General features: G+C 45.7%; 2 protein-coding genes across 3 annotated transcripts; one reads left to right on the plus strand and one right to left on the minus strand.

Annotated features, from left to right (window-relative positions):
• Window positions 1–3150: 3150 nt before the first annotated feature.
• On the minus strand, window positions 3151–43822 carry ELL (elongation factor for RNA polymerase II). Its single transcript, XM_066636247.1, has 12 exons — window positions 43685–43822; window positions 26390–26437; window positions 21334–21455; window positions 20457–20620; window positions 19056–19309; window positions 18409–18533; window positions 16937–17033; window positions 11428–11899; window positions 9519–9591; window positions 8013–8184; window positions 7321–7365; window positions 3151–6214 (listed from the first exon to the last, which is right to left on the minus strand). The coding sequence occupies exons 1-12, from the start codon at window positions 43814–43816 to the stop codon at window positions 6098–6100; spliced, it is 1821 nt and encodes a 606-aa protein (XP_066492344.1). The 5' UTR covers window positions 43817–43822; the 3' UTR covers window positions 3151–6097.
• A 5681-nt stretch (window positions 43823–49503) lies between these two features.
• Window positions 49504–56184, plus strand: DDA1 (DET1 and DDB1 associated 1). 2 transcript variants are annotated; one of them, XM_066636351.1, is made up of 5 exons: window positions 49504–49566; window positions 51017–51097; window positions 51605–51656; window positions 54778–54839; window positions 55221–56184. In XM_066636351.1, exons 1-5 carry the CDS (start codon window positions 49564–49566, stop codon window positions 55329–55331), a joined length of 309 nt encoding a protein of 102 aa, XP_066492448.1. In that variant the 5' UTR covers window positions 49504–49563; the 3' UTR covers window positions 55332–56184. The 2 variants fall into 2 exon arrangements, with proteins under 2 accessions (XP_066492448.1, XP_066492446.1); XM_066636349.1 differs by lacking the exon at window positions 49504–49566 and adding an exon at window positions 49865–49912.
• Window positions 56185–62272: the final 6088 nt, after the last annotated feature.

Raw genomic sequence — 62272 nt, forward strand, 5'->3', positions numbered from 1 at the left:
TATGCTGGCCCATTTTGCTCAGGATACTCAATCAGCAGCAACTTCCTGAGGAGAGACAGGCCCTTCCCAGCAATCAAGCATGGAAATCGAACCCAGGGCCTTGTGCATGCAAAGCATGTGTTTCACCATGACACAACAGTCCTGCCCTGGCCTGTCATCCCACTGCTGAGAGGCCACAAGAGGAGTCGACTTTACAGACAATGAGATGCTGAAGATAAAAGCTCCTACAGACAAGGGCCGTGGGAGCCCAGGCCAGTAAATTTCCATCAGGTGGGCCTACAGCCAAGTCTTTGGCTGCACCTCACTCATTGGTCAGCTCCTGGAGTCTGCTGGACAGTGGAAGCTTCTAGAAAGGGGATGGGTTGTGAGAAGGGAAAAAGCAAGACCCATTCAATCCTCCGCATTTGGCCAGCCTCAAAAGAACTCTGTCTGGAAGCTGCCTCCTCGTGCAGCCCAGTGCTCCCTTTAAATCTCCATCCCTTTAGCATTCTATGCACAGTTCCTTGTTGGCACATGACTATTAATATGGCCAACACCAACAGCAGGAGCCTGAGACAATGAGAGGAGGAGAAAAGTCTCTGGCATGGCCATCCAAGACAACTGGAAATTTCCATCCCTGCTCACCATCGCTCAGCCTGGCACTCTGCAGGGTCTCTTAACTAGTCCTGTTCTCAGATCTAGTTTGCATGAACAAGTATGGTACTTGGGGAAAACTGATGCCATTTCCATTACAGAGAGATACAAAGTGTTGTGCCTACCCCTTGGGAATGTGCCCCCTCACTGGAAAAGGATGCAATATTATGCAAAGCATGGAGAAAAATCTTTGCTAGTCTCTTGTAAAAAATTTTCCATAAAATTGACAAGGCAGGAGATGCTGGACAGACAAGAGGAAGTCTTCACACAACAGGATTGAACTTGTGGAACTTGATACCACATGGAGGAAGTTAGAAGGTTTTAAAAGGAACTCGGCAAATTCATGGAGGGCAGCTAAGAACATAAGAACCACCCTGCTGAATTAGGCCAAAGGCCCATCTAGTCCAGCTTCCTGTATCTCACAGTGGCCCACCAGGTGCCTGAGGGAGCACACAAGAATATCAGTGGCCATTGCTCATGATACCTAAATGGAATCTCCATGCATAGAATAATGCATCCAAATAGCAGGTGCTGGGGGAATATACAGTAGGAAGACAGTTGCATTTATGCCCTCCTTGATGGCTTCCCATTGGGGCATCTGGAGCTTTGGTTTCAGTTTGGAAACTGGATACTAGACCAGATGGTCCCATCTTGGGTCTGATCCACTAGAATTCTTCTTAGGTTCTTATTAAAAGGGAGTCAAGTTCATGGAGGAGGAAAGATGTATCAACCTGTGGGTTACAAAAGATAAACTGAACCTCTATATTCAAGACCAGTCTACCTCTCAGCATTGGATGCTGCAGGGGGAAAAAAAACACAGCAGAGAACGCTTGCCTTCACGCCCTGCTTGCAGTTGTCCCACTGGGATATCTGGCCAGCCATGTTGGGCTAAGCTAGATGGAGCTTTGCAAGCCTGATGCAGCATAGCTGTGATGCTTCCCACCTTGTGAGAGAAGCACAAGCTCCCCCTGCAGGTGTTCTCCCAGATGTGCAACTCTCTCACCCTTATTCAAGGTTTCCAATTAGGATATGAAACCAGCCTGACATGCCAGAGAACACTTCTGTGGAGCTGCATGAATTTAGGACATTGGATACCAATATGACATCAATTCTGCACTAAATCAAAATTCTACAACCCACAGATTAATCTCTTAATGTGCAAAAATGTCTCTGGAAACCTGGTCTCTTTTCTTAAGAATACACCTCCAAACCAATCTTCTTGCTTTTCCTCCCACAATATTTCTTCACTTATGTTCAGGCATTGAAAGAGTTAAAAAATATGCACACAAGATTTTCAACCAACCTGCCATGCTTCACACATTCTGAACATTTTCCCCTTCCATTCCACCCTCACTTCCCTTCCATGTCTTGTAGATTATTTAGATGCCTCTGGGCAGGGACAGGCACCTCATTTCTATACTTCATTGATTTTAGCTGCTAGATTACTACTAATACTGATGTAAGTAGCAGTAGTAATACTAACACTGGGCTACTCTCATGGGGTTGTCTGAATGGATTAAATCAGGGGTCTCCAAATTTTCTGGCCAGAGGGCTGCATCAAATATCTGGCGCAGTTTAGAGGGCCAGAAAAAAAATTTAAATATAAAATTTATATAAATAAATTAGAGATGGAACTTAAGATGAATGAATAAATGAATGAATGGGCTCATTCATTCAACCTCTCTGGTCCTTAGAACACCTTCCAGATGCAACCAGATCACAGCTCCAAACATGTTTGGCCAAGCGGGCCAGAGGCTTTCAGGGGACAAGAGGCTGACCGCAGGCCAGATAGAGGCACACACCAGGCTGCATCTAGTTGCGGGGCCGGGGTTTGGAGATCCCTGGGTTAAATCAAGATTATGTATGTAGTATGAAGAAAACATTGCAAAATAGCATAGCGCTTGAGGAACGGAACTATATGAGGAAGCCTCAGATTTTAACCTCACCTCAGTGAGTTCACAGTAAGGTGGGCTAAGGGTCAAGCATCATTCTCTCAGCCTCAGTTTCCCCCACCTGCAAAATGGACATGATGCCACCGACTTACCTATGAGGTTGTTGTGAGGTCTACTGAAATACACACAGGAACATTTTGAACACTTTAAGGGCAACATCACACACAAAATAGCATCAATACAGACAGACCTCCAGAAGCACGTATGTATTTCCAATACAATGACTTTATTATATGCTGCAAAAGAAACACAAGCATTTCTGTTTTTTTTTTTTCAGTGTACAAAAAAAGAAAAAGAAAAAAGACACCAGCTTTTTAAGAAAAAGAAAAGATTTGGAAAGCTGGAAAGGAATTCATGTCACTTTGAAAAGATAACATTTTGGCAAAGAATGAAAAGTTTTTGTGGTTTTTTAAAAATTGTTTTTTGTAAACAAACACGATGGCTCAAAAGGTCTTTTTATCATCATCATCATCTTCATCATCATCCATCGTACAAGTACTACAAAACACACTTGTATGAATAAGTTAGATCGTATTCAAATCACCTTAAGAATGGGTATCTATGAAGCAGCCCACCCACCCCACCCTCAAAAAAGCACAACTGTTTGCCTACAGCAGGGGAAATTGCTAGAGAAAAAAATAGAAAGTAAAATAAAGGCATCTTTAAAAACAAAACAATGATCCTTTAAACACAGGCTCGGAACAAAAGCAGCAAAGCAGTCTCACAGTATTTTTATTTCTCCTTTTGGATAGTCATTAAATATCTATTTCAAAATTCTAGAAAGTTCCAGAATATATATTTTTTATATATATTTATATATATTTATATACACACGCACGCGCACACACTTGTGTAATGTACACAATACATCTTTGTATCCAACTCTGTTTGCAAAAATATCTTTATATAGAGCAGGTTATTGTATAAAGAATTGAGATCCATCACTCTTTTAAGAATTCCCTCCAAAAATATTCAGATACCCTCCCACCCCATTATCCTCCAAAATATTAAGGTTCCCAGAGATCATTCCTCATAATGTTAACTCACTCCCTGCCGCCACTGCCCCTCCCATTAGGATTTTCTGTTTTCTAAAGGAATTACATATTTTGCTAGATTATCTATCTTGGTCAGAGATTGGATAGTTATTAAAAATAAAACATCCTTCCCCCCACACAGATGAAAAAACAAATGCCTTGTGTGAAGTCACCCTCACCAAAATTTAACAGCCCAATTGCTGGAGAACAGATGGCTGGTTTGCAAATGCCTTGAAAAGTAGCAGATTTCTCACAGAATAAAACATAATCAACATAGAGGGGTTCTCAAGACCAGTCCCTTTCTAGAAAGTTCTAAGGACAACATAACAGAACCATAGCACCTCTCCTGTCATCACCCATCCCGATCACACCACATCCAAAGGACTGACTCATCTTTATGATGGCTGTGAGGCCACAGTGGGGCACCCTTGTGTGAGGCCAAGTTCCCTGCCTGAAAAAAAAAAATCGCACCGCTGGTGGAGAAACATCTCATTTCCACAATTACAAAAATATAAGATGGACACCTAAGCTAAACACTCCCAAGCTGCACATTGATTGCTTATGTCTGCTTATGAATGCTCACGGCTGTGGAAAGTCAGCAGAAGCCAAGATCCTTTGCCTTTCTCCTTTCTCACCTTCTGAGAATTCCTACATGGGTACTGTGGTTGACAGCCCAATCTTATTCATGTCTATTCAGAAGTCCCAGTAGGTTCGATGAGGCTTACTGCCACAAAAGTGTGTACAGGATTGCAACCTGAGTCAAACAGCTCTGTCAACCATTTCTAACAAAATATTTGCATGTTTGAGAAATATCTCTCTTATCTGTGGGACTTGGGTTGACTGATTCCACCTCTAAGGCCATCCCCTTATGAGGATGTTTTAAAAATCACACTGTCCCACACCTGTCAAGCTTGGATTACCCTCACAGGTTGTCTCACTTTGTCTGGTCAACCCTAGGAGAATCTCTGCCGCTTCCCCATCACTTTGAGAGAATCTCGGCATTCTGGCCCAAGTGTTTTGGAACTAACAAGAATGACCACTGCAGAGAAATGTCAGCCTCATCACAAATGGTGCCAAGGGCAAGGCCCAAAAGTAAAAATATGTGAGTTGGTGCCTAGGCAGAGGGGGACCTTGGCCCGTAACAAGACAACTGGTGAGGTACAATCACCTCAGTTAGACAGCATTTCAAATCCAAATGGGGAAGGTTACTGAGAGGAATATGAGTAACAGGAGACCAGTTTACATGCAGGAAGGTGAGGAGAACCATACTATTAACAGCTGTTAGGAAAAGGTTGCCTTTGCAACACAAGGAACAAAAGCAAAAGCCACAAAAACCCAAGGAGAAAGCATTGTGCTTTTTGGTGTATTCCTCCCCAACCTGAAACAGTCCCTATTGGCCAGCAACTGAGAGGAAGAGTGTGTGTGTGGGTGGGTGTATGGACAGGGGAGGGGGACTAGTGGAAGACCTCCCCTTAAAGTCTCAAGCAGCCCCCCTCATTTTTTTTTTAAATTCTGTGCCACTTCTTTGGGAAATTTGCAAAAAAGGTAGAATAAAAACATTTCCCCTGAACACCTCCCCCCCCCCAAATTAACAGTCCCCTTTCTCACTGCTGTTTCTGACTGAGGTTCTTCATAAAGGTTGTGATTGACAAGAATGCTTCCAGGTAGGGATCTGAGAAATAGGCAGTTAATACTGAAATAGGGGGAAGGAAAAGGGTGCCCTAAAAGTGCAGCAAGGGCGGGAGAGAAGGAAGAAGAGGGATGGAGGCGCTGTTTTGAACGTTTTTTGAAAAGATACAGACCAGACGACAGTCATTAAAAATTGGCCACCCTGTACATAAGTAGAAAAACTGGAAAAGGCTGTGCATTTCAGCTAAAACAGCTGAGTACACCTGATATGAGAGCTGGCCAAGATCAGTCACACGGGAGATCCACAACTCATGGACCGAACCTGGAAGGGGGAGGGAAGGGAGGAAGACAACAGAAATACAAAAACAAGCTGTGAGTTATGCAACAGTTTAATGGAGAGCATACGGACATGTCTGCATGCAGGGAGCGAGCGACGGGTTTCCCTGCCTCCCCTGCCCCACCCCAGCAGGCAATCCACGCAGTGCTTGAAATTCGACAAAATCAGTGGCGTGGAATCAGGACTGAGTCGTAGGCCCCAAACACCTCTGAATTCCAACTCTAAAGTCAAACCCACAGACATTTGCTGGCATTAGAAGATAAGCAAACTTTCATTTTCTTTAATTGTTTTTAATAGCTGGAGGGAGGAAAAGTTTAAAATGCTGAGGACTGTGCCACAGCCGCTCCCAGACTGAACTTCTGGCTGGGATTCAGTCTTCAGGCAACTGTACCCCAGGAGCTGGGCTCCGGCCTCCAACAGAAATCTTTATTTTATTTTCCTTTTTCCTTCTCCTCTTTGGAATCGTTCACAGGTTCGTGTCCAGCCAGGGTGACTCTCTCACGGCCCTGGCATCAGTGCAAAGACTGGAACTGCTGCTGGTCATACTCGGCTATCAGTTTCTTAATGTGGGCTAGTTTCTTGTGGAGGTATTCACAGCGATTCTTCTCTTGGCTGTAGTGTGGATTAGTCTGTGAGGAGAATTACAAAACACACACACACCATGACAAATTTAGTATTCCGTGGAGTACAGATACAGGGTGTCCCAATTTAAGGCTATGATGTCAGTTACTTGTATATTTACTGCAGTGAGAAAATCTATGAAACCAGGTGTTTCATAGCCCACTAGCAAAGGAAGGAGCAGGAACTCCCTGCTCAAGTTTTGGGAGGGGGCATTCCCCACTCTGCCCAGGGCTAAAAGCACTGTTTTAAAAAAGTGGTCTGTTTTTAGTTGTATTATGCATTTGATTTCCATGTGACAATGAAACTCGTAACATTTGAGGCCATTCCTTGGAGTTCCATTTCCAAGCTGTCTGCCATATACCATATCAGGGCAGACACAGAAGTATATCAGGGAAGTGAAAAGGCAATCCAGAAATGGAGAACCAGAACATCACATACCAAAGCAGAGCCTGGCAGGCAATTGCAGCCTCCCTGTAAGACTGGGCCAAGCTGAGGCCATCTAGCTCGCCAACCTGTTTCCTACAGTGACCAATCAGATGGTCCAATGGGAAGCCCAAACATCAGTCAGGAAGGAAACAGTCCTTCCCCCTTTGTCCCTCAGCATTTAGTACTCAGACATACACTGTCACTGATCACAAAAGTGCTATTTGAACACATTATGGCTAACACCCACTAACAGACCTCTTCTTCTCAACCAGTTTGTCTAACCTTATTTTAAAAAGCCCTATGAACCAGGAGCCAACACAAGCTCCATAAGGAATGCAGCCTGGCTGCATCAGATCTAGATGGTTCTGTCCAGCCCAAAATTCTGTTTCCAACACTGGCCAACCAAAGCCTTCTGAGGCCACAAGCATGGCAAGAATACAACTGCCCTCCCTTGCTAGTTCTCCTTATCTGGCTGTTCTGTGGAACCTTCTGAATGCAGAAGCTCCACTAGGCCATCAATACATCTAACCTCCCAAGGATTTGTCTTACTCCCCACCTTTTCCACCAGCAGCCTGCCATTAGCCCTAGCAAGATTTCTTTGGCTGCTAACAAAAGGGGGCTTTCTTTCTCCACGAAACATGTGCCGAGAAGGCCTGTTGCACTGTAAACAAGAAACCAACTCACTCACCCTTTTAATTTTCCGATATTCCTGCAAGATCTGGTCATGAATGGTCTGTGGAAGAGTGACATGTCGCATGTTAAGCACACACATTTTCACTAGCCTCAATTCTTTTGCAAGGCTGGCTGAGACACTATGGAAGCTCACAGCTTCTTCAGCTCCCCTCTACTAAGTCAAACCAAGCTTGACTCCAATCCCCCCAAACTCTCAATTCAGGGAGTCCACACCCCCCACCCCATGATAGGAACCCAAACCGTCTCCTGGTCGCTCTGAACCTGTGCCATGCTCTTAAATGCCCAAAGGTAGCAACCGATTCAAAATTATTGATTAAATAATCAGCTTGCAACTGTATGATTAACATTTTATTTTCCTGGTTTTTCCTGCTATATGTATTTTGTTAACCAAAACCTTTTGCAAATTAAAAACCCTTTTGAAAACTATAAAAATATTCTTTTTCCAGATCAGATAGTTATCATGCATGTACTGATGCACTGCAAACAAAAGGGTCTGAGATGATTCTGCATGACATGACTCTAAACCAGTTCCGAACCAGATATTACCATTACCGTCTTAATGCAAGAGCTAGAGAAAATACTGACAAATTGAAACTATTCAAGTGATAAAACTGGTCATCATTCAGCCATGACAACTGTTTAAAACCACATTTGTTTAGCCACCCTGGCTTCCAACCAATTCCCCACCTTGTACTCCTCTGAGCCCTGGGAAAGCTGTTTCAGTTGGGAGTCCAGCACCGTAAACCGCCGTGTTACTCTCTCAATGCGGGCATGGAGGTCACGGTACTCGCCGTACTCAGCATTGAAGTCATTCTTATAGCTCTGGCGCTGCTCTGAGGAGGTGATGGCGGCATATTTGCTGAAGCAGAAACAAGAAAACATTCAAATGCCAGGTGAAATTCTGCAGAGGTCACTCCCCCCCCCCCTTAAAGCCAAGCCTGGCACTCTGCCCATACTGCGACCTTCATAGTGAAGGTTAACATGATATCAGGTCCAAGAAAATGCTGCAAACCAGGGATCAAATTATTAGGATAGGGACCAAAAATAAGATGGCCAGGGTTGGAGTGCTTGAAGCTAAATCAAAGGGGTAGCTGCTTTTGGGAATACAGGTCCAACCTAGTTACACACTGACTTTTTATACACGGATTTGACTCAACACGAATGGCCACTGCAAATGAGAAGGAATGCGCTGATCCTTGGAGAAGGGGAAAAATGCACCCCTTTAAAATGCTTTTCTTACTGTTGTAAGGATTTTTGTCTCAACATGATAAGAAAGACCCTTTAAATTAAAGGAAAACAGTCCTTTACAATAGTTAGAGAGAAGGCAGCCAGTTGACCATCCAATCTCTCTCCAAGCGACTCTCTCCCTTCCCCCTGAACATGAAAGAAAGACAATGCTTTCTATGGGCCCGGTCTTAATGACCATATCTTAACATCCCAAAGGTCAGCAAGGCTATTTTTAAATCACCTGAGCAAAGGGACTTTGTTTTTTAAATGGATTTGCTATAGTACGATTTTTGCCATTAATTTGCCATTTTGCCAGAGTTCTGGGAATGGAACCCTCACAAATAATGAGACTTAACCTGTACTGTACACAGATCTGCTGCTCCATCTCAAAAAAGCTGTAGAGATGGGCCATCAAGATGATCAGGTGGCTGGAGCTCCTTTCCTATGAGGAAAGGATGAAGCATTTGGGTCAAGCTAACTTTTAAGGGTAGAAAAAAGACCACCAAGAGGCAGGAAGATGGGATATGACAAAGGTTTATAAACCTGAGAACAGTGGGGGGGGGGAAGAGGGAGAGAGATTTCTCCCTCCTCGTAGTATTAGAACTCAAGATCATCCAATGCAATTCAATTCAGGACAGAAAAGATCACAATTCACTTATGGAATTCAGGGCAATAACTAAGGGACCAATAACTAAGGTGGCTTTTAAAGTGGGTCAAACAAACTCATAGAGGAGGAGGGGTTTATTAACACCTGCTACTCATTATGGTTATGTGGAACCTACAGGGTCTGAGGCAGTCTGCTTCTGAGTAGCAGCTGCTGGAGCGAAACAGCAAGAGAGGACTACTGGCCTCAAGTTCCACTTATGGCAACTGGTTGGTCCCTGTTGGAAATAGGGCTATACAAGGAGCTTTGGTCTAATCCAGCTGGCCTCATCAGAAGAGTGTCATGATCCTTTCAACACTTACAGCAAGTAATCTGCCGTTTCTGACGTGGACGTTGATGTTGGAATGATGGTGCTGTTGCATATCCCATTCAAACCTGGAAAAGAAGAGGGAGGGGGAAGGAAAGAAGAGAGAAGGTGGCATCAGTTCCCAGGTTAGGCGTATCAGCAGGTTTCCAACTTTTAAGGTTAGACAAAAAGACCACCAAGAGGTAGGGAAATGGGATATGACAGAGGTTTATAGAACTATGTAGTTTGAGAGAGAGGACAAATTACTTTCTCCTCATAGTACTGCCAACACTCCCAACTGAAAAAAAAACCTGAAGAGGTAGCAGAGTGGTATGCAGACTGATTCAAGTCCCCAGTAAGGACTAGCACCCTGTGTCATAGGTTACACTGTGTCATAGTGTAGCTGGGAACAAATCCTGCTAATGCAAGCTTCTAGCAAAAACAGTCCATTTGGGTGAGCAAAAAAGAAGGCCTGTAAGAATGAAATTGAGCAAGAGAGAATAAGGTACCAACAGGAATCTGGGCAGCTCTCAACTGCCATCTAGTGACTGCAGACAGGAAGAGCGTTCAATTTTGCAAGACATTTTGAAAAAAAACTCAGCAGGGTGGGATGCTGAGCAAAATACCACTAAAAAGCTAGTGGGAGGGAGTATTCCATTGCTGCATTTTTCTGTGGAACATTTTCCATTTCTAAAAATGCCCTGTTTCATAAAATTAATTAGCAATGTCACAAATGGGCATATTTACGAGTCAGACAGAATACAGGTATCTGGGGTTATCTGTGGGGCTTCTGTTCCTGGAACCCTCATGGATGCAGAAAACCGTGGATGTTGAAATCTTGGGTCTGGGCATCTGTAAACCTCTGGAGGCAATGGGAGCTGTGCTCCCATTCCCTCCAGAGGATGTTCTGAGGCCCGTGGAGGCTGCGCACAGCCTCCATAGGCCTCACAACGCCTTTGGGAGGCTTAGAAGGTCACTTCTGGTTTTTGGGAGAAAACCAAAGCGACATTTTAGATCCTTACAAAACCTTCTGAGGCCTGGGGAAGCCTCCCTAGACCTTGGAAGGCCTAAAATGTCACTTCTCCAAAACTGGAAGAACACCCTCTGGAGGGTCCATGTCAGCCCAACCCCATGGGTTTGGGACCTGTGGATAACCAAATCCGCAGGTCCCAAATCCACAAGTAATGAGGGCCCACTGTAGTTTCAAAGTTATAACTAGCTTTTATCATCCCTCAGAAGCATGCAGAAATAACAAATACAAGTGATTGGGGCATGCAAAAATAAGCATGTGAACTGTTTTCAGTGCTTTTATTTTATTTTCCCTCTCTACTAAAGTTTAAACAATGAAAGGTAAGTATCTGCTGCTGAAATGCCACATTTTGAAAAGATGCATAGGTATCCCAAGAAAAACAATGTCCTGTGAATTTGCTTCAATTTAACATTTAAACCACAGAGTGTGCTTTGACTGAATGTTTCTTCCTAATAAAATATTTCATTTGTATGCTTTGACTCAACATGCTCTACTTAAAAAAGAAATTAAGCCTGCCAATATACAACATGCTAAATGAGAGCTCAACAGATAGGGAAATTTTCCACCATTGTTTTTGACAAATTTTCCAATTCAAAGCATTGAGTCCTTTGTGAAAGTAAAGGAGGATGCCTCTTCAAAAAGGCAACTCCTGCTCAGAGAAGAAGCATTCCCACATATACCTTTGTCACATGGGAATGCCTCTTCTGAGACAAAGTCTGCTGTGAGATACACACACTTTCCCCATTAAAATGATTGTCTTTTTGCTCCTATGCAAAAGTCTGCAAATTTAATTCATTAATTTACAAAAACTCACCCAGTTAATAAACCAGCAGTTCTTTAAATTAGGCAATAACCCTAAAACAAAAAACACTGCTCTGACAGTTACTACACTCACCTGTAATATCCTGCAATGGGCCCATTTTCGTGCCATCCTTCTTCAGTTCACAGTTGGGCTTTTCTCTGGCTTGCTGCTGCTCCTCCTTCCTCTCCCTCTCTTTGTGCTTCTTCATCTTCTTCTTGGTTTTCGAGTGCACGCCATAATTGTGCTTGCTCACCAGGGCAGAGTCTGTCGTGGGCTGAGCGGCCGGTGCCAGCCGCTCACCGGACTCCTCAGAGTCCTTGCCATTGTGGCAGAGGTCGTTGCTGACATCAGCAAGTGGGTCGTGAGGCCTTGGCAGCTCCAGTGTGGGCAAGAGGGAGCTTGAGCTGACCGAATCTACCGCTGCTGACGCAGAGAACGAGGCCTCTTTCCCATTGGCAGAGCTAAGTTTGCCATTAAAAGGAGGCTGAGTCCTTTGGGTAAAGCGGGAGATCCTTGGCTTTTTGTTGGCAAGTGGGTCTGTGAATTCCAGCGGTTGGGTTCGTTTCTGGGGGTGGGGGAGAGAAATGAACAAAGCCACGTTAAAAAGCAACATCTCTATCAGGCAGACCGCCTCCTTCAATATGAGCTTGCTGATACTCAGCGCCCATCGGAGCAGTCCTGCCCTGTGCCTCGGACCCCAGAAGGGAGACAGGTAAGCATACAGGAGTCTTTTTGGAGGTGGTGTTCAGAGTAATTTTTTTGTATTATTTTCCATTATTTTTTATTATGCCCTCAGATTTAATGATGGTCTATGCATGCCAGGCAGCACTGCCCATACCAACTACCACCAACCCTGCATTGAGTCACTGACTACTGTGACTGACTGCTGTAAATTCATATATCTCAAAATGGACTTCATAAGTTTTGGACTCTGCTTTTCCTGAAACTTAGGCCAAGTCTCAAACTCCATCTTGAACTCAGTCTGCCATGCAAAACTGGGCAAAGAGGCACTTTTCCAAGTGGTGCTCCTCTCAGATTTAGCAGGGGGAGAGAGTGTCCCTCTTCACCCCAGCACAGTGCCTTTCCTAGTGGCTGTTTGCTGGTGCTCTTCTGCATCTTCTGAGATTGAGAGCTCTTGTGGGACAGGGAGCCATTTGATTTTGTCTGCACAACATGCTATTTATATAGTCTTATTTATATTAACAAAATTTCATTTCACCCACCCTGGGAAAATACTGTAATCCTATTATGCAACCTTTCAATGCACCTCCTGTTTCCACTGAATGTGTCATTAAGTAACCTCCTGCTTTGCACTGGCATTCTGTATTACCTCCACTAAATGCAACCTTTCAGGGTACCTCATGTTTGTAGCCTGCAGCTCTTTATCTTGATCTGCTTTAGTTGTCTCAACCTTTCAACGTAATCACTGCATCCTGCCTGTGCACCTTGAGAAATGCATCTTATGAAGTTGCATCTGCATGTCCCGTTTCCATTGCAACATTCAGGACCAACCCATTGAACAACATCTGCTGTCTAATTGTCTTAGGACCATCCTCGTGTAGCAAAGTCCTCTTCTAATTTTGTGCCAGGGTGGTTCATATTAGCAACTACCTCCTAGATCCTTATTCAACAATTAGGTTACACATTTACAAGCCAATAGAGAAGCCTCTGCAGTTTTGTCAAACTCCCCGGGAATTAGAGTAGGGCACCTATCTCCAGAGCACATGTAAGTAGCCACTCCAAATATCTTAAACACACATCATTTTGAACAGCAAACTGTTATTCATACCTGATGCCACAACCTGTGCCTATTCTGTGCCAAGCTACGGTCTCCATGCCGCTCAGAACCTCTGGTTCCCTGTAAGACTCCCCAGTCATTACAGGACTCCGAGCCCAATTTTGATCTCTTACCGCCGGTCCTCCACTGGCGCTGAGTGTCACAAATGTGTCATAAGGCATGTCTGCAGCCCTCAGTGCTGGTGCTAGCTCAGCTGTGGCTGCTGCTGGGCTAGTACCAGTGAACTGCCGCTCTGCAGCAGCCTGAACTGCAGGGGGAGGTGGGGGAGGAGACATGCTGAGGGGAGGGGGTGGGGTAGGGAGGAGGCAGGAATGGAAGAGCTCTGCTCCTCCTCATTCAGAGCCTCCATGACAGGCTGTGGGCCCAACACGGTGGCTCTTGATTTTACTGCAGCCCAAGGGTTTCTGCAGAATTGAATAGTCCCATTGTGGGGCTACTTGCCTTACCCAGGAGAAGGGGACGAAAGACCCCTTTCCCTGAGGAGCCACCAGTGGTTGCCCTGTTGTGTGTAGGATGCACTGGTAGCTGTTTTGGCGCCACAGGCAGCTCAGGATTGGACTGCCTATAAAGAGTTAGGCAGTCCTAACTCTTTAAAAATTAAGACTTTTAAAGTCCTAACTTTAAAGACACTTTAAACTCTTTCACTTTAGCTCCAGCATCCCACCCTCCTATCTCATCTCCTCCTTTTCCTGTTTTAACTTGGGGACTGAGGCAAAAGATGGAGGATTCCTTAAATTCTTCCCCTAAATGCTGCCCTTTATCTCTTGGACACATCAAAAACAGCTTATTACGCACACTCACTATGAATCAGTTACATATTGTACATTTGTGGGAGCTAATTGTTATTAACTCTCAGTGAAAAGGATATTTGTGATGTACTTTGATATCTATTTGTTCTAATAAACCATGGATGGCCAAACTGTGGCTCGCAAACTGCATGCAGCATTGACATATAATGCGCAGCTCTCGGAAACATGCTAGCTGAGCTCCTTTCTGCATCACTATTAATATAAAAGGTATATAAGAAATTTTCAAGTTTTACAATTATTTACTAGGTGTAAACTGAGAGTCCACTGGATTAAAATGCAAGTTTAAAGTTCATGGTGAGTAAATATACTTAAGAATTTAAGTTCTTCTTAAATATTGTGGTTCTCAAACATCTCTCTTGGAGCTCTCAAACATCTGAAGTTTACTGTAAGTGGCTCCAATGTTAAGCAAGTTTGGCGACCCCTGCAACAAACCTTTAATCTTTAATCTTAATTGGAAGTTATTTTTCTCTTAGTCTCATCTTTGGAGGGAGCAGGGCTCTCTGCATTATGTTGACCTGCACCCAGTCCAAGATGCTTTTTATCAAACAGTGTATTTCTGTTCTGGTCATATTCTCTTTGAAGGCTGCAAGAGCTGGTCCCCTGTGCCTTTCAGAAGGCAGTATTTATTGATAATTACCCCACACCAGGTCCTCTAAACACAGTGAAGCCTGGGCTCTGGAATACCTTGCCTAGGGAAGTTTGATCAACTTCCCTCTGTCAAGGCTGCTCTTTCAATGAGAATTTTGTGTTTGGCTGAGTCTTCACAGAGTAATTCTGTGGTTGCTGGATTTTTGGTGCTGCTATATGTTCAACAGTCAGTTTTGCAGAGCTTTTATCAATCCTCAGGATGGGGTGACCACTGGGAACACCCTTCCAAGTGGCTGCTGTCTTTTCCCCCATATGCCCTTGCCAGAATTATTCTATGTTATCATGCAGTTCTGCTCCACAGGGTTTCTGGGGAAGAAATGCTGCCACTGCTGCAAAACAGGCAGCAGGGTAAAAAGGTCAGCTGTGATCAGTGGTCAGCCTATTGGGGCTCTCATTTTGCATCCCCAGACAGACTCAAATTTTGTGCCCAACATTCTCATCAGAGAACTCAGTGGCTCAGCAATACAAAAAAACTGCTGCCACTAGAGGGCAACACAAGATCAAGACTACTACCAGGAAAGAAACCCAGAACCTGTTTGTCCCAGACTGGGCAACAAGCCCGAATCAGACCTCCTGGGTCCTGCTCAGAGTTTGTTTTTAATTTCTACACATATTCCTCCCAAAGGGACAAAACCTGCACAAATACTTAAGTTACATCATTAGTGCACATTGTGCTTTATACAAAGACAGTTCCCCCCATGTGAACCTGACTGTTGTTCCCATCTTCTGCAACACTTCCTTTGGAGGTTGGATGAGTTTCTACCTAAGGCATGGCTTCCTCTGTCATGGCACCAGTTTGTTGCCTTCCCCAGGGAGGTCCACCTGGCCCCTTTTGAGCTTCCCTGGAATTTAAGATCTGCTGAGGTCCTGCTATGAATTCCATCTGGTACAAAGGTCAGATTGGCCTCAAAGAGGAGCGGGGTCTTGTTGCTGGTATTTCCGACACCCTACAGCAGTGTCTCCCAAACTGTGGATTGTGACCCACCAGTGCTTCAGAATCTGATTGTTGGTGGGCTGTGAAACAGACAAGGTGTTAGCTGATGAGGAAAAGTATTGAACCCTATGAAAAGTGAAACTGAGCTGCATGTCCATGTTTACTCATGAGGAGGCAACTGTGTCTCTGCTCTTTGGAAGGCCGGGAAAAGCAAAGTGACCAGAATGCCCTGGATTCGATGAATGCGGAGCTCAACAAATGCACCAGAATGTGCCCCCCCCACCATAGTAAAAAGGATAAAAACAGACTTGAGCACAAATCTTCTACTTTTAGTCGCAAAAAGCTAAGTGGGTCCTAAAGAGTGTCATTTTACAAAGTGGGTCCCGGTGCTAAAGGTTTGGGAGCCACTGCCTTAGATATCTGGACAGCCCTCTCCTTGCTGTCTTTCAGGAGACAGTTAAGCATTTTTTTTTTTGTTCCAGAAGGCCTTAAGAAACTTTGAATGGTAACACCCAGGCTTACCTCTGCTTTCTTCCTAGGCTCTGCTGTGGCTTCATTTTCCATTTTTTTCTTACCATGTTCATGTGAGTTTAAAATTATTTGTTGGCTTTAACTTGTAAACCACAGTGATTTCTTTGACGAACAGTAATATAGAGATGTTTCGAAAACAGACATATGCATTTGCAAAAACAAAAAAAAAACCCTCCAGACAAGATCTGCTTCAAACAGTTTACAATCTAAATGTTAACTGGGGAGAGGGAGGAGTAGAAAAAGAGGGAGGAAAATGTGAGAGAAGTGGAATTGGTATGGGGAGCAGTGACAGAATAGTGAAATCCCAATGGATGTCAGGGATGAGATCTGAACTTCTAGAGCAGTGGTTCTCAACCTTTGCTGGCACACTACCCCCTTAAGGAGGGCAGTGACCTGACCAGGATCCTGTAGATGCCATTCGTATGGCACTTCCAGGTTTTGCTGCTGCCACCAAATGCGTGCAAGCAAAGAAAACCTTTCTGTAAGTCCTGTTGAGTTGCTATCTTTCTTATGGAGGTAGCATTCCAAATGAAGGTTGGGAACACCTGCCCTGGGGGTCGCGACCCCCAGGTTGGGAAACACTGTTCTAGGATGAGGGATGACTTCTTAAGCCAATGCTTTGCCCTCTTAGCCACAAGGCAACAGCACCTCTTAAATTTGGGTGATGAGCTCCAGGTTAATTAGAGGCTCCAATAAAAATCAAATCACCTGTAAGATACAAGACAGCAATTGGGGGTGGGAGGTTCCACTGCCTTACCCCGCCCCCGACTCAGGCACTGACCATGGCACATCTGGAGTCAGAAAAGGCTGGCCAATCCCACATTCTTACCATCAACTGCAAAGAGTGGCACTTGGAGAAACCCTCAATGACTTATCACTTACCTGGGGAGGGGAGGAAGAGACATTTGTGTTGTCTTTTGGCGGACTCAGAGCAGGGTTCTCTGGAGGACAGCTGGTATTCTGTGGCTGGCAGAGTTTCCTAGGGGGGAAAAAGCAGGATTGGGGTGTTCAGTGCGACAGTTGCTATATCCAGATAAAGGATTAAAATTGCATAGAAAGGATGAAACACAAACTGGAACTCAGCCTGGGTTGATATTCATCCTATCACTCTGCATCTCAGTTTTGGTTTTATGGTGTGGTTTTGGTTTTAAACTTATTTTTTCCCGGCCTACAGGTGTACACAATTGGTCCCTGTTGTGTATATACAATGTTGGGCAGAAATGGCGTAATCTCAGTTTTGGTTTTATGGGTCCTGATAAGCCCACCCTTTCTCCAAGGACCCCGGGGGGGAGGGGGGAATGTGGGCAGGATTTCATCTGAACCTCACAACAACCTTGTGAGGTAGGCAAGGCTTGTGGTTTTTCCCACTCTTGTGCGAGGAGAAGCGAGGGGGGAAAATAGGATTTTTGTCCTAGACATACAATATCTGCTCCTCCCATTAAGCATGAGGTGAAATAAACTTCCCACATTTCTGCCCATTTGTATTTTAACTCTGGGTTTTCTGGCCTAAGGTGAAAGAGAACTCTGCTCCACATTCCTCCCCCCTTTTCCCTTCCCCTGTTTGAACACTTTCCACGGTCTGAAAGCCCAGTTGGCTCCCAGAGGAGACATTGTTAGTTTAGCGAGAGTCTGAAAATGCCAAGTGTTTTCTTTGGCAAAGGCGTGCCTGGTGCATGTTGTATCCTGGATGCCGAATTATAATTAAATGGAAAGTTACAAATAGGCTGCACAAAGTAATGAAAGGGGGAGTTAGATCTCCTTGAGTCCTCCCAGTAAAGAGGCTGCACTTAAGGCACATACATATATGCATGCACATTGGGATGGTCCAAGACCTAAAATAGACTCTGGGAAGGATGCAGCCGCCTGGGCAAATGACACCCAGCCAATGCAAACACAGAAGGTTGCAGACTGGGCAGTGTGTACCCTACAGCGAAATGAAAAATTCCGCAAGTAGGCTATCCAAATTCTGCAATCTGCATAGCATATACAGGCATGAATCCTCTGTTTGCATCAGTTTGCAAATTTAGTTTTTATCATCTTTGGAAGGGCAAGTTTTCTCCAGCCTGTTCCCAGAAGGGAAAAGGAGAAAAACTTCTCTTTGTTCGTTTCTTTACTGTGCGTATTTTATAAACCTCACTCACTCACACATATGCATACACCCACCCCCAATCATCGTTTTTCTAAACTAAGAAGCCACAAACACTCATGTCTTTCCTTAGCAAGGCAGAAAGCTGGGAGACTGCCATCTTCTATTATAACCCTGTGACTATGTTACGCCTCCTTCAGAACCACTAATTCTACCAGGAATAATGCACACGGGGCTCCAATTCCAAGACACAAGCTGGAACAACTACCGAAAGAGGATCTTCTTCAGCAGCTGTTGGTCTCCTTCCGAGTAGCCAGGCCAATCCTTCTGCACCTCTTTGTAAAGATAATCTTTCAGGGTACATGTGCTATCTTTGGCGTTCACATTTGCTACCTGGGGAAAAGGCAGAAATGAGAAGGGATAAAAGCTCTGGCTAGGCAAGCTCTGCAGAACAGGTACATAGTTAGTTAGTTAGTTAACCTTTATTGGCATTATAAATATTACAGCAAACAAAACAGGTACATACTACAGCTGTCCACTAGCTCTGGTCAATAACCTCGTAGGGCTGCAAAGGCTGCATTAATCTCATAGGGTTTCCAACCGTGGACAGCCAGATGCCTCTGGGAAGTTCACAATGTGGGGTGCAAACATGATGACCTTCTCTTACTATGTGTATTTGGTATTTCTGTATTCAGAGACACCCTGTCTCTGCAAATAATTATTATTTATATACCGCTTTTCAACTAAAAGTTCACAAAGTGGTTTACAGAGAAAGTCAAATATCTAATGGCACATGAAAGTTCCACTGAGGCTAACAGTCCTTCATGAAACTCAATTCCTTCGGGGTTCACAAATGCAGAACTAGGAGAAAGGGGTGTCTTTTGTGTGTGCATTTCTGCGTAAATTCAGAGCTACCTGCTGCAAGAGACCATCCAGGGAGTCCTTGTCCGGTATGGAGAGCCCGTCCTTCTGCAGCCTCAGGATGAGCTCCGGTTTCTTATAAGGTTTTAAGGCCAGCAAGTGAATCACTCGGTCTCTGCAGGGCCGCTGAGAGACTGTGCTGTTGCCCTTCCTCATTGCGCTGGCAAGATTGACAGGTGTCGGGCGTATCCGCGAAGGAACTGTGTCGGAAGCCCCTGGTGCAGGTTTACGCAGCTGAACCTTCCTGCCTAAGGATGAGGACAATATGGGACAGGATAAGACAACAACTTGAGCAATGATAGACTCTGCTTTGTTCCTCCACAGAAAAATCACCAGTAACTTCAATGCATACTAGCTGTTGATAAGACCTTGCTTCTCTTCCATCTAAGGTGCAATGGGGAGGAAAAGTATGTGTTGGGGGAAAACACACTCTAACTTGTTATGACGTATACAGCTGTCTGATTTTGATCAAGGATGAACTGAAGGACTAGAAGCAAGGCGAGTGGTGCAGATGTGGTCTACATAAGACTCAGCTGCTTCCCTTCCCCATACATGTTATTTCCTTTCTTCTCATCTCACCCAACTGTAAGCCTGCAGATTAAGCCTTTGGTTTTTTCATGCTTAATTTTAGTACAGTCCTAGAATGCTGAGCTGCAAAGTATCAGCAAAGGAGCTGAAGTTCATTTCCAGCTACACCTCATGCAAACACCACGGCCAAGGGAAGCATCTAAATAATTTTTTAAATTTCTAAAGACACACACACACACAGATAAGCTGACAATGTAGTCAAGGGCACCCACAGTTTAGAACACTTTTCAGGTGCATTTCCCTGTACTGCCTTCCCCCACCAGCCAAAAGAGTTTGAGATCTCTAAATTCAGGGGTCAAAGTAGGACAAAATCACTTTCTTCCAGTTACTCGTTAAGGTTAGCCCCAGCAAGCTGGAAAACACAGAGTTCGTCTTGCTGTCTTCCCAGCACACAGGAAGACAGACACATTTCCTTCCTGATCCCTCTAGCTTTGCCTGAAGCCTTTTGACCGACTTAAAAGTGATGAGTCAGGGGTTAACCAGGCAATCTGCATACTGCTACTGTTTGCAGGCACAGCGGGAGAAAGAGGGTGATCAATCCAAGAGTTGAAGAAAATGCTTATGGTGGTTCCCAGCTGTTCTTCACACTATGCAAAAGGCAGACGAGACTCTTTGGAGCCTGGGCCAATGTCGTATTGTATCCCTCCATGGAAGGAGTCGATTTTCATTTCAACGTTCTACCATTATGCAACCAGCCGTCTGGTAGCTTTCATCATTCTGAACCGTTTTGCCTTCTTGAGTGCTTAGGTCATACACATGCATGCGTACATCCACACAACTTGAAACCCAAAAGCCACAGCCCCTCACCAACGTAGCGGCCTCCAGGCTTGATGACAATGGCGCCTCTGCTCCGAGTCTCCGTCTCCACCTGGGCCATGCTCTGCTTTGCCTTCTGGTAGGAATCGTCGGTGGCGCAGACAGCAATTTTGTCCTGAATGCTGCCAAGACAATCCAGTTGAAAGTTCCCATTGCTAGGAAGAGAAGAAAATGAAGGAGTTATGAGCTAAGCCTGTGGCATGATCCCCTGGTTAAAATGGGGCATGAGAACTGAAGCCCAAGAACAGGTAACGGCAATAAAAGAATCACTACTAATGCCCACACTGATCTCCTTCTTCCTCCAAGAAGCTTAGGGAAGCATATACTGTTTCCCCACCTTTAACTTCACCACAACCTTGTGAGGTAGGGTTAGGCCAAGGAGTAACTGGCCCAATGTCACCCAGCGTGGTGCATGTTCTCCTCCTGTTTATTCTCTGTCTTCAGGACCTCCCCTGCCTCCATTGGGTCTGCTAGATGGGGTATAGATTATCTCTTGTACTGAGATCATGGCATCTTCTTCCCCTATTTATCCCTCCTCCATTTCCTTCCCTTTTCTGTTGTCTTTCTCATATCAAATTCTAGACTGAAAGCCACTTGGAGAAGGGACCCTTTCTCCTGAACTGAAGGAACTGCCTTTTCTCCCATCTACCCCACCTCTATCATCTCTCTGTGATGAGTTTTACAATGGAAGCCCCTCAGGACATGGATCATTCCTTTTAGATTTTATGAAGCATCACACATAGTCATGGTGCTCTAGAAAAAATGAAAACAAAGGGAGAGGCAGAAAATACTCGCAGTTGTGTCCCCTGACAGCAAGCCCTGCAGCACAGATGAGTTCCTTCACCTGCAGCCTGGGGGTGCTACTTACGTGGAGACATACTGCTGGATGCAGTCAAAGCTCCCCTGAGGGTTATCCTTGCCAATGTTGGAGAGATAAAATGAGAATGTCCTGACTTCTGCTGGACAGTCTGGTCTGGGTATTGAGATGTGCTGTGGAGAGGAGGAGACCACACTATTGAAATATTTGATGTGGCAAAAAAACCCACCCAAGTCCAGCTGTAGCCCTATTAATGATACCTCAGTCTTAACTCAACTCAACAACCTTTAATGGCATAATGAAAATTACTACGACATACTTAAACATAAACGGCACAAATACAAAACAACAGATAAATAATACACGGAAACCACAGGAAAATGCAATACCTCAGTCAATTCATAATGAGGTTCAGCTATGAATTAAACTGATTAGCCTACATCAGTTAAAGTACATGAGGAAAAAATCATTTTAAGGCACTTTCCTTCTTAAAAAGATGCTGTGCGCTTTGCACCACAACAGGCAAAATCTTAGAAGAGACACTCCCCCTTAGGTGGGAAGGAATGCTTCTTCTATGTCTGTTGTGACACAACACAAAAGGAAATGCCTCTTCTAAGATATTCCCACCTCCACTCGTTCTCACATGCACATTGGAGAGAATGTCTCTTCTAAAATGACACCTGATACAAAAGATACATATATATACACCATCTTTGAAGTATATTTCTTTGACAGTCTCAGAAGGGCAAGAGTCCCCCGTGCCCCCCCCGTGCGGAGCCAGCAAGGTGGAAAAGGGTCATGACGTGCAACTTCCAGTCCCCAATTAGCATGTCCGTTAAGACAGGGTTCGTTTCAGTATTGCAGCGGATACTGTCAATAGTTCCTGGGGATTATTTACACCAGACACCCAAGGGCCTCTGGGTCACACAGCGGGGAGGCACTCCAAGGGCACCCAGATGCTGCGACTGTTTATGCCATGGACCGCCACCTGTGGGTCTTAAAAATAGACCCACTGCAGCTGCAACTGCTCTCTTATGAACAATTGTTCGAAACAAGAGACACTACAGAGATGAGAACAAAGTTTGGTTTCGGCCAAAGGTTCTCCAAGAATAGAACAACAGCAACATCTTCTCTAGCAGAAATTAATAACTGGACTAAAAAATGATTGGAAACAAAAATGCTTATTATGATTCATCTGGGTTTTTCAATCCAAGGTCTAAGCTCCCACACTGGACCCCTGTACCATGAGCTCACTCCGTGGCTGAGGGCAAGTGGTTTGGCCCAAAGCCTCTGTTTCCCCATCTGCAAAATGCAGATAATAGAAGTGGCCTACTTTATAGGGCGGTTGCAAGGACTACAAAAGGGCAATGCTTGTGGAGCCTCCTCGGGGTTCTAAAGAGCTAAGGAAATGCTTCAGAGTTATTGTTGAACTCTGCGCATTTTCCTGAGGCTACCTGGAGATGACAGGAACTGAACCGAGGACTTTCTGCATGTGATGCAGGTGGTCTCCCGCTAAGCTACAGGCTCTTCCCCTGTGAAGCTGCCTTACGCCAAGTCAGACCACTAATCCATCTAACTCAGTGTGATCTATGCTGACTGGCATTGACACACTAGTGTTTCAGACAGGGATTTTTCCTAACCCTACTGAAGATGCTACCAGGGCTTTAACCTGGAAACGTCTGTATGAAAAACAGGTGCTCTATTGTGGACTTCCCTCCAAAGGGAAGGCTCCTCTTTAGGATGTAAGGTTCACACTTTCATAAGGAGTTAGCCAAAAGCACTTGCAAAGGGGCAGAGGTGTATTTATGAGAGTCACTGGCAGCTCTGGAAATCAAGATTACCCAATGCAGATCATGGTCCCTTAATTGTAAAGAGGAAGGTGCTAAGAGTTTGCCTCTTCCCAGTTCTACCTGGAACTGAGAGCACGTAACCAAGAAGTCAAGATGGCAACTTATCTAGAACCTTCCCTTTAGGGTCAAGCCAAGGTTTTCTGTGCTGGCTCCTAGAGTGGCCAGCCAAATGCCACTGGAAATTCAAAAGCATGGAAGGTTAGAAAATCTACCTTATCTGTACCTAACAACTATCCCAACAGAGGTAGACTGTAACTGAACATGGAGGCTTCATCTTGAAACAATCACAATAACTATGGACAGACATCCTCATCTTCCCTGCTATAGTTCTTTTTTCTGTTTCTTTCAAAGACTTATCTTGGGCAGGAAACTACCACAGTGACCTAGTGAGGTCGTTGAATGGAGGATATACTGCCCCTGAGCAAGGCCAAGTGTCAGAGGGGGTAGAAACAGCCCCAGTGCAATTATATTTTATTGTCTGATGTAAGCTGCCTTGGGTATCCTTCTGGATCAAAAAGGCAGGAGAAAAGCCAAACAAATCACTCCTCAGAGTGCAGTACTATGTGATTGGCTTGCATGGTCTGTTGGCTGCAGCCCATGATCAAGTTGACCTGGGTTTTTGCCTGTGTTGCAAAAAACATATGGCCTGGCAAGCATTTTAACATGGATCCAGATTGGTGGCCCAACCAGATCCTTGGTGTATGTTTAGATCCAAGGGGGAGCATTCACACAACTCTCAATGCAGAAGCAAAATCCACAAGCAGGGACTAAAGCTGCATGAGGCAGATCTTTCACCAGGGTGTCATCCCCCTTTAAAAAGAGAGGTGTGACTGTCTAGTCACCAGTTCCCCCTTTCCCTGATCCCCAAGGCAGCAAAAGCATCTTTCTCCCCATGACAGCTGAACAGGTTTCTTTGATTCCCTTTGCTCCATTTCCCCCCCCCCCACCTCTCTCTGCCTTTGGCCTTTTCCCGGGGAAGTGCAATCCATCAATTACTGACCAGGCCCGCACCACTGGGCCTCCCTTCTCTGAGCCCCGCCCCCTGTGCAGCCTGCAACAGGACCCAGCCTTCCTCTTTAAAGCGCCAGACGCAACCGTGCCAATTAACTCCCGTCTCATTCAGTTCAGGCCATGATTACAGGCAAGTGACAGTCTTTTCTGTACAAAAGCCTAGCCTTTTATGTCCACAGCCAGGCGTCTAACCACTCTCTCCTCCCCTCCCAAGTCTGCTCTAATTACCAATACTGCATGGTGGCATTTTCACTATAGCATTGCCTGATTTAAAGCAGCCATCTCAAAACAGCCAGCCAGCACTTCTGGCTGCTCCCAGCTGCTACAGGAAGATTCCATCGACATTTGGACAAATTTCTCCTAGGGAAAAACTTCAGGCAGCCACAACCTGGATGAATCACACTGATTTGTGTGCTCATTTTGCATGATTTACTTAGGCATGAGGAAGGGCAAGGAGGCTGGGGAAGTACAACTCCAGGAAATTCTAAGATTTCCCACTTTGGGAGCATCAACAAAGGCAGATATTTGGAAATCTGACTGCAGAACTATATGTCACCATGGTAAATGCATATTCCTGAACTCACACATGTCAAGCATACAGGGCAGGATTTGCAGTTTGGTCAAATCTTCCACAATGTTCAGAAAATTGGCTCTGCCACCTCCTTAGCAGAACTACATTTAAAAACGAACTTTTCCTTTACATAGTTGATGTTACTTTGCTCTAATTTCATTTTTTTTTTTACAGTTCTGTAAACATATGTCACGCTTGGTGTTCCAGGATAAAAGCCAAAGAGAAGAACTATCCAGCGAGGCATGTGAATTTATAGAAAACTTTCCTAACATTTAGAGGTTAGGAATATTCCATTTTTTAACAAGTTCATTTCAGCATTGCACAACCATAGTTAACTTTGTTTTTGGAACTGGACTAAGTGTCAAACCTGTTGAGGATGAAAGGATCTTTGTTGCATTAATAAAGTTAATGTACTTTAAAAACACTGGCCCGTTATTTGGCCAGTCAACCGGTCAAATCTTTTTGAACTAGTCAAACTCCCAAACCTGCTTTGAAGATGTCAACTAACATGACTCAAAACACAGTCCAATATTTGGACACAATAATGGCATCAGTGAAGTCCAGGATTTTAGTATGGAATTACTTGCTAAACATGGCAAACACTTGTTCCCAGATTCACACGTGATGGGTGTGATTGTGCATGTGTGCAAGGAAACCTTTCAAGTCTCCAAGATGCAGCACTGACTCTCCTCCAGTTCACCCACCTCCAAAAATGAAACAGATGGGAACTGAGAGAGGACCTTTGGAGTGGTGGTGCCCCCAGGCAACTTTGGGAGGGTAGTGACAGCACTGACATTCAAACTGTCTAGGGGCCAGGTCAAGACGATATTATCTACTGGGGCTTTTAATGTTTAAGCTGCAGCTTGCTGTTTTATTAGTGTTCTACCATTTTAGTCGATTATTAATCCTTCCCATTGTTTACCTGGTATCGATGCCCACTTAGGGGCTGCTTTTAATTTGTGTTCCTGTTTTTCACTGCATTGCCATGCAGTGGTAGCTGATTTTGCAATTTAATGTTGTTGTTTTTAATGATTTTCTTCAGAGGGCATCCGCATCCTCAAATAAAAACATGCTTGACCTCCTCACACCCACCAGTTCTAGCACACTTGTTTCTCAATACAAGCCCTGAACACAATGGAAGTAAAGACGGCCTTCAGAAAAAAACTTTAACAAATTATCAGAGGCAAGCGGTGAGAGACCCTAGTTCAGTGGAGGATCACCTGCTTTTCAAACAGAAGGTCCCAGGGTCAGCTCTCTAACTAAACAATCTCAGGGAGTGGGGCTGGGAAAGAGACTCTCAGTTCAAGATGCTAAAATGCTGTTAAAATGCTTCAAGGAAGACAATGCTGGGTACAGATCACTGGCATGACTCAGTTCAAGGCAGCTTCATAGATGTTCAGTGGGTGGGGCAGGCAAACCAGGAGCATCAACACTAGAAGGGTTAAGCACCCCGTCCTGCCCATTCTCACCTACAAATTCACCTGCCCATCCAGGTACATCATTATTAGTGTGAATGAAAACAAACATTTAAGAACTTGGCATTTTGCTTACTGCATGAAGTTCTGGTCTTGGGAGACTCCAATGCAGCAGTATCACTCAGGTTCCTGGGGTTCAAATCCCCTTGGGTTTAATAAAAGGGAAAAAAGTTTATATCAAATATGGTCCTTTTACTCACCCCTTGGCTTCCTTGAAACTGAATCGACGGCCTCAAAGCCACAGAGTCCTAAAAAAAAAAAAAGAGATTAGTCAAGTTAGAAGACATTCTTAAAGCAAGCTCTAATAGCAATATCACTCCTTTGGGGCTCAACTGAGTCCATTATTGTCTACTAGCCTTGATAGTTAAGAATGGAACCTCTCAATTGAGAGATTCTCTCCCTACCCAGGACGGCCAGGTGCTTTCTGCCATGCCATGCAAGCACAGAGATCTGGTACATGTAGGATTTAGCTCCCCCAAGAGTCTCAGCTTGTTTGGAATACATCTGATCTGGTTCTGCTAGCCATGAGAGGGACAAGTTCATGGATGCCACCTATTGGCCATGGTAGCTAATGGAGTTTCCATATACAGTGGCAACTTACCACTGAATACCAGGTACTGAGAGACAAATCACAGGGGAAGGCTACAGCTTGCATGCCTGGCTTGTGGGCTTCCCAGAGGCACCTGGTAGGCCACTGTAGAAAACAGGATGCTGATAGGTAAATTCAATTTGGTTTGATCAAGGCAACGCAAGAAGTCATACTGCATAGCACAGCTCCCCTGCCCCTGAAAAACTTATAGTCCAATGCTATGCCGGCCTACTCAGAAACAAGTCTCATTTAGTTAAACAGAATCATAGAGCTGGAAGAGAACCACATGGTCATCTAGTCCAACTCCCTGTCTGTAGCAGGAAATCCTCTCAGGTTAGCATGCATAGAATTGCAGTCCTAGTTGCCTCTTCTAGCTTTTGAGAGCTGCCCAGACACTGCCCGTCTGCTCTCAAGCTGCTCTGTCTTTCATGAAAGCTAGAAACATCTTATTTTCTGAAGGGAAAAAAAATCCTGAAAGCCAACATTCTCAGGATTCTGAACTCAATGCACCTAATGCAAAGCCACCCTATCTCTCTCCTTTCAGGCTGGAAAAATGCTGAGGTTTGCAACAACCACACAGTACAAAAATCACAGTGGGGGTGTGTGTGCTCGAGCCTGCTTCTCTGCAAGAAGGGACTTGCAAGCACCAATCCTTCCTCAGGATTCCACTTTTGATACCTCATGCCCCTTTCAAGGAGCCGAGAGAAGTACATATAAGACCTTGCTGCCGCCACTGCTCCTCCCCCCTACAGAAGCCCATTGTGCGCTCTCCCCCCCACCCCCTTGGCAACTTCTCCTTTCACAGCTGCAGAGGAAAAATCCCTGGCCTCCAACCAGCAACCAAAAAACAAAACCCCAAATTATTTTTTCTGCTTGTTGGGTTTCTGAGAACATTTCCAAAGTCCCTGGCATCTAGTTTCTTTTTTGAAAGTTCTCATCTGACATTTCAGAACAGAAAGTTAGCTGGGAAAGGTGAAGGAGCAGAGAGAGCAGGGAACCTAGAACTGAGCTACATAAACTAAGATACGCTAAGATCTGCAGTACAGTCGCCTGCGGTGAGCAAGGATAGACTTGGGTGACCAGAGAAGCTTATGAAACTTTATTTAATGTACATGCTTTGTAAATCACAAATATATGGCTACAAGGGCTAGCAAGAACATATTTTATTATACTTTATTTTATTTCTTGTGGTCTAGTGATTTGTGAAATTAGTTTGCCCTAATGGTAAGTGGCTAGGTGACATACAAACAGATTTGCAAACTCTCTGGCAGGGACTCGCAACAGATAAAGAGCAAGATGTGTTTCAGCACCTCTGCAAATGCCACAAGAGACCTGGGACACAGAGTCCCTCAGTTCGTTAGGAACAACTCTGACAACTGGGCTCTCAGGTCCCCCTTGAGATACCTCTGCAACAGACAGAAGCCAGCGAGTTCACTAGACACAGAGGTTCATGACATCAAGGTCCAAATTTATCTCTCTATATTAGCATATTGCAGCATGATATTAAAGATGCAGCTATCTCCACAGGGGCAGAAGCCATGGTTTCTATTATCTCATCCCCCCCCCCCAATCTGGAGACATTGTAAAGAGGCAAAGACATCTTTCCTTAATCCCCAGCAAAACAGAGGTTGAAACACCGCTAACACATTGCAGAAAGTTCTCCATCTTTTGCTAACTTGACCACCATGAGGGCTAGTAACTTTAAAAAAAAGTACACTGGGAGACTGTGAACCTGCAAAATTACGCCACATATTTACTCTCCTCATTCTGCAGCTTAACAGCATTATGCAGAATTATTTAGAATTTTTCAGGTGACAAATTTAATTCTTCAGTAAAGTCAGCCCCAGGAATGTCAAAATTCAAAATAATGTTTGCCCATATACTATATTCTCTCTTACATACAGATTTATTTATTGATAATTGGTGTGCTTACATCTGCATATCTCGGTAGCAGTAATAAAAAGAATTACAGCACAGCAGTATTCTAGCCCTCGATTCAAGATTTTAAGTGAGCAACTGCTGAAATCTCCCACAGGCTCTCTGGTAATAAATCAAGAAGGCCCGAGGTGAAGTGGGCCTTCACAGCACTGCTAAGACAGAGGGGAAATGGTTTGACTCTCCCCTCCCTTTACAGACCACAAAAAGTATTGCCATACAGGCTGGTGAACTAGGCATTGGGGGCAGAAGTAGCACTGCTTCACATTTCTCTCCTCCCCTCATGCTTCCCAAGACCACAACAAGGCAACAGCAAGAAAGGAGAGAGCAGCTTCTCTTCCTCACTATAATGAATTGTTTGCTTCTTGGGGAAATGAGAGAAGCGCAGTGCAAAATATCCAGGAGACTTTGTGGGGCGTGGCAACAGCAGGACCCAAAGGAAGTGCAGGCACAGGGGTCAGATGGCAGGGCACACACTTGCCACTAATAGGCACTCCGGTGCTCTTCAGGTGTCGCCGTGCACGCCAGCAAAGCGATAATGAGCTGGGAGTTTCCCACAGCAGACCCCAGCAGGGATGGCTGAGGAAGCAGCCAGCCAGCTTTTGAGATTTCTTTGCTGAGCCCCTGTTCAGGTCTCAGATTCACAAGGAGGCCGGACCAGTTTGTTGGGAAAAACAGTGGCTGTAGCTGAGGTGCCTGCTTAGATGTGCATATTAAGTGCATCCGTTGTGCAGGCAGGGTGCAACGCAAGCTGCTGCAGGTGGAGATGCTAGGATTGTTGTCACAGCTCTCATACAGACCCCCCTCCTCCTCCATACAGCAACGAGTTAAGGGGTGCCTAATACATGTGGCCTTACTAAATGGGAACAAAGGTCCACGGAGACCATGAACCTGTTTCCAAAAGCAGACATCCAGATGCTTCCAGGAAGCCTGTAAGCTGCAGGAAAGCAACAACCCTTCCCAAAGATAGACTGCCCCTCTGCATGGAGGCTCCATATAACTCTAATAGCTAATAGCTGCCAACAGACTTCTCCATAAGAAGGGTCTTAAGTGGATCTTACTCATCAAGGTCAGCATCCTTTTCCAAAGGAGATCTATATGCCTCTGGGAAGCCCACAAAAATGGTACAGTTGGGATGGCGCTCCCTTTGACCCCAGCAGCTATGTTCAATGAGAGATGGAATGCTCCTAGGAAAAGAACTTTACAAAGGTTGCCAGGCCTCCTTTGGCTTTTCCACATGGACCCTCAAAGACAGCAAGGATTATAGCAGTAAGGAGGTGCAGAAGTGCAAAAGGCATTTTGAACTAGCCACAAGACAACTGCACTCCAAGCCAAAAGCAAAGAAATACTTAGTAATGATCCACCATATATGAGCATTCAATGAAGTTTACATACATCAGAAAACCTTACAATAGTACTGTGGGATAGAAGAGGATCAATATCCCTGAAGTGTAAGTAGAGGAATTTAAGGCTGAAGGAAAGACAGAGTAGCTGGTCTAAGGCCACTGAATAAGAGCATGGCCAGGAGGAGATTTGAACAGAAAGCTTAAGAATAAATCAGTCTTTTTGCCACTATGCAAACTAGTCTCACACATACACATGTAGGCGCTCTCTCTCTCTCTCTCTCTCTCACACACACACACACACACACACACCAGGTATGTCAGTAAACATTCTTGAGGACTAGTATCTTGTGGACTAGCAGTACCCGCATTCATGTGTGAGCAATTCTCAAGAGCCAGGAACTGTGCTTGTCTTCTTTTCCAGGCTGCAATAACTCTCCAAGGCCAGCAGCAAACACACACAGCTTAGAAAATTTATGCTTTGCAGGGTAGGGCTTGTGAAATTTGATGTGTAGGGGGGAGGGGGACAGAGGGAGGAGGAGCTGGTTCTTGGCAGAGACTCTGAGGCTTCAGGACTCTTTCTAGCGTTTGGAAGAAAGCTGAGCCTGGCACAGAGGAGAGAGGGCAGGACTGAAGAGGCGAGGCGTGGAGCAGCGCTACAGACTTGTGTGTAAACATTGATGGTTTGAATGAGCCCAGCCGAGTGAGAAATGGAGCTCCATTGGATTCCCCGAGACTGTTTTAGAACAAACAGTGCAGCTGCTGGATCAGAAATCTTTACATCAAGAACTGGCACTTAGAAACAAGGACAAAGAGAGGGCTGAGGAGTCTTTGTTAAAAGAAATAAATCCCAGAATTCTATCATTTCCACAAATTATGCAAGCTATATAAATAAACCAACCAATGTAGGTCTGAGTATGCATGTCTTGTCTGGTTACAGGATTTTACTAAATTGTGTGTCATTGGAGACATATCATTCCTATCAATTTAAATTCCTGGTTGAGGAGAGCTGAAGCCAAGCATGCAAAGAACACAATTGCTTTACTGGATCAGGATCATCCACCTGAGCACACTATCTCCAAGAGTGGTCAGCCAAATGCCTTTAGGAACACCGCAAAGGAGGGTATGAATGCAGCTGCCATTCCTGCTGCCTGTACTGCAGGATCAGGTATTCAGAGGTAGACTGCTTCTGAACCTCGAGGCTCTATGTAGCCACCATGACCAAGTCATTGGCAGACCTCTTTCCCTCCACCACAAATTTTTCTACCCCCTCCCCCCACCATAAAGTCTCTAAAAACTAGAGGCCATCACAACACCATGTGGCGGTAAATTCCACAAGAACCTAATTCATTTGGTGAAGAAGTCCTTTATTTTCTGTTTCCTGGCTGGTTCTCCTGAATCTCCTGTTCTCCCCCCCCCCGCCCCATAAAGAAAAAGGACGTGGGTGGATTCAAAACAGGGACATGCTGAACCTACATCCAGTTCCAATTCTTACCAATCACCTGTCTGGCCAGGGCCTTCAGGGTACCTTCCTCTCCCATCAGAACTGTTTCAAGGGGCCGAGATGCCAAACATCTACACCTTACAGGGAGAAGTTACAAGGTAGTGCCAGGCAAATCAGCCCATCATTAAGAACAGATCTATTAAGCAGATCAAGTCCCAAATTCAAACCACCAGGTCTGACTCTTGCTCTCCACTGTTAAGAGGACATGCAAACCATGCCCCCTTCTCATCAGTGTCAAATTCACAGTGTGCAGCAGTTTTACAAAAAAAACAACAACCCCAAACTCTAAACCATCATACTAACCCAGAAGGGGCTGCAGATTTTGTTGCCCCAGCCTCCGTGTTTAGAGAATAACTCTGGGAAAACTTGAAAACCAAAACCCACTTCCTTGCTCAACTTTATTTTTGGTCACTGTTTGTTATTACAGGCTCCCTACTTGGTCCCAGCTGAGCTGTACACACCAGCAGTTTGTTATTGCAGGATTACATATTGGGCTGCGCCTGCCACCACCTCCTGCCATCATTTCAAGCCAATTCAGAAAGAAAAAAGAAGGAGGGGTCCCCTATACCCACACACACAGTATGGCTTTTACCCAAAGTTTCACTTATCCTGCTTCGCTCTTTGCTGATGCAGGAGGGCCTCATTTGCCTCAGAATCTAGTTTTCAGGACTGTTTCCAGCAACTAATTTGAAAGAACTTGGCATTCTTTTTTTCTAAGATTCTAGTTCTCAAGATCACAAAAGTTGAAAGCATGTAGGAAATGCCAGGAATCTCAGAAATTAGAGAATGGGGCTCTAACTCAGCTACTAAGGGCATCACATCAAAGCAAAGACTCTGAAGGAATGAATGGATCCTGAGGGAACTGAAGACTTCCTCCTCTCGTCATCAGTTAACACATGATACTAGTGCTCATAGAGGTATTCTGACCTATATCTGGGCTGTACTATTTCAGGCTGTGGATACAGAGCCCAGAGGATGGAGTGTTACTTCATGTACAAACATTCTCTGCACCAAGAATACCAGCCCATCAAGGAGAAGATTAGGCTACACACCTTTCTCCTGCCATGCTAGTTTCCTACACGCAAAGAACCTTTTCTGTAAGAGGTCACATGCCATCATATAAGACCTAACCTGAAATGGCACAGCTCAGGAGTAGGTAAAAGATGGACTGAATGTCAGTCTGAATCCTCAGAGATCCATCTGTAGGCCGGGTAAAGGGGGGAAAACCCCTTTTTTTCTCCCATGATAGGCCCATTCCTCACTGGGCCTATCATCCCAACCTGAATTTGGTGCTGCTTTGTCTGAACAGCGTTTCCCTCTGAGAGGTTTCAGAAATGGTGGAGTATTGTGTTGGAGACAAGAATATAAGAATCCTGTTGCTTGATCAGAACCAAGGTCCAATCTAGTCCAACATCCTGTTTCCACAGTAGCCATTCAGATGCTTCTGAGAAGTTCAAACAGGGCAGGAAGGCCACAGCCCTTTCTGGCTGCGGCTTCTTATGCGATTCAGAGCTAGACTGCCCTGGACATGGAGGTTCAATTTAGCTCCCAGCCGCTCCATCCGCCTGCCATCCATCAGTGTAGGTTCCTTTCTTCCTATCTTGGCATTCTGCAAAATACACCCAGCAACACTTCAAAGGCTTCTACCCAACATTAGCTCCCAGGGCAAAGGCAAAAACAGTGGTGGTGAATATTGTTTGCTTGCAGAAGGCCCCAGTTTCAGTCTCTGGAATCTCTAGTAAAAGAATCGTGGGTAGAAGGGGAAGGAACACCCCTGGAGTCTACTGCCACTCTAAGCAGACAGTAATAGGCTAGAAAATGGACCAGTACAAGGTCCAATGGCGCCAACAGTATCTCTGGTTAAAAGACTCTCAGGTGGAAAAAGCCATTCTCTGCCTAGGACTTGTGAGTTACTGCTGCTTGTCAGAGCACACAATACATGGATAGGAAAATGGACCAACTTAGTAAGACCACTATAATGCTCATCAGGAGCATTCATAGCTCAGTGGCTGATCATATGCAGAAGACTCAGGTTCAGACCCTGGAAGCTCCATGAAAAAATGGAGTTTGAAACTGGGCAAAGTCGTTAATTGGTTCTTATACGAGCAGTTTCAGGCATGCAGATATCGCATTTCTGGGAATGACCCCAAACCTTTCCTTCCAATCACTCCCAGAAGCCCTCCCTCTCCCAACGTGACCCATTCAGACCAGACTCAGTGGAAAACCCTTCCCCTCTGTGACCGAGTGCTGACGTCCCTCCAGAAGCACAGCTGGGGTCTGGGCACTCTGTGAAGAGTCTTGCGCAGCTGGGGAAGACGCTGAACTTCCCAGAACAGCACGATGCGTTCCAGTGTTTCCTCTTTTGTTTGCTGGCCAGCCAAAAAGATTTCCGCTTGCCTGGATTAGCTGGCTGCCGGTGCTGACGTCTGTCTCACCTCCCCTTTCCTTGCCTGACATCACGTATTACTGCCAGAGACCTGGGAGATGTCCTGTTGGCCTGAAGGTCTCTGGTTTTCCCCATGTGAGATACAAGTCTCTTCAGTCCACGTAAAAACCTCTGCCTCTTCCTCAGTTCATCTTGTCTTAGCGCAACAGGGTGTCAGAATTGGGTGAAAGGTTGCGCTCAACAACTGAAGTGGATGGTCACATGAACAGGGCTCAAGAGAACCTACAAAAATTGTCCCTCTCTGGCATGCTTCCCACCTCCCAGCAAAATCAAACTTCCACACTCGGTAAACTGCTTTCAGTCAAGTTTACCAGCAGTTCTGTCTCAGATCAAAATTCCTTATCCAATCACTTTTTCTCTATCCGCCTCCCCCCCCAAAAAAACCAAGGCCAACTACTGCAACAACATGTGGAGAAGACAGATCACATTATAGCTTTCTGATTTGCTGCTGAATCCCCTAGCAACTGTACTCGTTTTAGACATAAATTATAGGCAATCCTTCCCTCTGTCATCTGAAGAGCCTAGGAGACAAATCTGTAGACAAAAAAATGAAACAATCTGAGCAGAAATGCCATTTTGAACTTGAGAGGACCAGAATGTTCCTATGTGTCCCCCCCCCCACGCAAACACAAGATTAATCCTTCTTCTAAACAATACCTGGTTATGCATATAGGGATTTTCCACAGAGTTCAAAGCCATTTGACATACAAGTTGCATGGGCTCTAATAGAGTTCTAGTGCTAGAAGCTTTTGTGAACTGGGAGGCCATTTCACCCCATGGCAACAGACATGGGCTTGGCTGGTTTTAAATGTGGCAATACCTAAATGGAAGATTAGAGGTCTATTAGACTCACGCAGACTATAATCCAGGGGTGGCCAAACTTGCTTAATGTTAGAGCCACATAAACTTCAGATGTTTGAGAGCCACAATACATAAGAAGCATTCAAATTCTTAAATATATTTACTCACCTTATTTATATTTTAATCCAGTGTACTCTCAGTTCATACCCGGTAAATAATTATAAAGTTTGAAAATCTTTTATTTACCTTTTATATTAATTGCGATGCAAAAAGGGGCTCAGCCAACATATTTGTGCAAGCCGCACATTATATGTCAGAGAGCCATATGTGGCTTGTGAGCCACAGTTTGGTCACCCTGTTATAGTCTATTAGACAAGATGGCTATTTGGAGCCCCTGAATTCAAAAAGCAACTTACCCCTGAATACAACATGCTGGAAAAAAGCTTTGCCTTGAAGATCTGACTGTGGCGGCTTCCCGAAGACATCTGGCTGGCTACATGGAAAGCAAGAGGCTGAGCTGGATACCTCTTCTATAAAACCTCTGGCTCAATCCCTCATCTGCGCCTTGTTCTACAATTTAAACTTAGGATGCATAGTTACACTATTCTTTTATCCTTGCCACAATTTCCCTTCCTTTTCTTTGCTATCTCTCTTGTGTAAGTATCTGAATTGTAAGCCCATCCAGGCAAGGACTTGTTCTTTCACTGTTTGTAAAGCATCATCATCATAAGAGCCTAGAAGTCTAAAGAAACACCTTGACATTCTTGGCCTTGAGCAAATTACACCAACTCAGCTCCACAAAACAACAGCAAGAATCCTAAGATGATCTCTCTGTGATTCCCAGGATCTTGGTTAGATCCTGAATTGCAGAATATAAGGCTGTGATGAAGTATAGGTTGTGATGAAGTATAATAATAGTCTTTAAGATGCCAAAAGGCTCCCTGCTGTATCTGCTGTATCAAACTAAGGTCGCAATTCTATGCATACATACCAGGGAGTAAGCTCCGCTGAATACAGTGGGACTCACTTTTGAGTAAACATGCATAAGATTGCCTTGTAACCAGTCTATTGTAATACCTCAGTCACCATTCCAACAACCCTGTAAAAATGGTGAGTAATCTCCACATTGGCTTGTGGAGGGCTTACTAGGTTAAAGCTGAGTTAACCCATTTTTGCCCGGCCCACAGGTGTACACATTCAATCCCTGCTGTGTATATGCAACGTTGGGCAGAAATGGCTTAATCTTCAAAGTGGTGAGCACAAGGCTCATGCTTTTAACCAAAGCTTGTTAAGGGTTCATCAACCAACTGTCAATGGCAACCACTGGCGTACCTGGGGAGGGCAGTGGGTGCAACTGCTCCTGGGCAGCACAGCTACAGGCTGTCACCACCATCCACTGCTCCCCTGCCATGCCATCCAGGAAGCCTGCCAGCAGAACCTGTTCCCCCATCCTCCAGTCGCATCCAAAGGTGCTCTGAGGACCAGAGGAACTATCCATGACCTCTTGGGCCCTCAGAACACCTCTAATCATGTTTGGCAGTCTGGCAGGGCCCTGCAGGAGGGGGGGCATTTTACAAGGATGGTCCCAAGTCTGCAGAAGCCCCGGGGCTGCCACTACGGTAACAATTCCTATGCACGTTTAACTGACAGCACATCTTATTCAACACAGCAGGACCTACTTCTGAGCATACGTGCACAGACCTGGGCTGGAAGAATTGCCAAGCAGGGAGGGAAGAGTCTGTAAACTGGAGAGAAAGAGTTGTGTCATTTGCTCTTCTCGGCTGCCAATGAGTCACAAATGACTAACAGGTATGTGCGGACAGGCAGGATAGGAAGCATAGCTTCTGAGGACTAAGAGCTCAGTAGCGACTTATCTGCAAGGCTGTGTGGAGGGGTCAGAAATTGATCAAACTATAGTCTGAAACCCCCACCTTTTGGCAGATGATGCTTTGTCGTAAGGAACACGTAGGAAGAAGCACTACACAACACCATGTGTTATCGTTGAATATACATGTCAACACTGTAAAAAGCACACACACCAGCTAGGATATCACATCTAAAATTAACAATTCTTAACCAAGAATGCTGCAGGGGGTAGCGATGGAACAAAAGAAGTGCTTTGGATTGCCTGGTCTAGTGTGCATCAAGTTAGTTATTTATAGCTAGTACCAGCAATGCATATGGTGTTTACAAGGTACATAAGAACTGGTCCCTACTTTGAGGGACTTACAATCTATAGCTCAACAGATGGAGCAGTAGAGGAAGGGAAGGGCAATGGAAACATGGGATATACTGAGGAAGCATCACAATCTACTACTGTTAAGATAGCCGACACACAACATTTCTGACAGATGATGACCAACAAGAGTGAATAATAATCATAATACAGCATTTGTATAGTGCTTTCATGTGTCCAAATGTATCACCTTCTTACAACCAACACTGTAAGGCGAATATTATTATGTCCGCATTACAGAAAGGGAAGACCGAGACTGAGAGGAAGTGGCTTGTCTATGGCCACACAATGAGTTCATGGCAAAGGCGAGATTCAAACTGGGGACTGCGCGATTCATGACTCACTTTCTCAGCAACTATACTACACCAGCTGTCACCTGACAAAAACACATCGAGGCATGCCAAGGAATCCAAAGCACTGGAATTTCAAGGTGAAATGTAAAGTTTTTAGTTTGAATTGTCACATCCAAGATTTGAGTGGCAAGATTTGGAAATGTCATAAAAGCTTTGGGTAAAACAAGGGCAGGCAGACCGCAACTGCCCCTTTGCCCTCCCACCAAACCCAATGCAAGATTTCAATCCAGAATTTCCCAACAAGCCTGTGTCACTGTCATTGAGGGATGCACGTCCCAAAACAAAACACTTCCTTACCATGTTGACTGTCCAGAGACCGATTCATCTCAGGATGTCACAACCCTTGGGCTGGTGCAGGGATGACACTGCATCACTGTCACAATAGGTCTTGGCGTGAGCAGGCAAAAGGAGTAAAGGCACTTCACTGGGGACAGACTCAGATCTGCCCGGTTGCATGAGAAGAGTGGCAGAACTGCCATCTCCTGGGAGGTTTCCCAAGGGAAGGCAGGACAGAGACCTGTCAGAGAAGGTTTTAAGTATAGGGTGGGGCTGGCCAAGAGGATATTACACATTCACAGATGCCAACCCTGCTTTTTTGGGGGAGAGTTAGCATCATGGCACTGGCTGCACACAGACAATAGAACAATTCCTTGCCCCATTCAACTTTATCAAACTCCTAGACGTGGAGGAGAAACTATCCAGTGCCCTGAACCAGAATCCGGCCCAGATTCTGAAGTGACCTGGTCTCATGCCGAACCGATCTATTCCTTGGGAGAGACAGATCACTATACACGCATGCAACTGCCCAATCAGATGCATCTAGTGGCATCTCAGAGCTGTCAGCATGTCACAACTCCAGAATGGGCAAGGCCAGCTTGCAAAGCTTGTTGGTGGCCATTCAAGAAGAGGTGGCACATTTTGGAGAGCTGGGAAAACTGCCACAATTCTTAAAAACGACTCCTCTTCTCCTAATCCAAGGCTAGACATATTCAGTACAGTAAATGCATATCAACACCCCCACAAGGTATTATTTGTTGTTAATCAACAGCATAGCAAAAAAGTGTTATGATGTTTGTGATTTGCTTTATCCTGTTTTTAACTCATTTTCTTAGCTACCTGGAGTGATTATAAAATCGGTTGCATGTGTGCAAATTAAAAATGAATAAATGTGGATTAAACTTTACTGCAACTCAGGAGCTGCTTCAGTTGTGAAGCGATGAATCATTGTTTCTGACACTCTTCCCAGTGCTTGATAATTCCTTATCGCATGCATCTCCACAACATCCTCTTGCCTGACGCAGAAAAGGCTAAAGAAGACTCCCAGGCCATGCTGTGAACGAGCTCATTCCTTGTTGAGACGTCAGACTCAAACAACAATGCACCGACAGGTAGCTTCACAACTGCATGAGGATTAATTCTGGCTCTCAAGTTCAAACCCAACACTCTTTCCAGAGCCTCTCACAGCAGATTCACACATCAGAGCAATAAGCCTGGATTTCTGGTGAACAGGGTGAGCAACCCAAGAGTATACTTAGAGCAGTGGTCCTCAAACTTTTTGGGAGATTTACTCCCAGACTTTCCGGGGGAGAGGCAAAGGCAGCGATCCCTAGGATCACATAGCTAAGGGGGTCGAGGGAGGGTGCTTGTACTTAGGGCTGCAGCAGGCTCCAGGAGATGCGGGGAGCCCCATGCAGCCCTCTGCATGGCTCCCCAAGACTTGGAATGTGGAAAAAAGTGAGTGCAAACCACCTCTTGGTTGCAAAGCAAAACTGGAAATGGTTTGCGCTTGCTTTTTTCACATTCCAAGCATCAGGAAGGCCTGCGGAGGGCTGCTCAGGGCTCCCCACACCTCCTGGAGCCTGCTGCAAATACAAGCACCCCCTCCCCACTTAGCCACATGATCCTGGGGATCGCATCCCTGCCCTTGCCTCCCTGTTAAAAGGATGGGGGAACCTTTACACTAACTGGTTGGTCGCGACCCATCAGTCTGAGTACCACTGACTTAGAGGATATGCGTGTTTCAAACACCTGCTAATCGCTCATATACTTTTAGGCATACACTTCGAAAACATAACATGAAAAAGACCTTATCAGTGCAGGCTGACAAGCGACTTTCAGGTTGTAAACCAACAGACAGTTTTAAAAGGAGTGAGACCATAATGGGCCAGGCCACCTTACCCAGATGGCCCTGTGACCAAAGGCCCCATATACAGAAGGCAACTCATGATACTAAGATCATAGACAGTCTCTCTCTCTATCTTAAACACACACACCACCATAGTTCCTCATGGGCCTGGAACCTCCAATGTTTCACGAGCTGCATTAGCTAACACCTGCAAATGGAGTTGTCGTGATGGCCAACCAATCCTATAAGTCAGCTAGAAGTTTTGGTTTTATTTTGGGGAGAAGGTGAAGAATCATATTTATTTCTGACTTAATTAGAAAAATACACGCCTCTCTACAGTTTGTCTATTCCACATGCTCCCTCTGACAAGGTACTGAACAGAACTGTATCCAAAAACACACCCCACAAGTGAGTCTCTTACAGCTGCCCCAACTTCTGCAGCTGATAAACACTCATTAACAGGCAATTGCTGTAACAAACCCATGCTAAGTTGATCAATGTCTCAGCCTGTAATTAGCAAGAAACCTCCTCCTTTTCCCAGCTCAGCTGAGGCCCAGTTCGGGTAACCCACACCCCATGTTAAAAATAGAGCCATGACATAGTCTCCGGAGCACCCTCAGGTTGCTAACGGTAAACAGGTCCACATCTTGACTACTAACAGCCCACTTCAAATGGCCAGCTTTATTTTCTAAAAACCTGCACAATTCATGTGGTCTACACCAGAACCCAACTATCAAGAGGCTAACATTTTTCTACTTGGCCTGACTTAATCCAGCTTTTCTCCAAGAGTCTGGGTTTAATGGACCAAGGAGCATTGCGACACCACCAAAACAGAGCCAGCATTTGGCACATGAACACCTCCAATCCCAGACAAAATCTCCACTGCCAAAGTTCCCAAAACATGACAAATGCAGCAGAAAGCTCAAGAAGGCGACCAGCCAAATAGCTGCCCACCCTTCATCTGAGTTTCAGCTCTGCTTTGGTGCCCCTCATCGCTGCAGAGAGACGGATCCTTCCACCATCACAAAGAAAACTCACGGTTCCTGTTCTCTATATAATGCAACACCGTATGAAGGAGGGCAAGCGTTTCCATTTGGAGCGGTAAGAGGAGCTAGATGAACAGGCCCCAAACAAGCCATTTAACCTCAAGTGCATCACATACCAGTGGCAACCTTTCTCATCCAAGACATGAGCTTCTGAATTACACAGGACTCTCAGGCTGGAGGACTGAGAGGAAAAAAAGGGTGGAAAGAGGTTTCTATAACTGATGCAAAGTGTCAACTTCCTCTCTTCGTCTTACAACTAAAAGAAGCCTGCAGCTGTAGAATACCCAGATGTTGCAGAATTCAATGGCAAAGAAACCATCTTTTTCTTCTTTTTTTCTACTTGCAAATATCCAGCCTGAGGAAGAGTTCTGTGTAATCCAGAGAGCCGCGATGGCCTGGTTTTGAATGCTGGTAGGTCCAAACAAAGCAATTTCCCCATACTGCAAAGGAAAGTAGCCAAAAAAGAGTAAAGTGCTCCAAAGCCCCTCTCTTGGGTTCACGATGATAGGTACACAGCCATCAGGCAACATGTCTCCCAAGTATTCAGCAAAACCCCCAACACATCAACCTCAAAGTAAAAGGGCACTAACTGGCCAGTTCATCTATTTCCAAAGCTACCTCCCAACAAGATGCTGCTAATCTCATTTGTTTCTAGTCTGAGAATTGAAGACCCCAGTAGCACAGCATGAAAACTGTGGGCCCCCATGCCAAGCACTTCCTCTCATATAAGGGGCTCATCATTGCTTTCGCTTTGTGTTCCATCCCCTGTGCGGCAGCCCCAAGCAGAGGGTTTTTTTCCAAACATTCTCCAGTTATAATCCTGAATGAAGGGCCTCTTCTCCAAGCAAGGAGACTCTACCCTTTCTGTACCCAAAGGTGACATGCAGAAGAGGAGGTTCCTATTTATATTCACCCCCACAGCTCTTTTGCTAGCCTCCCTTCCTCTGTTCAATTCTCCTCAGAAGGGGACAGTAAAAGGAGTAAAAATCCCACTTAACCTCTCTCAGCCTGAGAAACTCCTTTCCCAGCCTCAATAACCTTAGCTTCCTTGCTCCCGTATTATCTACAGCACCGCTAAAGGTTCCCCACTTTTCGTATCATTAGGTGTGTCTCTCTGCAACTTCAGCTCTTCCCTCCCAACACCCCTCCCCAAGTGAAGAAAGCTCCCTCAACTCTCCCTCTGCCATGCGGAGAGCTACCCACCCCCTCAACTTTGGGTATTCCCTCTTCTAGGGCATTCTTTAGGAGAGTGACTGTTCTCAGCTGGGGAGAGCCTAATCTCTCCATAGACTCTCAAGTCATGTAACTCCCATCCCCACCCCAAAATTTACAAAGGGACTTTGAGTCTTTTGCAGGGCATTGTTGGCAGGAAACACTTGGTCTGGGGGATACCCTTTTCTACTTAAGCCTCAGAGCATATACTTTTGTCTTCCTATTTCTCCTAAATTTTACTACCACCACTCCCCAAGTATCTGAGGGGTCACTCATGTATTCCCTTTCTGGGCTGGCATCCCCTCCATGGAGAGTCCTCTGATGATGTCCCTCCATTTTAAGCTCCTTTCTACAGGGTGGAATGGAGTATTTGGGGGAGGGTATGCAGGTGTATAGGAACCAGCCTTCCTTTATCACACTCAGTTCATGTAGCTTCTCTCTCCATTTTTGCACCTTTTTTCCACTCCAACTCCTTAAACTTCTTGTGTGTGTAGGTTCTCTTTTTCACACTTTGGAGGGGCCGTGGAAGCTCCTCACAGTCTTCCAACCAGGGTGTATGTCACTTTGCTCAAACTCCCCCCTCCATTCCCCCACCACTGTTTGCTGTCCCTTTATAGGAAGCCTTCCAGTTCTCTGCTACCTTCTATGGGTGTAAGAATACCTGTAGTAAAAGGGAGGGGACATTCCTGCATGTGGGAGGAGGGAAGTCTGCTTTTCCTCATTCACCAGGCCATGTCCCTCCCATTATAGTATTTTGGAGGGGAGCATTTCTTCCCAGGCTGGCACTTGGGAGACATTTACCTTTCCTCTGGGCACCCTGATCACAGACTATTATCCTTTCAAACCTTTCTCCTACACCTATACTTATGCGGGGGGGGGGGGGGGGAAGACTCTCTTCTTTCCCAGATCACCTGAGGAAGGAGGGCATACCTCCATGCCACACCACCTCCTTCCCATCCTTATCTGGGGTTTTTCACTTCTTTCCAAGCCCAGTTTTTGGGTAGGTGGAGAGGAAGAATCTCCTTGCAATCAGTTGGGGGGGGGGGAGAGAAGAGTCCTTTTCCTTATTACACTATTCACAATCGCTCTCAATTCCCCCAAGCCTTGTACTTGGGTACATGGGAAAAGCTCCCATCTTATCCAGGCCACCTGTTTTCAAAAGGGGAGGGGAGGCATTTCCTCCAAGGTTATAAAGTCTTAAGGAAAGGTGGCTCCCCCCTCCCACAATACCTCAGCGATACTCTTCTCCAAGCATCATTTACTAGGGCACCTTCTTTTCTAGACACTTGTTCCTGTGTGAGGGAAAGGTGTTTGTTGGTCTGTGGGGGGTGGGGGAAGGTGTGGGGGGTGTGTCTGCGGGAGGGCTGTGGGAGGTGGGGGAAGGTGTGGGGGGGTGTCTGCGGGGGGGCTGTGGGGGGTGGGGGAAGGTGTGTGTGTGTGGGGAGGTGTGTCTGTGGGGGGAAGGTGTGTGTGGGGGGAAGGTGTGTCTGTTGGTCTGTGGGGGGAAGGTGTGTGTGGGGGGGGGCTGTGGGGCGGAAGGATCTCCTCGTCTAGCCGCAGGGAAGTAAAGCCTCTTCCCTTCCACAGCGCACTCCCACCTCTCCCTGAACGGCTCTGCTTCTGGGGCGCTCCCGTCTTTCACAGGCCATCTGCTTGAGAAGAGGAGACGTCCCCAGAATGGGACTGGGACACACACCTGCCTCTCCTCCCCACCGCACCCCCATGTCCAGAGGGCTCCTTCCAGACCGCCTTCTGCGGGAGGAGCAGCGCCCCAGGCGCCTCCAGAGGGTCCCTCTTCCTCAGAGTCCATCACGGCCATGCCCTCCCCCCACTGCACGGCTGAGAAGGGGGTCTCCTCGCCCCGCCCCCTCCGCACGCCCCGCCCCCTCCTCTTCCCCGACCCACCTTGCGCCCCTGATAGGCTTCGAAGGCGCGCAGGGCCGAGTCGGTGAGCTTGACGTGGAAGACGGAGACGCGGGTGCCGCGGCCAAGCCGCCCGCACGACAGCGAAAAGCTCCGCTCAGCCAGCGCCGCCATCTTGGGAGCCTCCGGCGCTAGCTCTCCCGGCCACGCCCCCTCAGCCATTAGGCGGTCACGCCCACTCATCAGGCGAGCCCCGCCTCCCTCCACTCACCCGCCTCCTCAGTCATGACGTCATCGCTACGCGCAGCCTCACAAAGCATGACGGGGAGTGTAGTTTAAACCACTGCAGCGCTCTCACGGCCGAACGTTTCCGTGGACGCAGGTGATGTGGTTGCCGCGAGGCACGCCGGGCAATGTAGTTTCAAAAAGATTCTGCGCTCTTTTTATTATCTAATATTTGTTTTTATTTTCTCAATTCCATACCTTTAGATTCAATTATATAAGGAGTGTAAAGCACAAATAAATGTGGTCTACGTGCAAATATTTGTATGTGTCGTTTCCGGTAGCCCGAGAGCCGTTAATTACCGTTCGTTCCTACTGCGCATGCGCAGGAGTCGCAAAAATACGTCGGGGGACGTAGTTTTTAGAGAGGTCACTGGCAGGCTGGGTACTACCAGGCTGGCAGTGATCTCCTTAACTGGTTCTTCTTCGTGTGAGGGAGAGCAGGGAAAATAAGGTGAGTCCTTTTTTATTCAGTATATAACGTGCTTTATGTATTGCCATATATTATTCTACAGATGCCTTCCCCTTGTTGCTAGGCAGAGGGGCGTGAGAACAACAATAACAGTCATTGGCCAACGGCTGCCTGTATGGAAGCCGAGGATGGCCAAACTAGGCGAGGTCTACGTCATGGAGCGCTGTTTTGACTTCTGCAGTCTCGCCCACAAAATGGCTGCCCTCTACAGGGTAAAACTGGGCAGTGCGGGACTGGACTCTGTGTTGAAACTACGTCACCCAGAGCCCTAAGCGGCAAAGTCCTACCTACTGCGCCATCCTCGATGGGCCCTCTACGCTACGGGCAGTGCGGGAATGGACTCGGCGAGGAAACTACGCCACCCAGAGTTCCAAGCGGCAAAGTCCTGCCTACGCCATCTTCTATGGGCCCTCTAGAGGGGAAGCCGGGCAGTGCGGGAATGGACTCGGTAAGGAAACTACGTGACCCAGAATCCCGCGTGGCAAAATCCTGCTTGCTGCGCCATCTTCGATGGGCCTGCTGGGATGCACACACCAGCCTGCCCGCGTTTCTGCCTCGCCCCTTGAGAGAAGAGAGAAGGGAGCCTGGGCGTCCTGCCAGGGGCAGGTAATGGAGGGCGTGGAGGGGGCCGTGCACGGTGGGGGGGATCTGGGGGTTTAATGGGCCACTGATGAAGGGATGCTGGAAAAATAAAGAGCCTTTGATCGTGTCTAGGGGGTGCCCACCTGGTCGTTGGTGTGAATGCCTGCATGACCTCGGGCTTGTGCAGGTTGCTTTATGAATGACAGCCTCTGAGCATGCGCAGAGTGCTTCAGTAGAGTGGAACTTCTGCCTCTTGGCTTGTGCAGGTTATGGGCGTGCAAGTCACGTGCGGCAGAGCCTCCTCACCTGAGTCCTTTGAAAAGCACCACTGCCATGTCAGGTGAGGCAGAGCCTCCCCACCGGAGTCCTTCGAAAAGCACCACCGCCATGTCAGGTGAGGCAGAGCCTCCCCACCGGAGTCCTTCGAAAAGCACCACCGCCATGTCAGGTGAGGCAGAGCCTCCCTACTGGAGTCCTTCGAAAAGCACCACCGCCATGTCAGGTGAGGCAGAGCCTCCCTACTGGAGTCCTTCGAAAAGCACCACCACCATGTCAGGTGAGGCAGATAGTCATGATAAATAAAAGAGCATTTGATCATCTGCTTAGTAATGACTCTTGCCATTAAGGTAATAAGGAACTGAGCGCTTTTTGGTGTTTGCAGATTGTCTTCCCTTCCCTTGCAGGTAAGTATATATTAATAAATAAGATTAGCTCTGCGTACGAAAAATGTGTCTCACTCCTGGATAATATGAAAACAGAGAAGTAATGTCCACATAATTTGAAAAGCTAAGCAAAATCACATCTGTTCTTTTATGGTCTCTCCCCCAGATCCTGCCTCTTGATGCAGCGAGCTGCTGCCTCCATCCCCTTCCAGCACAGGATGGCTTCTGTTTTCATCCCACTATGGAGATGGCCTCTCCGGACCTGCTTGTCAATGGAGGCTGCAGGGACTTACCAGAGTTTCCCTGGGCCAATGATGCCATGGACCCATCAGCAGATCCGCACCAAAGCCCGCGGGAATGAATACCAGCCCTCAAACCTCAAGCGAAAACACAAACACGGCTGGATCAAGCGTATCCGTTCAGCCAGCGGGATCGACGTGATTCTCCGACGGATGCTGAAAGGCAGAAAATCTCTGTCTCATTAAGATTTTCTCTGCTGAGATGCTTTTGAGACAAAACTGAAGTGAGAAAGTGCCAGATATCGCTTGCTTTACTGGACACTTCATTAAAATGTGTCAGGGAGTTCCATATGCTACCCATACTGTAATTTTCATTTCAACCAATGTTTGTTAGGGATGCAGGATCTTTTATCAGCAAACTATGGGTGATTCAGTAGCTAATCCTGCTTTGCTGTTAAAACCAATAAAAAGTCTTTTAAGACAAAGAAAGCAAATATTTGACATTTTAATTAAATGTAGCCAAGTCTTTCTTAATTTTGTTACCCACATAAGTTCAGCCTGTCTTTGTTTGGCAATATCTTGATCCTGTGCAGAATTAGATGTGCCTTAGATCAGTGTTCTTCATCCTGTGGGACAGGACACCAATGGAGTTACAAAGCCTCATTTTGGGGGTCATGACAAACTCTCCAAGCCTGTGCAAGAAAGGGCTTGGATCCAGTCCAATAATGGTACTGCCGTATCAAAACTGAGTTCTTGATATACTCCTGCACAGCCTCTTCTCACTGTCTTGCCCTGTAGCTCCTAAGGCTGGCTCTGCTCAGGCTGCTACCTCACAGAGTTGTCATAAAGACATGAAGTAGTGGAAAATGGGGCAGGGGTTAGCAGATCAGGTCCCAGAAAGGGGGTAGGATTGATGGTGGATCCCCAGTCTCATCCATTATATATTTATTGGGGTCGTGGCACAAAAAAGGTTGAAGACCACTTCCCTAGACCCCTTGAAGCAGTGATTAAGAGTTGTACAGATGTAAAACGTTTGTGTCAGTGAGAATAAGTGGAGAAGATGTGTATTGCTTAAGCAGTTTCTGCCTAATATTGCATATATGCAACAGGGACCAAATGTGTACACCTATGAACTGGGCAGAAATGGGTCAAGATGTGCTCCATTGCACCAGTTATGCCCCAATCACACATGAAGCTGCCTTTACAGCTGGTCAAAACCTATAGACAATATGGCCCACAATTGCCAATAGGGTGATTCCGACAGGCATGTGCCTTTTTCCATCTCAGATACATGATCTCAAGATATTTTGAAGGTTCATCAGGGGATCTTCTGCAAGTTGTGCATGTACACCAAGCTGTGGCCACCAAGCTGTGGCTTCATCTGTATATTGTACTGTATTGAGTCAAACAGTTTTGTCTCTCTTGCCCATATTGTTGATATGAACAGGCAGCTTCTCTTTCAGATAGCTAGATCTTTCCCAGCAAATAGTACCTGAGATCCTGATCATGGCAGGGCTCTCTGGAGGACATAGTGATCTCCATCTTTCAACTGGAGATTCCACAGATGAAACCTAGATTCATGCAAAACAGAAACCCTGCTACTGAGCTATGCCTTCATCCCAATAGTTTGACGTTGGTTAATTTATCACCAGCCCAGCCTGTTCTGATTGGGAGCAACTCTTCAGAATGTTTCTCAGCCCTGCTCCCCAAGGTCTGTTTCATGCTGTTTTAGGAACACAGGCAGACTGGGTTTGTCTCTACACATTTTTTTCTACAGGAGCTGTATACAGAAGGTTGTGCTCTTAGAGCCCTTTGGTAATGTTATGCCTGGGTGCGGGTTCCAAGTGGAGCAGATGAGAAGGTTTTTGTTGCTTAGGCTGCAATCCTAACCCCTTATGTCAGTGCTTTCCAGCACTGACATAAGGGCAATGCAGCTCTGAGGTAAGGGAACAAACATTCCCTGACTTTGAGGAGGCCTCTGTGAGTGGCATCCAACTGCAGGATGCTGCACACGTCCCATTGGCACTACTGTGTTAGTGCTGAAAAGTACTGACATAAGGATTGTGCCCTTAGTGTCCTGTTTCCAGTGGGGTCAGTCATATGCTCCTGTGAGAAGCCCCCAGGCAGGACTTGAAGGCAGCAGCCTTTCCTTTTGTGCATCTAGCAAGTGGTAGTTGGAGATAAGACTGTCTCTGAACATGAAGGTTTCATACAGCAGCTGAACTGAACAGCCCTATACATATAGTAAATAGCCCTATCTTTCATAATGTCTAATGTTTAAGAGGCAAGAATTGTCTTCCTGAAACAGACCAAAGTGGGTTGGTCTAGTCTAGCCTCCAGTTTCCAAGCAGCTGCCTCAATTGGATATTCACTTGCAGGGTGCCAAAAGTGATTGCATTCCTCTGTTGCTTGTCCCCAGTAACTATTATATAGAAAAAGGCTGATTCTTTAGGTGACCAAACTTTCTTAACACAAGAGCTACATATGACAAAATTTAGATCTGATGGTTTGTGGCTTTAGATCTTGTGGCTCTCAATCTTCAAGCAGCATTTAAATTCTTAAAATCTATTTACTCACCATGAACCTTAAAGTTATGATTTAATCCAGTGGACTCAGTTCATACCCAGGAAATAATTATAAAGTTTGAAAATGTCTTATTTACATTTTATAGTAGTTGTGATGCAAAAAGGAGCTCAGCCAACATATTTCCGAGAGCCTCACTTTATATGTCAAAGAGCTACATGCGGCTCTTGAGCCACAGTTTGGCCACCCCCTGCTATAGACAGAGGCTCCATTTAGTTATCATGACACTGATAACTGTTAGACGCTGCTATCATGATGCTGATAACATATAAGTGGTAACTGTTCAATCAGCGATTTTCATCCCTTTTCACCTCATGGTACACTGACAAGGTGCTAAATTTGCCAAGGCACACCATCAGTGTTTTGACCATTGACAAGGCACACCATGCTGCTGGTGGGGGGCTCATATCCCCCAATGGTTCTACTAATAAATGACCCTCCCCAAACTCCTGTGGCACGCCTGCGGACCATCCGTGGCACGCCTGCGTGCCATGGCACGGTGGTTGAAAATGGCTGTGTTAGAGGCTGATAACTGTTATTTAACATGATGCTGATAGACCCATCTAACCGTATGCACAGGTTCATTTTTTACCCTGCCCAGAGGAACATCTGTATTCAGTGATCAACCAGGTGCCCCAGTGGGAAGTGAAGCCCCCCACACTTGGTTTTACATTCCATAAAGCAGCGGTTCTCAACCTTTTCAACCACTGGAGCCCTTTGCACTCCTAAACAGATTGCAGCTGCTTCTGGTGTGGAGCTAGAACCCCTGCAGGGATCTCCTAGGCAGGACACCCATGGCCATAAAGCATCAACGCAGCTCGCAAAAGAACTACGTTTCCCATGATGCCACAGCGGAAGCACCGCCTCCTGCTCCGGGTCCTTCTGCCCTTCCTTTTCTCGCCTTTTTTTTTCTCTCTTCCGCAGCCTCCTAGGCAGGAGGGGTGGGGGCGGGCCCGTCCTTTGGGAGTGGCGTGAGCGTAAACCAATGGCTGAGAAGCTTCTGCTTAGTGCTGGCGAATGGGAGTTCGGAGGGGGTGTGGCTGAGGAGGGAGCCCAAGGAGGGGGATGAGAAGTTGTTGAGGAGGCGCTTGGTGGGGGAAGATGGTAGGTGGGCAGGGCCCCTCAGAACGTGCCCCCCCCGAGGAGAGCCCTAGAAGAGGCCCTTCAGCAAGGGGAGGGGCTGGCTGTGGGAGGGGGTGTGCATGAGCTAATAACGGGGTGGGGGCTGGGGGAGGCTAGGGGGCTGTGAAGAGGCTGGTGGGGGGGGAGGAGGAGGTTGCCAGGGGGCTGTAGGGGTGTGCTGTGTATTGCATGTAGGGCTATAGGGCTGTCTTATGTATTATATATAGGTAGCATGTAGGGTGTTGAGGGGCTAGGAGGGCTGTTGAGGACTGTGCCTGGTGCTGTACAGAGATTGATGTGGGCCTGGCCTCGAGTGGAGGTGCTCATGGTAATGCAGGGGGCTCAAGAAGGGGCTGTGGGGAGTGTGTGGCCCGTAAGCTACCCACAGGGGCCGCTGAATAGGCAGAGTGGGGGGGGGTGTCTTTCTTTGGGGAAGCTTATGGGGCCAGGGAGAGGTCTGGGGGGGGGGAAATGTGGGTGCAGGTTAAGAGTTGTGCAGAGGCTAATCTGGGGTGTGTGTGGGTTTGGAGGGTGAGGGGACGTTTGAGTTGGTTGAGGGTCTGAACTGAGGAGTTCAGGTGTCTTCTGAGAGTGTCCAGAGTTCAGGGGATCTGTTCAGACTGGGAAGCCTGTGAGGTGCTGTGCATAGGCTAATAAAGGGGTGCAGATACCTTGTAGGGTGGTAACGGTGAGGAAACATCAAGTGAGCGAGGGTCCGATCCTGTCCAACTTTCCAGTACCAGTGCAGCCGTAAGGCAACGGCAAGGTAAGGCAAGGTAAGGTAACCCCAAGGTAAGCCGTAAGGCAACCCCAAGGTAAGGGAACAAATGTTCCCAAGGTAAGGGAACAAATGTTCCCAAGGTAAGGGAACAAATGTTCCCTTCACAAACAATTGTGTCAATAGGGCATGCGCTGCATCCTGTGCTGGGGAGGCAGTCACAGAGGCCTCCTCAAGGTAAGGGAACAAATGTTCTCTTACCTTGAGGAGGCCTCTGTGACTGCCTCCCCAGCACAGGATGCAGCGCATGCCCTATTGACACAATTGCCCTGGCACTGGAAAATTGGATAGGATTGGGCCCTGAGTATTTGCTCTAGAGATGGTGTGCATAGAGGAAATAAGCCTGAGGGATGCATAGAGGGTTCTTCCTTGTGTAGGTGTCTTCTGGCTGGCAGAGAACTGGGGGGGGGGGGTTTGTTGGGCAGTCATGTTTCAACTTCAACTTAATCTTTGACTCATTTAAAAGATTTTCTCTTTTCATTTTAATCTTTACGTTTTGAAAATTAAAAGATAAACGATCTTTAATTTTTTAATGTAAGCTTTAAACTTCCTTTAAAAGGTTTTTTTACAGCCTTCCAGTTTTTTGTTTTTTTTAATGCTGCTTTACCTTACAGGATCACAAGTACTTCTGAAAATGTCTGTCTTATGTTCTAGGCTGAGTTTCTGAAAGGGTTACCGGTTTACAACAAGAGCAACTTCAGTCGATTCCATGCGGACTCTGTATGTAAAGCATCGGTGAGTGTTTCCCCTTCTTGGTTTATGATTCAGCAAAGAATTGTATTGGGGGCCTGTGGAATTGCCCCATGGCAAAAACGTTGCACACTTGAGCTTTTAATTGGGCAGATTTATTTGGTGACCATATAAACCATATATAGACCATAGACCATATGGTCTACTGGTGACCATAAATGGGAGCCATATGGAGAAATACATGCTATTATCCACACCAGCATTGCTGCCCTCATCCCCAAATGAAGCAGTTTCAAGGATGTGTTCACAATTTTAAAGGTAGTTATATACCGTCTCTCAGTTCTGAGAGAACATTATGAGTGATCCTGAGTCCCTGATAAAAACTGTTTATCTTAAATTGTAAGCTCAGTGGGGCAGGGATCTGCTAGTTTTAGCTTATGAAATTCTGCAAGGTGGCAGGTACAAATTGCATACGTTGCGTTTGTTGGTAACAAGGTGAGGCTTGTCCACGAGATCTCCCAGCACCAATAGTAACTTTTTTCCAATTTACAGAACAGAAGACCGTCTGTTTATCTTCCCACACGGGAATATCCATCGGAACAAAGTAAGTGCATTCTGCCCTTCCTGGCTCTGCCATGTTGGGTGTCTTTAATAACCATGAAGTAATTTATATGTGGATCAATGAGTGACCAGCTTTGATTTTTAGAGAGAATTCTCAGCTATCAAACTTTTATGCTCTTTGTTGTTGCCTTGTTGTACCATGGACATCTTTTTAGAGACACTTGAGTTAAAATGAGCTAGCTCTCTAGAATTAGAAAGCAAGCCAAGCTATGTTCTGTTGAACAGAGGCTGAATGAATTCAGCCTTAACGTATATGTATTTTACTAGAATCTTTGTAATCTGCTAACGTGTCTTAATTTCAAAATGCATACTCAGCATCTTTCAATAGTTAAGGAATAACTAATCAGTGTTAACTGAGCCAGAGACTGCATTCTTGTATAAGAAACCGTTTTACTACATCAAACCAAAGGACAATCTAATCTGTTTTCAAGTCTTGAGTTTTCAATTGGGAAATGAAGGCAATAGTAATTCACTGTATCTAGAACTCAAAGGTAACTGCTTTTACTTGGAGGTTCATCTAGCTCTGATGGCTAACAGACACTGATGAGCCCATAAGAGAATGTAAGAGTCTTGTTGGATTCCACCAAAGATCCAACTGTCCTACTGTCCAACATCCTTTCCAGACTAAAGGCAGTTCACCAGAAATTGGCCAATCAAGCCAATCCTATCTCTGCTGTGTAGTTTGCTGGCAAAATTGGATAGAGAGCAAAACCCAACTTATGAGGCTCTCCCAGGAAGGAATTTTCTTAGGGCAGTGGCTCTTAAACTTTTAGGGAGATTTACTTTTACTTTTAGGGAGATTTAGTAAGTTTTTGTGGGGAAGGGGGGAGGACAGCAATGCGATCTCCAGGATTGCGTCACTAAAAGGGCTAGGGTGGTGCTTTTACTTACTGTGGGTTTGGGCAAGCAGCAGGAGATGTGGGGAGCCCCACGCAGCCCTCCACAGGGCTCCCTGGGGCTTGGAGTGTTGAGAAACAGTGCGTGCCAACCATGTCTGATTTCATGTCGCAACCAGGAGGTGGTTTGCACATGTTCATTCTCAACATTCCAAGCCTTGGTGACCCCTGTGGAGGGCTGCGTGGCGCTCCTTGCACCTCCTACTGCTTGCCCAAACCCACAGTAAGTAAAAGACCCCCTCAGCGATGCAATCCTGGGTTGCTGCCTCTTCCCCTGTCCCTTAAAGGGACAGTTTTACATGAACTGGTGGGTTGCAGCCCACCAGTTTGAGAACCACTGTTTTAGGAGATTAGCCAACATGGTCCAAGTCAAAGAACAGCGATGTCCCTTCGCCTGAGGTTTTTTTGTGTCTGATTGCTTGAGAGATGCTGGTATTGGGAACAGGACGCGGCCAAGTGGGAAACTGGTTTGAAGGCCAGAGTTTTATCTCGATGGAGAAAACATAGCTGGCATTGAGATGGGATTTGGAATTGCTGAATGGTGTTAGCATTCCCATCTTGGATTGTGTTCAGTTGTTAGTCATGATGGCTAAATGAAGTCTCCGTGTTCAGAAACGAGAATAGATCTGAATTCCAGCTGCTGGAGTGGGCAGTGCTGAAAATGTGCTTCTTGCCCTGCAGACTTCTCAGAGGCATTGGGTTGGTTGTTGTGGATAGGAGGATTTTGGACTAAATGGACTTTTGGCCTGATCCAGCAGGGCTCTTCTTACGTGTGGATCCCTTCTCTGGTTAGCAACCTTCAGTTTAGGAACTGGAGCATTCAGAAGTCAGACACCTGGTTTGAGCCCTGCAGGACCTGATAATCAATTAGTGATAAATTAATTGCAAGATGTAGGGGGCTTTGACTGTTGCAGATGCCCTTCTTTTACTTGTAGAAAGCAAATCTCTGTGCTATGGATGGTAACTGACCCTGTCACCTGCAGTATACAACCACACAATGAGGAAACTTGAACAGGCAGGTGCATCCCATAAAGAGCTGTGAAGGGAGATGTTCATCTATATTTTTCTGCTCAGGTGGTAAATGGATGATACTGGCTTGACTAGTGGTTTATACTAGTGGTCTGGATTAGTTTGTCCATACTGTGTAATTAGCAACTTCTCTCCAGTGTCTTTGACAGAGTCTTGTGCAAGCTCCTTTAAATGGGAGATGCTAGGAGCTGAATATGGCAACTTTGTTCCATGATAGAGCTGTGAACCCTTACCTGCCTTCCTTTGAGTTGGACTGCTAGTCTATCAAGCTCAGTATTGTCTCACTCAACTGGCAGCAGCTTTCCAATGCCTTGAGTAGAGAGACCCTTTCTCATCACCTGAGATCCTTTTAACTGAAGGTACCAGGGGCTGAACCAGGGCAGTTCTGCACACAAAGCATGCGCTTACCACCAAGCTACTGTCCCTACTGATGATTCCAGGGTATAGAGAGCACATACATATATTCTAATAGTACCTGTGGGGGGGGGGGATATGAGGAAAGGCCACAATGTCTGGAGTTCTTCAGTAAAGAGAAAAGATGTCTAAAAGGGGAGTCAACATGATGGAGACTTTTTAAAAATTGAATGAGATGGACAGAAGGATGTTCTTTTCCCTCTCGAACAACACCAGAACCAAGGGACAGCCACTAAACCTGAGTGGCAGAAGAGTTAGAACAGACAAAAGAGAACATTTTTTATCCAGCGTATAATTTGTGGAACTCCTTGCCTCAGGATGTGGTGATGGCACCTGGCTTAGTTGCCTTTAAAAGGGTATTGAACAGATTTATGGAGGAAAAGTCCAACACAGGTTACCAGCCATGATGGGTATATGCAACCTCCTGATTTTAGAGGTTGGCTGTCTCTGACATGCCAGATGCAAGGTAGTGGCAACAGGATTCAGGTATCTTGTTGTCTTGGCTGCTGCCTGAGGCATGTGGTAGGCCACTGTGAGATGCAGGAAGCTGTACTATATGGGCTGTTGGCTTGAGCCAGCAAGGCTGTTCTTATGATATTATGTATATATGGATAATTTCTATAATAATGGGTATTTTATACTGGCTATATAACATATTATAAAAGCTAATAGTTAACTTTGATAATGGATACTATCTAGATAACTAATATTAACTTTATTTTTGGAGTATTCTGATGAGCCCCCCCCCTTTTCTCCCTTCAACAGTCATAGTAACAGAAAAAACAAACATTCTTTTGCGTTACCTACATCAGCAGTGGGACAAAAAGGTAAGGATTTTTATTTGTCTTTATCATCTGTATCTTATCAAATAAGGTGTGTGTTTCAAAGCACCTCAAAATGACCTGCTTCCAATGTAGTCTTGCTGGGGAGGGGAAATGATTGAGCTGCTATAAGCATCTTTTTGTCATGTCTTGATAGCACCATTGCTGATTTCACTTGTGGCATCAGAAGTTAGCAGGTAAAATCAGCTGAGCTCTGTCTTCACGGTGGTAGGGAATCTAGCTTTCAAAAGCCTCAAGGCAAATCCTGGAAAACCTTCTTGGTAATTCTATCCTCGTACACACTTGGGATCCAAAGTTAGGGCTCTGTCAACTTTCGTTACCAGCAAATCTGACTTTTCCCCCTTCTTTTCCTTTCCCTGCCATCAGAACGCAGCAAAGAAAAGAGACCCCGAACAGGTGGAAATAGAAGGCGAGAACTCTGCTCCACCCCGCAAAATTGCCCGGACAGATAGCCAAGATATGAACGAGGACACTTAAAACTCTCTCACTCTGCTTTTTTTCTTCTGCGTTTAAAATTTATAGGAGCTTCCTGCGTGGGTTTTTTTTGGTCTTTCAACATGTACACAGAAAAAAGAATATTCCACCACCCCCCTGCCCTGTTTTCCAACCCTCCCCTTCACTATGCAGCCCAAACCACTTGTGACTTCATAGCAGCCAATATATTTATTTTTTGTTTGTGTGCGTGTGGAGGGGGAGGTGGGAGGGAGAGTCTTCATCTTCCAGGTTTTTTTTATTATTTATGTGCATTTGCTCACTCGCTCTCAGTTTAGGAGCACGTCCGAAAGAAATAATGTTTAAACTGTGATCAATGCTTTTTAAAAAAAATTCCACCTTTGTGGCTGTTCTGCTCCCACCCCTACATTGTACTAACATGATCTGTTGGGGGAGAGCCTGGTTCGCACTCAATTCCTTCCCCTACTTTTTGGGGATACCATCTTGCCAGCTATACTATGTTTGGTGAGTGTTAGGGGTGGTTTAAATATTCTTTATTTTTCTTCTACACCTTTGAATCTAGGAGTAATGGGGGGGGGGGTATTCGTTCCTCCAGGTATGTTCCCACTGATACTTTTTTTCTTAAAAATTGTACAAAAATCAGTTGTGATGGTCTTCATCAGACATGTTCTCAATTTGCTGATAACCATTGTATGATCTCCTTATCTCCTCTGGTCTTTTTTTTCTTCTCCTGGGGAGTTTGTTATCACATCGGCCATAGAAAAGTGAGCAAACCACGTCTCAGCTTGTCCTCCGTGTCTCTTTCTCTCTAGCACCATTCACTGGACCAGCTCTGTGCAATTTCTCCAGTAGAATAAAGAAGGATATTTCTCACTTCCTTTGAGTATTTGGCTGAAAATCTGTTCAGGATTCTGTGGGTGATGGAATAGGGAAGTTTAATTCTTTAAGAACACTGCATCATGTGGCACCTTATTTTAAGGACTACCATATTTATTGTGCCAGAAGTTTTGGTGGGCTGCAGCCCCCAGTAACCTACTGCAATAAATGCTAGCTTTTAACGAGCCACAAGGTGTTCTGTTGTGTCTGCAACTGGTTAACACAGTGTTTCTCAAACTGTGGGTCGGGAGCCAATTTCAGGTGGGTCCCCATTCATTTCAATATTTTATTGTATCTGAGCACAAACTCCAACAGAGTAGCATCTGTGTCCGTTTGCTGCAGCAAAACTAAGAGTACTTTTGTTAGTCTTTCAGATACTGCATTTATCATGGCAGAAGCTTCACTGGCCAGAGCCTACTTCCTCGAATGAAATGTTACCCTCATTTGGCCAATATTAGCAAAAAGTTTTATTCCATTCATTCCGACTTGAATCAAGACAAGGCATTTCTCTCCCACTGCAGGTTTTTGCGAACTTAACAAATGGTGAAGATTGTGTTACTGCCAAGAACAGATTACAATGAATAGTCACGGTGGTTTATCCTATATTCTGTCTCATTCTTGGTGTTGTGGGCAAGGTGGTGGAGCTGTCCAGAAAGCAGCTAGAACTAGAATTTGGGCCATAGGGCCATTGCACAACACCTTCCATTCAGCAACTGAGACGTCTGGTAGGTTACCTGATGCTGACTGTATGACCAGGATTCATCCTTTCAAACTGAGCTCTGAAATAGAATACTGCATGCTGCTAGGCCAGCTGATATAGCATTGGGTCAGACTCATTGCTATTTCTGTTCTTTAAGTCCTGGCAGTTAAGGGGGGGGTAGGTTCACCATCAAAGTGTGAGTACATTTGGTCCATTGATTTTCAGGGGCCCTGGAAAGAGTGTTCACTTAGGCTCTGGCCTCAGGAGCTTCCCCAGGATGCCCTGTCTCTCCTTGGTCCTATTTGTGCTAGGGTGCAGGCTGGAGGTCTCATCTAATTCCTGCTCTGAGAGGCCATAGCTCATGACATGCATTTAAACTTTGTCTCAGCCTCTTGCATGGTGTGGCCATCTGGCGCCATTGTTTGCAATTTCCCCCTCTCTGAATACGTATCATCCACCTAATACTTCATGCATTTGATGAAACAGGCTCTAGCCCATGAAGCATCTATCACAATAAATCTGTTGGTCGTTAAGGCACAAGAACTGATGAACAAGGGTGCTACTTCTCTGGAAGCTGTTTACATCTTAACCTTGTGAATTAAATGGACAGCTTCTTTCTATGGGCCTGTCTGTTAGTCCATGTAACCCACTAAAGCTGGCAGCTCTCGAAGGTCTCAGGCAGAGGGAGGCCTTTGCCAGCCCTGATACTTTAGATAGAAATGCTGGGGTCTGAGGGTGCTATCCTAGGTAAGCACCAAGGTAAGAGCAATGCAGTTCTGAAGTAAGGGAACAAACATTGCCTTACCTTGTGGAGACTTCCATGACTGCCCCCCAACTGCAGGATGCAATACACGCCCCACTGGCACAACAATGCCAGTGCTGGAAAGTTGGTTAGGATTGTGCCCAGAGTCTCAGATCTCCTGTTTATGCTCTGCCACTGACCTCATTTAGTCATACAAAGAGAGACAGCCTTAAAAGAATTGAAGCATTTGGTTTTCTGTTGGAAGTGTGGGTGCTAGGACTACTTCATACAGCAGACAAAGCTCTCACAAGATGGGATGAGAGCCACTAATTTGGATGTGCTAAATGAGACCTTTATGGAGCAGCAGAGGTTTACCAGTATGGGTGGACACAGACGACCTTTGAATACCAGCTAATGCGGAGCAATCATTGGAAAGAGCTGTGGCTGCTTGGAGGCATCTGGCTGGCCACTCTGGGAAGCAGGAAGCTAGGCTAGATGGACCTCTGGTCCGGTCCAGTAGAGTGGTGGTATATTTTGGTTTTGCATGTGTAAAGAACTAGAACTTCTCAAGTCTTTTTTCTGTATTATCTTGGTAATCTTTACAACATCCCTGCAAATAAAGCTGCAGAGAAGGGAACAAGGACTGGCCTAAGCCTCTCTCATCATAAGTTAGCAGGGGAGGTGAGCTGGGGGCAACCTGGTTCATAGCTCAGTCCTTTAATCTCCCACTCCATCAGAGCAACCTAGCAGGGGCCCTTTTACCTAGCAGCTGCCAGCAAGAACCAGTTCTGTCATTCTTGGCTTTCTTGGTATGTGCTATTTAGTAAACACCAAGCATTTATCTGAAGGCCCCTGCTGGTTTTAGGTACACTACGGTAACAGTTTAAATAAGTCAAGCCAATGGGCAAGGTTTTGGGCAACTATCATGTATGAATGCAACAAATGGGTGTTTGGAAACACTTGTCCAGATATGCTTATCAGATAGCCAGGAACAGCTCAATTCCATTTTGATTGTCCATGGTGGTAAACCTAGGTTTACTCTTACAAGTTTGGGGTAGTGGTGGTTTCTTTTAAAATTTCTGTTCTTATTCTTCATACACCGATGGTCTCAATAATCAGAATCCTAGGGTGAGAAAGGGAGGTTACAGCTCCTGGCTGTGTTCTGTAGCTATGTAGCACTGAGAGCCCAGTCGTGCTTGCCATTGTAACTGATTCTGTTGGCCAAAATACCCAATATTTTTTTCTTGCTTTTGTTGAAATATATTTTTATTGCATTTCTGCCAGTTTTACAAAAATATGACAAAAATAACTTAAAAAGAGAAATAAAGATCCATCCCTCCTTCCCCCTTCTTTTTTTTTGTTTTTGTTTCATTATTCAAGTTCAGGTCAAATAAATAAATTTTAAAATGCAGCAAATTAATAAATTAAAAAGTAACAATATTCCCCCTTTTTTGTTCCCCCCTCTTCCCCCACAAAAATCCTATTTTGTACAGAGCAATTGCTCGGAAGAGTAAGACATCAAACAGACAGGTGCTTCTCTAAATACTCCTAGGAGAGAGGACTGTGTTTGCATTTTGCTGTGTGCATGTATGCCTGTGTGTACGAAAGGAGAACTTAGCTCCAGGAATTATGGGAAGCCCACCCACCAGCTGCCTTCGCAGGCTCCTGTTGCGTTGAATCACTGCATTGCTTTGGTAGGCAGTGTGACAAACGTTCAATGGGTCATTGTGGAAACGCCTTTCATGATAAGGCAATGAAGAAGCCACCTCGCACATGAGCATCTGAAACATTTTTGTGCTAAAAAACTGCAGCACTTCATCCTTCACAGGGGTAAGAGGACCACCGCTGGGGCCCCTCTCCAACTACAGGTGAATCTATCCACATTGTAAAAGGATGGGAAGGGGGTGGACCACAGGCACATAAAATTCAACCAAGAACCATCCCTTCTTTGACAATAGGTAAGGCTTGCTGTTGGATTCTCTTCCAGCAGGATTGAAAAGGCCATGTCAAGAAGCCCACCAGTCATTGGGATGGCGATCTGCAACCTACCAGCATCCTCTCCGCTTTGTTTCTGTCACCTGCACAAAACTCGAGTTGAGGCACATTCCTGGCCCCCAGTGTCATCGCATTATTGCTGTTGTGAAATGGCTGGGATACATGACACAGAACTAAGCACGCTGGATGTGGAAGAACGGCACAAGCGGACGCATGCAGGCGCCAGTCCATCCTTGAGCACCTGGGCCTGGGGGAGGCTACAGCAGCAGCAGATCTTTGGAACACTGGATGGCTAAGCAGCTCAGATGGTACACCATGGGCATCACTTTGTCATCAGAGGCCAAAAACAAAGGCTAGCCTTAGAGAGGGCTGACACATGCTCAACGTTCCTCCTGTATGTCATCTTTTCCATGGCTTATGTTTGGAAAAAAAATGCACTACCGGTCAATGGTCCATTGAGTTCAGGATGATCATGGCTTAAGCAGGTCAGAGGAACTAGAGTTTTTGAATGGAAGATGGAACTTTTTCTTCCGTCCTGTGGAACGTCCAAGCCCATTGGACAATTAAAAAAAAATACAAAGTTGTGGGGTTTTCTCTTCCTCTCGGGATCTGTCGTAACCTGAGATTCTCCCTTGGGATTGTGCCTCTGAGCTTGCGACACTCATAGGTGGGGGTTCCACTGGGTAGGGTGGGGAGACAGCGCCAATCTGTTCACCAACTCCTTCCAAGTTAGCAAAACAAAGCACAAGGATTTTGAAAGGCAAAAAAGTTTGCTTTGGAAAACAAACCCCACCCCATTAAAAATAGACAAACAGGCCTCACAACAGAAAAACTGCTGTTGAGAAACTGCTGATGGGCAGAAGAGAGAATGCGTTGCTTAAACACTCAGTTTTGAAAGCAATGAGGAAGCCAGCACAGACGTGCGTTGGCAGAGATGTGGTCCTACTGACCAAGCACACCCCATCCCACTCCTTTGTTAAAGCTCTCTCACTATAACATGACACAAACTAAATCCTGAAATCCTTCCCTCCTGGCCCACACATCCATTTTGTGAACTGTCATTACTCTTGGACACCTTTGCTTTCAGCCCAAGCACCTTCCCTATCAAACAGCAGCTTAAAAAAAAAATAAACTCTTGTCCTTGGCGCATACTGTCATACATTGAGGTCCTTATTGCAAGAACAAAAACAGCAATAACATGGCCAGCTCTTTCCAAAATGTGACTTAGGGGAAAGCTTCCCTCTTCCCCTTTTTTATTTTTCCCTGCCAGTGAAATAAAAAATAATGAAAAATGGAGTAGATCTTTGTTTCCAGAACCATCAAGTCTGCCCCCCTGGCTCTGGCTGATGTTTCCAAGTGCTGGAGTGACAGCTGTCACATCCTCAGGTCACCAGGAAGGCCAAAAGAAAACTTGGTTTCATTTTTAGTGCAAGAAATGTCAACCATGCATGGATGCTGGCTCAAAAGTCTCTCCCCCCCCCCCCAAGCCGGCAACTCCAACCCCAACGTCATGCTGCCCCACAGGGCTGTTCTTCAAGCAGAAAAAGGAACCATGTTTGGTTTGCTAAAACAATTTTACTGGAGGCAGGTGGATAAAGGCGAAAAAAAAAGGAGGGGGGTATTTGGATCTGTGGCTCTCCGGGGAGGCTCAATGGTGGAACGCCCAGTAGAACATCATCCTTGAAGTTTGGGTATTCCTTGTTAGGTGATAACATATGAAGGAAAGCAAAAGAGTTTTCAAGAGGGGAGGTTGGCTTTGCACCTCCCCATCCCAGAGAAGATTTGGAAGTGCTCAATTTCTTTTTGAGTGTGGGGTTGGTAAAACTGCCTCATGATCTCTGTCACGCTAGCCCAGAAGATTGAAGCAGGGGCCTGGATAAGCATAGAAACCCTTTCTACACCTCAGAAACCCCCCTCCCCAAATTTTAAGTGCAATTCCAAGTTTTTTTGCTTTTCAGGGAGTTATTCAGGGAGATCATTCCCCTCTTTTGAAGCCTTGTGGAGGGTTTTAAGACAATGCTATTAAAATAGTTGTTGGCTAAACTTAACATTTTTCTTATAAATCTAGAAACAACCACAAATTCAATGGTATTTATAACTGGTAATGGCAATTTGGGTGCAGGCAGGTTCATTCATATTTGAATTAGTATGTTGATTTTAAAAAATTGGAAGAAAGTCCAAGTGATTACTTTTTTACCTCCCAAATCCGATTCAGTTATAGTGTAGAGGATTCTTACAGCTGTGACAAAAGGGGATACGTTGTCCCCTCAAAAGATAAGAGGACATATACCTTAGCTACACATCCTTTGCACAGATGAATTTCTGCCCAATTTCACAACTTCATGGTGGTTAGTATCCAACTGCCCCATAGTTTTGCTTCCATTCCTTTTTCTTCCCCCTAGGGATTCCCAGAAACCCATTTGGGCTTTGTTCCTATCATTAAGATAACCACAACTGGCCCGGACCGAGTGGCCATTTTCCCCAAGGTGACCACTTGGAGGCCTGCTGCTCTAAAAGATGCACAAACATAGACACAGAGAAAGAGAATCCTTCAGACAGAATCTGGCCATCCGGCTCTGATAAAAGACATTTGAAGGGGGCAGGAAAACAATAATGAACTTTGGGGGGGGGGTGCAATGTGCCACTTGACCC

Source organism: Tiliqua scincoides, chromosome 8, assembly GCF_035046505.1.
Source record: "Tiliqua scincoides isolate rTilSci1 chromosome 8, rTilSci1.hap2, whole genome shotgun sequence".
Classification (NCBI taxonomy): Eukaryota; Metazoa; Chordata; class Lepidosauria; order Squamata; family Scincidae; genus Tiliqua; species Tiliqua scincoides.

Coding starts and splice junctions, on each gene's coding strand:
- ELL (XM_066636247.1), bottom strand. CDS start 43,816: ATGGCGGCGCTGGCTGAGCGGAGCTTTTCGCTGTCGTGCGGGCGGCTT. Junction 19,310..20,456: donor GCCTGGAGGCCGCTACGTTG/GTGAGGGGCTGT, acceptor CCTCATCCTTAG/GCAGGAAGGTTCAGCTGCGT. Junction 7,366..8,012: donor AGGGCTCAGAGGAGTACAAG/GTGGGGAATTGG, acceptor ACTCTTCCACAG/ACCATTCATGACCAGATCTT.
- DDA1 (XM_066636349.1), top strand. CDS start 49,880: ATGTGGGCCTGGCCTCGAGTGGAGGTGCTCATG. Junction 49,913..51,016: donor CTCGAGTGGAGGTGCTCATG/GTAATGCAGGGG, acceptor CTTATGTTCTAG/GCTGAGTTTCTGAAAGGGTT. Junction 51,657..54,777: donor GGAATATCCATCGGAACAAA/GTAAGTGCATTC, acceptor TCCCTTCAACAG/TCATAGTAACAGAAAAAACA.